The 72,089-nt window shown below is 37.3% G+C and overlaps 2 protein-coding genes across 2 annotated transcripts in view; both read left to right on the top strand.

Annotated features, from left to right (window-relative positions):
* Nucleotides 1-6,214, top strand: part of LOC140244602 (activating signal cointegrator 1 complex subunit 1-like) — a 12,255-nt gene extending 6,041 nt beyond the window's left edge. Inside the window, exons 6-9 of the mRNA XM_072324224.1 lie at nucleotides 971-1,017; nucleotides 2,008-2,127; nucleotides 4,793-5,003; nucleotides 6,078-6,214. Coding sequence (XP_072180325.1) covers nucleotides 971-1,017; nucleotides 2,008-2,127; nucleotides 4,793-5,003; nucleotides 6,078-6,194 — 495 coding nt within the window. The 3' untranslated portion in view covers nucleotides 6,195-6,214. The remainder of the gene's footprint in view (nucleotides 1-970; nucleotides 1,018-2,007; nucleotides 2,128-4,792; nucleotides 5,004-6,077) is intronic.
* Nucleotides 6,215-28,618: 22,404 nt separating this feature from the next.
* On the top strand, nucleotides 28,619-68,075 carry LOC140244685 (uncharacterized). The gene is made up of 2 exons (XM_072324301.1): nucleotides 28,619-28,674; nucleotides 65,846-68,075. The coding sequence occupies exon 2, from the start codon at nucleotides 65,870-65,872 to the stop codon at nucleotides 67,655-67,657; it is 1,788 nt and encodes a 595-aa protein (XP_072180402.1). The 5' UTR covers nucleotides 28,619-28,674; nucleotides 65,846-65,869; the 3' UTR covers nucleotides 67,658-68,075.
* The last annotated feature ends 4,014 nt before the right edge of the window (nucleotides 68,076-72,089 follow it).

Raw genomic sequence — 72,089 nt, 5'->3', positions numbered from 1 at the left:
GTTCGAGTTATTCAGTGTCCACGTATTCAACATATCAGTAATCGCATTGGTGTTTAAAGCTGGTGCTCATTAATAGAGGAGAAATTGTAAATTTATGGCGGCATTCTGCATTCACAGCCGAGTCTGAAACACTACATTGTCAGCATGAGCTGACATCATGATATGAATGTGGTCAAATACCAAGGTGTTAGAGAAATTTATGAGTTCTGTTGGTATCCCTGACCCTAACCAAAATTTTATCATCATCATTATTGTGTGCTGATATGATATGGAAATTTGAGGGGTTTTTAGAGAAACAAGCAGGATTTAGGGAATGTCAGAATGGTGGCACAATCTGAGGGTTCTAACTGTCTGGTTTGTGTGTTTATGCACAAAATATTTTTCCAAAAATCATGTTTTTGATCAATAGATCAGCAACCGAAACCCTTTCCACCCAAAACTTGTTTTTGCTAGATTATTGCAGCACAACAAAGATTTGATACGAAGCATACAAGTTTTTTGTTTTGTCTAGTCATCATGTCGGAAAGGAATATTTAATGAAGACTTGTGGTTAGGACAACGGAATACCAGCGAGGTAGTGTTAGATCTTGTTTCATGTAAACGTGAGTTGTTAAATTCCATAACTTTTTAATGAAGGGTTTGATTTGATTAAACCCCTTTCTTTCTGAAAATTTGATTTTATTCTATTTATGAAATGCTAACATGCACTTTTGGATTTAGAAATGCTCCTTGAAGAGTCGGGTTCAAAGATAATAAATTTTGCTTACTTAACTTTATTTTTGTATCATAATTTTCTGTGAAAACAACAGTTTTACCAGTATTGCTCTCACAGATGTACAGAAGCAATATGTCACTCCAATGCTAGTTGTTGTACTGTGAGAGCATTTTCATTAGATTTTTACAGTTGAAACTCCTCTTTGCAATAGCTATGTACAGCTCTTATTTTGTGTTTGTTTTTTCTTTTGATTAGGATGCGGCTCAAAACATTTTGGATGAATGTCAAGAAACGATCATCAAGTATGTATGTGTGGAACTTCATCTTGAGTTCTGTCAAAAAAGCTCATATACAACATGTTTTCTTTTACATTGAAGATACTTCTTGGAATTATTTGGAAAAAACAAAATTGTGCAATTTACAGAGTAAATGCCTGGAATTTCTTTGGATAAAACAAAGTGTGCAATTTTAAAAGAATGCATATATACTGTACTAATGCAAGCAATCTTTTTCTTGATATTTTGGTCATGCCACTGCTTTTATTTTGCAAGTTGATTCATAGATTAGAAGCCTCAAAAGGCAATGACATATTACTTATATAATTTCAAACAGCTTCACTTAAAGAGAAAATTTGAGATTCTGTTTGATATAGGAGCAAGCTTTCATATTATTTCTAATACCGGTTAGAGGGGAAGTTTCCCCAGCTATGTATTCCTGGTACTTTCGATTCTTTGAGCGCAGAAAGAAAAACTAAACACTTGATTAAAGTTTGAGGAAAAGTGGCCACTCGTTTGAAATTTATGATTGTTCAGACTTTTAGCTATTTCATTGTGCGCCTTTCTCCAGATGAGAATAGCACAATGATATGAAGAAAGTATGTAATAAATACAAAAGTTGTTGTTTTCTACAAAAATTACACATTCGTGTTCTTATCATTGAGATATGCTGAGACAAGTACCGTTGAAGTGGAAACTTTCATAGTGTTGAAGTTTTTGCACATTTTGTGCAACATGAAACTGGCATGAAAATAAATGCATGTGAAATTTTTTGCTTGTTATGTGTACAGCTGTAATACTATTTTATCTTTTGATTCCGTGGAATTTAAAAGGTGAAGTTTGTCTTACCCTGCTTAGTGCAAAGAATTAATTGGGCCAAAATTTCCGCTTTTACGGTATTTATTAACCTTAATAAAGGAGCTCAGTCATGTACTATTTCGATGTCATCAAAAAAATGAATTTTTGTGAAATTTAAATACAATAACATTGTGTATATTGAACATTTCTTTTTCACAGTCCAATTTTGAAGGGGCAGCCCCTGCTCATCAATGTTGCTGGCCTGGAGTACATGAATGATGATCCTGGAAGGGTCGGCGTCCTTTACGGGAAGGTCAGAATGCAAGATGACTCGAACAAGTGAGTTTTTGTTGGCCTTTGTGTTGTGTTACATTTTCCTTATCGTGTCTCTACGGGAAGTGTGTTGGGGGGGGGGGGGGATATTTCTCCATCACAAAGGAAATACCAGGCTGTGATACATGACCCAGGGGAGTGTTCCACGAAGAATATACGTCAACCGTAGAACTTACGGTCTATCTAAAATTGTGGTATGCTGGTTTTTTCCCTATTTAGTGTCATCTTATGTTTTCAGAATCCATGTCAAATTGATGTCAAAATTTACACAAAGACTCTCCTGCATTTTTGTTTTTATTTGGAAGTTAGAATGTCATTGAAGATACATGCAGCTTACCATGATTTTAAGTTGATTTTAATTGAAGATCAACTTTAATTCTTTGTGGAAACACCCCCAGGATTCCTAACCAACACCATATCTTCAAAAGGCAGTGTCCCTTTCATTGCACAGTCCCACAATTTTCAGTTACTATCTTGTAGGCTGACATTTGCTAGTCAACGCAATTGCATGCGATAGATCACATCAGCCCAGCCCAGCCAAGCTATCCACATGATTGGTGTGGTAAAATATACATCTTCATAGTGATGGAGATCGACAGTGGAAAACTTACAGTATCTTTGATTTGAACACTCACTCTCTCTCTTTCATAAAAAGCCCCAAAACAATCCTTTGTATTCACGTAGCCATGCACACAACAGCAGTATTAAAGTTAGTGATTGTTTTCTTGAATTTATATTATAAGATATTATTTACCCAGGGTAGCCTCTTCAGTGTTGCCACTGCTCTACCAGAGGGCCCTGTTATTATTATTACCCTAGCATTGCGGGGTACCCATTTATACACCTGGGTCGAGAGGGACATGGTGGGTATAAACATCTTGTCTAAGGACGTATAAACACTGGGCGGGATTTGAACTCGGGTCCTCCGATCGGGAGTCGGGAGTCTTGTCCACTGTGCCACAGCTCCCCCACATTTCTGTTTGTTTTCTTTGAATGCTTCAGAGGCATGTGTCAGTCACCCAAAAGACCCCTCCCCCAAAAAAAAAGAAGAAGAAAGGTCCCATTTTTATCAAATTCAAGTAATGCCATATGACTGTGAATCCAAATTTTGCTTTATGCTGGTGCTTTCCTTTTTCAGAATTTGTCGAGTTAAATCATGATCATGAAATTAACAACATGCCAAAACCATTGCATCGTGTAACAAATGCAAAGGCAATGTTTATCTACTCTGAGATGGGAAGTCACTCCCTGTGCATCTTGAAAGTGGCTAATGCCTTTTTTCTTTTCTCTCTCCCTCTTTGCATTTGTGTGATTCTCCATCAAGAACTTAGTAACATAGTCTCACAAGTCCTGTTTGTGATATATACATCAATGTTGGATACAGACAGATTACTGTGCTGTGTTGTGCATGTGTTCTGTTAGGCCTGTTAGGAAAGAATCAACTGTACATGTGTAATGCGCATCACCAGCCTTTTTTTATCAGAAGAGTACACTGTAATTGTTAGTTGTTAGGTACCTAGGGTGGTATTCTGTAAGTTTCTTCCTAAGTCAGAAAGTTAGGAAGTGCCTAGGAAAGACAAAATTGATATTCTGAAATGTCTTTCTAGGCACTTCTTAATGCAAATTAGGCCTTCCTTAGCCCTGCCCACTATTCTTTCTTTAGCCAATACGAAATGTTGTATCATAAGGAACCAACCAATGACAATCACATACTATTATGACGTTGGGTCAAATACACACAAGCGTGGCATGTCCCATTTTTCATGCCCATTTTGCGCATATAAAGCACATGTTGCGCACAATGAATGACAGGTGCCTATCACGATGTTTTGCAGCTTGCTATATCGTAACAATGTAAGTAGGACAGGGGTGGGGCTTTCCTAAATATCTTTCTAAAATTCTTTCCTAAGTGCATTCTAGAATACCAACTTCTTCCTAAGTCAGAAATTTACATATCTCATCCTCAGTTGCATATTTTCCTAAGTTTCTTCCTATTAAGTTTGGGAAAAAGTTAGGAAAACACTTAGGAAGAAACTTAGGAAGATTTTCAGAATGCCACTGAGGAAAAAATCCTGACTTAAGAAGAAATTTCTTCCTAGGAAGGATTTCAGAATACCACCCCTAGTCCCGATTGCTGACACTGAAAAGCCTGTGAGGGCAGCAGACACTATCCCACTGCTTGCTGCACACTGAAAGCCCAGGCTGTCGGGTCTTCTTCTCATGTGGCACCACATGCCTGGTTGGTACCATTAGCTGACTATTGCCAGTTACCTGGGGCAAACCAGGGGGTGGGATCTTGCACATGTGCAAGCTGTTACATGCTTTCTCTGCATGCAAGTAGTACAGTGCACTCCCTTTACAACGAACATGGTTATAACAAAACTTCTATCACAACAAAGTAAAAATTCAGGTTAAAATGATTGTAATGTACATAATCTTGATATTACACTTAACTGTTCGGCTGAAATGACATTTCTTTATAACAAAACCTAACTGCCAATCCTGATGACTTTGTTATAGTGGGAGTCGCCTGTATGCAATCTGCATTATGGTATCAATTCTCAATGTTTGAGAAATTGTTTTCTTTCCATTGTAAATGTAGCATTTTGGATTTAAAGTAGCAATTCAGAAGCATGAAAATTGTATACCGGTGTTGCCCATTCGATTCCAGACTGCAGGAAATAGCCGACAGACTACGACAGAGATTTTTGGCCTCGCCGCTGTCCCAGGACAAGTTTGAAAAGGCCGGGGTCAAGCTGCACATGACGGTGATGAACGCCACTTTCCGACAGAAGGACCTCCCTGACACGAGGGCGGAGGGGAGAGGGAGAGGGCGCCCCAGTACCAACGTTCAGATGTTTGACGCAAGTGAAATCTTACAGGTGAATTGCCATTCTCTTTGGTGTGTGTGTGTGTGTGTGTGAGTGTGTGTGTGGGTATATGTTATGTTTCCACCATATCTTTTTGCACCATTTGTAAGCATGTCAGATTGTATGTCAGTATGTTTCAGTTTCAGTTCTAGTTTGTGTAAGCATATCTTAATGTCTCCTTGAATATATTTGATGATTGCTTTTTGTATTATCCAATGTACCAAGATTTTCCACCATTGACAATACAGTAAATAAATCAATCAATGTCACTTTGTTGATGAGGGTCCACAGACTACATGGGGGGGGGGGAATCATGATTCAATGTGGAATGTAGTAGAACTTGCACTCTTCACAAGGTTGATGTAGGGGAATGAACAGATCTCTTAAATGTAAACATCATGCATGAGGTATGTTGACATGAACAATTTTCCTTGAAAGGACAAAGGGGGTTGAATATCAGATTTATGAAAAAAAAAATGGGGACTTCTCTCGGGAGGGTTATCATGAACGGCATGATATGTGGTGCTATTCGTTTCGTTATGGGTCATGTTGACAATAACTGAAATTGAATGACTTGAAAGATTTTATCTTGATTATGAATAGAATTCCACATAGTTTGCTTTTACCAGCTTAATGAAAAAGCATCTAATTTTCATCCTTTAGAGGGCAGGGAAATGATATTAACCCTAACTATGTCAGAAGCAAATTTGGGGACTCTGAAGTCTTCATTAATAAATGAAATTTGCAGAACTCCCTTACATTTTTTCTTTCATTACTTTTTATCCAATCATGATGGCTCTTGGATTTCATCACCACATTTTTGAAAATTCATAACTTGTCTTTTAAATGAATGATCTCATGTTCTTCAAACTTCACCGTTGTGTTTTACTACTCTTCTGCATTCATTGAATCTTCATACATGTATATTTTGGGGGTAAATTCTCCTTTTTTAAAATAAGAAACTTTGTTTGTCTGACTGACCCCATAATCAAAAAGTTGATGTTGTTAGTACTCCAACAGGCACCTACAATGTAAGTGTACTCCACCAGTTCTAATTTTGCTTGAAACCCTGCTTTCTGCTTGCAGAGATTTAGGGACTTTTTCTTCGGCGAGCACTGCATCGACTCTGTCCACATCTCGGAACGTAGTCGCTATGGTGACGACGGCTTCTACAGACCTGCAGGGAAGATTGTCCTGCAATGAAACAAGCTGGAAAAAGAAAGGCGTAGCATAGACTCTGAAGATGGCATAAGCCAGGAAAGTGAACACAATCAAATAAGAAGACCTTGAGAAAAGACTACTGTGTGTGGATCCAGTAGAAAGTTGCAGAAGTTTCTGTCAAAAGATGTGATCATCAGAGCAGAAGTTTACATGTGCCTGAAACTGCAATGTCCAAGGAACTATGTCCACAGAGCATACAAACAAAAGTAATCTGATTGAACTATGTCCACAGAGCATACAAACAAAAGTAATCTGATTCTGTATTACTTGTTCAGAATGCTGCAACTATCGTGTGCTCTACTGGTGTCATGGAAACATGAAAAATGCATCATCAGAGCATTGATTTTTTCTTTGCATTTTTCTGCATAAGGATCTTCAGACATAATTTGCTTGAATAATCAATTGTAAAGCCATATATTTAGCGAGTCTAAATTTTTGCAAATCCGGACTTCCCAACGATTTCGCGAGTGGTTAAAGTCGCAGTCGTGGAGTACTGTACTGAATGGAGAAATGTTTACGGCACGTCACATTCATATCGGGATCAGAGTCAATGTTTTCGCGTGGCTTTAAATTCGCGATTAGCACCTGAATCATGAAATTTGTGAAAATCAAAACCTTGCGAAATATTTTGTGTATACAACTTTGTAGATATGATATGGTATTTGGCACCCCCGGTGTACCAACTAAAAATTCACCATTTTGTTGAATTCTTATTTTTTCTTTTTAAGTGCTGTACCCTGAGCCACCTGAAGTGAGTGCGAGTAATTTTTAGCACACTGGTAAAGTGACACGGTCAGAATGAACCCTGCATGTGTCCTGTGGTACCAGATGGTGCTAGGAATGCCAGTTGATGTCCTACTCGTGAGGCCACTTTGGATGCCTTTCCTCACCGGACACAAAATTTGACTCGGCGATCTCTCCCTTGGGTCACATGCTCAGGCCATTGGTGGTCTTCCTTTCAGAGTCACTAAGTCTGCATAGACAAGAAATTCTGGAAAGTTTCACTTTCCTGGTCCAACAATGCCTTTCTGCAGTCCAAGAGTGAGTGCTTAAACCCAGGAACCCAGTGACTACAATGCACCCTCTGCTGAGGGTCATTCCATACATTTCCTTTAAACTCTTTTTGTGCCACGGTGTTAACCCCTGTGTTCCACATTATGCTGAGACTGCAATGGAGTCATGCTTTTGGGTAACATTCTGTTTTCTAAATCTACATGTATGTAACTTTTATCGATTGTTGTTACCTCTGGACATGTTTTGAGCAAACTTTTAGAGAAAATGCCAAGCTTTGCTTTGGTGTAAATTGTATGACAAATCAAAATTGTTTTTCTTTCAAATGACCAGTGACTTCATATTGTGAAGGCATGAATTTTGAACACAAACAGTAACAGAAACTTTGAATGTACTCCCAAATCCAGTAGGGAACATAAGTTGCATAGTCAGTCACCACATTAAATACATGCTACACGTGGCATGGGTGGAAATGCGAGAAGCGCTATCATTGTACCGTGGCATTTGGCGATTTATCAATCTGTTTGGGCGGGTTTGTGCGTTTGAGCAGAATATGCAAACTTGGCACGCCGTCAGCTGAGTCGGGCATGCGAACGTGGCACGCAAAGAGTTAAAGATCCATTTGTTCCAACAGTCAAACTTCTGTTTTTATGTTATTCCAGTGGTATGGTGATTACATCAAGTTTAGTAGTATTGTTGTTAAGTTCAAAAAGCATAAAATTATTATTGGTTTCTTGTATTTGTTTAAATTGTGTGAACGTTTTATCTATTATGTACCTATTTTGAAAAGGCGCTATAAAAATACTGATTATTATCATTAACTCCCAAAGAGAAACTGAAATCTGTTACACAGCATCACCTGAGATGGACATTATGTGTGACATAGAGTGAAATGAATGAAATCCACTTTGATTCTCCACTAACTAAAAGTTGCATTCTTTAACCCTAAAAGGGCCGACGTTTCGACGTCTCGACGTTTCGCGCTATAATTCTGTAACGCAGGAAGGCCTCGTCGCGAGGCTTCTTGACTTTCTTTGTTCAAGTCTCGCGCAACTTTTGAGACCAAATTTGCGACGTCCGCACATACTTTTGCGAAGCCACGCCCATTTTTGTAATGGAATGTCGCCCCAAAACGGGCACAATTTTGTGATTTTGTGTACATTTCCTATGGAGAACAGTGCTCTGTCATGAAAGTCATAAAAACCTGATTGTTTTTACAATTAATCACTTTCATTGATTAGTTTTGTGCTAATTATGGTAGAAAAGTGGTCAGTGACAATTTCCAATGAAAAAACAAAGAAAAAACAAAAGTTGAAAAACAAAGAAATACATAAGAAATTCTGAAAACATTAAAATACATAAGAATTGAAATGAGTTTTGGAAGTTTTTGTGATGTACAATTGTTGAATATGCCAAAACAGATTTACAGATCCAAAATTAGACTCTCAATGCTTTTAATTCGGCTAAAATATGATCTTGAGCATAATTTGCATAATTAATTAATTGAAATTAGAAATTGCTTGTTTCAAAAAATCTTATGATACAATATTGTAGATTATGACGCGGGTCTCACGCATGCCAAATTTCATCGCGATCGCGACACCGATGGCCGAGATCTCGGGGGGGGCGGAATCCATCCCCCCCCCGCTCTGAGCATAGCAAAAAAAGCCCGGCCCCTTTAGGGTTAAAGAATGAGTTGTAATAATTTACTTGTTTACTGGTGTTTTTGTCGATGATCATTTCAAAGCTGTTGCATCAGTTGTGGAAGAAGTATACAGAAAAAAGCATATTCTGTTGTTGTTTCATTTTAACTATAGAAGCAGTTCTCTGCCTCAAGTGCAATACTGATATTTAGCGTCACCTGCCTTTTTTTCTTTTCTTTTCTTTTTTTAGAAAAGTGGAACAAACATTGTATAGGAGAGGTATTCTCAATGTCGAAAAGTGCCATTAAATCAAAATATTCTTATTTTGAATACAATGCTTGATTTTCCTTTGTGGCTGCCGGGCAAGGATCTGATCATATCATTACCTCTGAATGAATGGCTGTTCGGTGAATGCAAAAGGTGTGTGTAGATATTGTGAGGAGAGAAATAACAACAATGAAATACATAGACAGACAAACAGACGAGACAGGGACAGACAGACGGACAGACCGGTAGATATATAGAGGAACAAATGTGAGTGCATGTGAGTGCACAAAGCACATTCTTAACATTCTGGGGTTTTATATTTTTTCACCCTTGCCTTTAATTTAAAAAAAAAATCAAATCAAACAAAAAGGATCAACCCCCAGCCAAACCAAAAAACAAAACACCAACAAACAAACCCCAAACAACAACAACAACAAAACAGCAAAAAAGTACTTAGTGGAAGGTGACTTGGTTAACAAGGAACACTTCATGTCACATTTACTTGAACTACATCTACAGTTAACCTTGTGTGGATGCAGGAATATTAAATATGCTTTTTCCGTTGGCTTTCACTATCCATATAAAGCCTTCTCAAGTTGGTTTTTATTTGTGTGTGTGTGTGTATGTTTGTGTTTGTTTGTTTGTTTGTATGATTGCTATGGCATTTATGCATATCTCTGTCCTGGATTTGACAAATACAGGAGGTGTATGTTTGTGTTTGTTTGTTTGTTTGTGTGATTGCTATGGCATTTATACATATCTCTGTCCTGGACTTGACAAATACAGGAGGTGTATGTTTGTGTTTGTTTGTTTGTTTGTGTGTTTGTTTGTATGATTGCTATGGCATTTATGCATATCTTTGTCCTGGACTTGGCAAATACAGGAGCTGTAGTCTTTTCCTTTAGTGTGCCTTCCATCTATAAGACTGCCCTCTCCCATATATCATGTACTTTGTTCAAAATACACCCATGTATTTCCCTCGGTGACACGACATTTGCTCCTGCGACGATTGCTCCAGTCTTATTTTATCCAAGGACTTAGGGTTAGGGTTGTGATAGAGTTAGAGGGTTTTAGTTTAAAGGGACCATATAGTTTTGGTTGAGACCTAATTTCCGGTTTTTAACATTTTTTGGTGAGACAATGAGAAACCTCTTATGAAATATGAAAGAGCATGTAATTCCACTGAGGAATTCAACATTTATTTGATGAAAATTGGTTTTGAAATGGCTGAGATATCCAAAAAGGAGCGATTCTGATAAAGTGTGGGACCCACACTTTATTACAAACGCTTTGTTTTACTTTGTTTTTGGATGTTTCATTCATTCCAAACCCGATTTTCATCAAATAAACTTTGAATTCCTCTTAAAATATTATGTTCTGTACTATATCATAAGTGTTTTCTTTGTATCTCGCAAAAAGTTAAAAGGCCAATTCTCATCTCCACCAATACTGTACCATCCCTTTAAAGTCATTATTTACATTTGCAGATGAAACAAAAATCTAGCTTTAGTGCTTCAAAATAGTTCTAAAATGTGAGTTAGGAATAGAAACAACTAATGTAAAGATTTTAATTATTATAATCAATGTTAAGTATTGTTCAATATACAAAATGTGAACAATAGTTATAATAACATTGTTTCTAGACTAAACCGTCTACAGTTATGGTTTAGTGAGAAAAATGGTGATATCTCCTTATATCTTAGGCTTTATTGCAAAATTGTTATATGGTAGGATGTTTTGTGATACAACTAACCTGCACATATGCATCATTTGATATAACTCGAACATTGTTTGTTTTAAATCACTGCTGCCAGTGGTAAACAATACCTTTAATGTGAGGATTAGGATTAGGGTTAGGGTTATGTTTGTGGGTAGAATTTACAGTTATGTTTGGTTTTGTGTGCAGATATTTCATGGGAGCAATTGTCAAAGGAGCAAATGTCATGGAATCATTTCCCTCACAGACCTTCCCGCTTTTCATCAGTGCTCTGTCTGACACTATTGTTTCTGTAAGTTTTTATCATATCCAGCTGTTCTACTTTCCCTTTCTTTTAATCTCTATGCCTTGATCTTCCTTCAAACTCTTGTTTACATGTGTATGCGACAGAAGAAATATTGTACTATATCAGGGATAGTATAAGAAATGGTATTCAATGTAGTTTTCTTTGAAACATAATATATGTGAGAAAAGGGAATTTACCATTTGCAGATGAAACAAAAACCCATTGATTGGTGCTTCAAAATAGTTCTAAAATGTGAGTTAGGGATTGAAACAACCAACGTAAAAATTTGAATTAGAATAAAATAAGTATTTAGTATTGTTAAAATGCAAAATGTGAACAGTAGTTATAATGAAAATATTTCTAGACTAAACCGTCTACAGTTATGGTTTATCGATAAAAACAGTAATATCTCCTTATATTTTAGACTTTACTGCGAAAATTTTTATGGTAGGATTTTTGTGTGATACAACTGACCTACACATACGCATCAAAAGTGATATCTTAAACATTTTTGTTAAATCCCTGCTCCCAAAGATAAAAGGACCTTTAGTGTACATGCCTTACTTCATGCAAATCCGCGAGAGAGTTTGGCGAGAGCGTTACCCAAGTTTGTTTGTTTGTTTGTTTTTTCCATCTCTCCGCAAACACACACTCATACATGTCTACTGTTGCAATTTAGAGGGATTGCCAATATTGCATGACACATCTTTTTTTTCCTTTTTTTTCTCCCTGTTTTTCTTTTTCTTTGGTTCCCCATTTCCCTTTGTCTCTATATCTATGTCTATCTATACACTACACACACACTCATACGCACACAGACACAGACACACACAAACACTAACACACAAACACACACACACTTGAATGACTTTCCTGAAAGTACGTTCTCTTGCAAAATAAACACTAAAAGGGGACTTTTGTGGATATTGCCATCTTCCACGTTACATGATGTAATATGTTTTTAGAATCATTACTAGGCATATCATGCACGCAATCTGTACGTGTTACCTCCAGTATACTAGTAAATCAAACGTGTCATGTGGGGAATATCACGCAGAAAAAACTGTTTTCAGCTTACACGCAGCTCAAGCATTTCAAAAGTGAAACAATAATAACGATGATAGAAAAAAGCGAAGGATAACAGACAAAGCGGAAGTAAACCCATTGGAGAAAGAGAACAGAACAATGCAAAGTTTGAAAAGTAGGAAGAGGAAGAGGAAGAGGAAGAGGTATGGGAAGGAAATGGAAGTAAAGGTCTAGGAAGAGCCAAAAACAAGGAAGGAAGGAAATTAAGGGGTCAATATAATTTCGAGACATCACGTGTGCGCCAGCTTGCAGTTCAGTGACTAATTATAGGTGACTCTGAACACGTTTAACTTGCCCGCTTGAAACAAACAGTAGATGTGATTATCAACTGCAATGTAAGCTCGTCTTAATCTTCAGTTGGAATAAATCTATATGCATTATCTCTTTGTTGTTGTTTTTGTTTTGTGTGTGTGCGTATGTGTGTGTGTGATTTTTAATTGTTTTTTTTTTTCGTTGATCACACATTGTATATTGTGTGTATACAGTCAAGATGAATGTTTCGTCACTTGCAATTATAGAAATCAAATACAGATCATTGAAACACACACACACAAAGTGTTCCTGTGTGCATGAGCTTCTGTGAGTAGGTGGTTAGATGTGCTTTCGTAGACAGAGAAAAACAAAAATCGCGTAGGGGTATAGATATGTAAGCGACGCGTCGGGGCGAGAGAAGCTACCGACACACGCATAAAGTAATATTATTGCGCCAACATTTACGAGGGCGAGAGTGCATTTTTTTAAAGGGCATTGCCGTCTGATAATATGTCAAAGGGATTTTTGCTTTGTGGTAAACAAACAAATTAATTACCCTTGCGATGCAAGAACAGAAAAAAAAAAGAGAAAAGAAAAACACTTATACACACAAAACAACTTCCGACTTAGTGGTATTAAGGCCCCCAAGTGGTATTAAAAAGATTCCCCCAAATTTGTTACATTTAAATACAAACTCAGAAAATATTTACTTTCTACTTATAATCTTAGATAATTTAAATTGTTTTGATTCATGCATGAGCCTTCACCTGTCCTGATGTCGCAGCACTTGGCGTGTTCTGTGTGCAGACTTCTCTTCTTTCTTCTCTCCTCTTCCTTTCCTGTCTTATGTTCCTCGTAGACTTGTATTGTTACCGTCTTCTCTCCTCTCGGTACTGTCTCGCGTCTTACAGTGTATACGTGTGGGTAATCGAATGTGTGTACGAACGTGTTGTCCTTGTCATATTTTCCCGGTACACGTGGTTCAGTTAGCAGTGTCCGGGCACTAGTATTGGTATTCTATATTTTTTCCCAACCGGTGTATCTCAAAATAATTACATGTATATTGTTATAGAATAGTATATAATTTACTCATTATTTGTCTAGCGATCCACGTCCGACAAGCTATGCTTTTTAGTGGATCACTATTTTCCATAATCGAATTCATTTTCCGCTCTCCCACGAAGTATTTATACAGTGTTTTCCTAAATATTGTACATGTTATATGTTGTTCTATAACTTGTCTCGTATATATATTACATGAATCTTTTGCAAACGTTTGAACAATATTTCATCACATGTATACTTTGTACTATGTTTTTTTTTTTTTTTTTTTGGATTTTCGTTGATTGGAAATAAACTATGATTGAATTGAATTGAATTGAAGGCCATCAACAGCCAAAGGGTATTGTCCAGCGTTGCTCTTCATAATAAAACATAAAAATATACTATATTAATAGTGCCCGGGCACAAACTAACATGCAATTCATGTTCCCAAGCTTTGTCTACCTTCTTTTCCCCTCTCTCCTCAGCTGTCTGTACACTTATGTTACAAGGGATATTATTTAAGATGAAGATCTCCTGCAATTCAAATTGTGGTGTTTTTTTGTTTTTTTTTTGGTCAATTCTTTTATTATTCAATTCAAATCATCATCATCATCATCATCTTTATCATCATTATTATGATGATGATGATGATGATTATTATTATTATTATTGTTATTATTATTATTATTATTATTATTATTATTATTATTATTATTATTATTATTATTATTATTGTTATTATCATTATTATTGTTGTTATTATTACCATGCAGGAATTAGGTGTAAGCCCTGCAATTGTGCCACAGCGTATATAAACATACTGTATAGATCATAATTTTGATATGCACATAAATGAAATGCACACAGATCAATCAGATTGACTTGCAAAGAGACAATTAAGTTTTCAATGTTTTCGTAAAAGTGAGTATAATGGACTAAATTTTTAATGAAAGTAAGGAATGTTCCTTTGTTGCTGTAAAACTGGCGAAAGACGATCCTATAGGTTTACATAAACATGTTTTAGACTTCGTAATGTTTCCTTTCTCATGTATCCCAAAATGAATGATCTCAGACGTTTGTTCGTTTGTTTGTTTGTTGTTGTTTTTTTTGTCAAATCAAATCGAATCGAATCTGATTATCATAATAAAATGGGCACATTCGCAATGGAACTGGAGATGGAGAGAGAGAGAGAGAGAGAGAGAGGTAGAGAACACCATTGGACGAAGACCAATCTTATGCAATGAAGATGATTTCACGAGCAAAGATCGAAACGCCTCTCAAATTCCACTTCATTGCAATGAATTTCCTGTTTAAAAAAAAAAACAAGAAAAAAGAAAAGAAAGAAAACCAAATCAAACCAAGCGAACACAACGCACCAGACAGACAATGAGTCAGTTTGGTAATTTGAAAGTTTCTAATCATGCATGGTTTTCACGGAAGAGCTAATGACATCGGTACTCAAATTAGATGAAGTGATTATGTCATCCACAACTGTGCTCAGTCGCACAGCATGTAGGCACATTATGAAAATCGTGATTTTGGTCAATTATTTAGCACCTATAACCTCTTCCCACATAAAGATAAATATTGTTAAAGTTGTTTCGCCTATGCGATTATTTGCTGCAGTGGATTATTTTGGCTTCATTTCGTTAAAGAATTTGTCAAGAAGAAGATTCGCGTATATGCGCACGCATTGAAATTGTATAACAAATCGTTAATATTGGTCATGAACCCGACGTGTTTGTTTGTTTGTTTGTTTCTTTGTTTTTTTACTCCCCAATCCATGATGACACTCTATGAAGAAAATTGTGTTAAAGGGTGTGTACAGTTCTGGTCAAGGTGAGGATTTAGCTTTTAACGCTTTGCGAGATATTCAGAAACCACTCTATGAAATGTCAAAGAGCATGCAATTCTAAGGGGTATCAAAAGTTTATTTGATGAAAATCGGTTTTGAAATGGCCGAGATATCCAAAAACAAAGTGAAACAAAGAGATCCTAATAAAAGATGTGGCCTGTAGTCTTTTATTATTATCACTTTTTTGATATCTCGGCCATTTGGAAACCAATTTTCATCAAATAAACGTTGAATCCTTCTTAAAATTACATGCTCTTTCATATTTCATAAGAGGTTTCTCGGTATCTCACTTAGGAATGTTCAAAACATGAATCCCCATCTAAACCAGAACTGTACAGTCCCTTTAACATCAAAATACAGGTTGGTATAAGAACAAGGAAGAATTCCTAAAAGGAGTTATAGATCTGCAACACTCGAGATGCTGCTAGTTATATCCAGCACCATGTATTTTTGTGTGTGTATGTATCATAATTATGTAAATGTTAATGTGTACAATGTTCCTTCTTTATTCATTTATTCTCTTTCTTTCTTTCTTTTTAATTTTCTGTCTTAGGAAATATCCGCAGTGTTAAGACGTATATATGTATTATAACAAATTATCATATATCATGGCAGTATCTATGAAAAAAATTACTTGTTCAATTTCCCATTGTTATTGTATACACCGATTTTTCTATTTGTGAATCGGTCTGGAGGTATATATATAATTCATATGATATATATCTATATCTATATATGTTACATACTTCCTTTTGATTATAGCGAAAGAGAAACTAGAAAATGAGACTTCCGTCACTATTTTAGCTTCGTCAGTGTGTGCCCATATCGGAACTTCCGTAAGGTGATATCTGTTTTATAGCAGGGAGGCGACACCTCCCTGTTTATAGTTAGCGCAAAAATTATTATGCGCATCCATCAAGGTCTGTCACATCTCAACCCCCATGATTCCATACAAGCAGGGCAAAAAAAAAAAAATAATAGAAAAAGAACAATATCTTTCATGGATGTTTCCATACTTCATGTTCCCATATAAACTATGCTTCCATACTTTTATGTTTCCATACATTTCGTTTACCTACATAAAGTCGTGTTATTTCGCCTTATCTCTGAACAAAGTATCAAAATACATTGATTCACAATTTGGCGTCTTTTCTCTTCATCACAATAGTTCATCAGCGGGACCCAACTTCACGTACCTCTTCGAATTATTTACAAAGTCATAAAAAGAAACGAAAACAACAAAAAAAAAATCTTGAAAACGAAATATTGTTGTCTAAGCCCCTCGAGTTCGGCATCAATGTCTACTCCTCCGCCAGCCACCTCCGTCGCTCTCCTCCGGGCAGAGAGCTTCCGCACCGCGACACCACGCTATAGCCGTACAGTTCCGTTTGCCACCACTGCATGCTGTCTAACTCTCTGGGAGCAAACAGATACGAATGCGAGAAAGAAAATTCCCCGTCGACACGCAGGAAATTGCAAAGCACATCGCAGCTTGTCATTACCCAACCTAAACATTTTAATTTCCTAACAGTCTCTGTGGTATGAAACAGTTGAATTGAATTGAATTGAATTGAATTGAATTGAATTGAATTGAATTGAATTGAATTGAATTGGATTGGACTGAATTGAATTGAATTGAATTGGATTGAATTGAATTGAACTGAATTGAATTGAATTGAATTGAATAAAACTGATATCGTTATCATCAACAACAAAAACATATATAATAATATATAATAGTAATAGTAATAATGATAATAATAATATCTTTTTAAAGCGGGCATATAGGCTTACATAGAAAAGAAAACACATGCAAAAGGATGAAAAAACCAACAATCTACATTATTTCCATGTACTGAAAATAACAAAAGAAAATTTAATCATAAACAGCGGGTTGATAATTTTGATGAAGATGGCGGGAACCACTCAAAGGTTCAGCTTTGTAAGTCATAAATTAGTATCGTAAATCTTTTTTCATTCATGTTCCATATTCCATATCTCATATAAGTTTTATATTCCATTTGATTTCAAAAAAGAAAATGTGTTTAACACAACAGTAGTCAATTTGAAACAAAATTGCACAAAATGAATAAGGACATAATATAAGTGACGTGTTATGAGGAACCTGCTAAAAAGCAAAGCTTGTAGGATGTAGGTTCCAGAGATAATATGCTTTTAGTACATGTACAGTATGTCAGTGTAAAAAATGACGAAACATGCAAGTAAATCAACATGTCGAGAATATAATAAACTTGCCCGAATTTGAGTCATAGATCCTATACATACATATAATACATTCATGTGATCATAGTCGATCATGTAATTGTCACCATTATCATGCTTCATCAGTAAAATGATATGTCCATTGTTATCATTTGGCGTAATGATGATGACGATAATGATTATATGAAAATAATAATGATGATATTGACGATAATGATAGTGATAATAACAACACAGTCATTAAATAAATGGTCATAAGATATTATGAATGACTACTCTGCTCAGCTCGGGTGGTTATAAACACAAAGGAATGTGTGGATCAGTATTTAGCCGGTAGCTTAAAACAAAGATATTATATCATTAATTTCCTTTTATATCGTTGTTTATGCAAGTCAAACGACTCTGTGTTAAATTTACTTTGTATATTTCCTACATGTTCATGATTATGTTACTTGTGTATATTGATTTGCAGAAAATAAAGTATCTATCAAAAAAACAAACAAACAAACAAACAAAGATGCACGTTATGAGGTGGGTAGGATGGTCAGTATAGGGACTGTCCATTTTTCAAAGAAACCCATAATGGCATAAGGGTTTCATGGATGCGCTAAACGGGGAGAATTACGCAATTTTGCATCTCACAAAATAATGCTTGAATGAGTGAATGAGTTAAAATGCAAATGCTTTCTTTGCAAGTTGGCACAGAACAGACTGATGTTCTCCTAAGCTGGCCGCCAACGTTTGACACGGAGCTATACGCCGAAGCGTCCTATGTGAAGAGATGGACGGCTCATTCCAAAAAGCACATCATTTTATAGTAAGCCTACATTTTACATCCTGTTCCAATTTTACTCCAGTCAGAAGCTTAACGGAGCATAGTGGAAGAACAAAATCGGAGTTGGCGCAGAACTGCCTTTGAGGTCATTTTCCTGTATAACTTTCAGATGCAGGATCTACATGTGCAGGTGTTTTGTTGTTGTTGATTTATTTGTTTGTTTGTTAATTTGTTTGTTTGATTGATTATTTCATTGATTGATTGATTGCATGATTGATTGATTGATTGATCGATCGATCGATCGATTGATTGATTGATTGATTGATTGGTTGATTGATTGATTGATTGGTTGATTCTACCTGGCTAAAGACCTGTGACCACGGTGACGAGACTTTTGTAAAGATTTCACAGAAATGGTGATGACGATGGCATGTCCAAAAAGAAGAAGAAAAAAAAATCGAAGCCTCATGACAACATTTTCTTCAAAGAATCGCACTTTCTTTCTTTTTTTTTTATGAGTATATTGCTATAATTCCACGTCATAATCCGTCTTTATCTTATTTTCCTTTCTTTATGAATGTCTCACAATGAAATAGATCATAATGGAGTGTATAAAGTACACAGTGTATATCACGGGCAATGTACTCTTTACAACTGTATAAACATCTTGCCAGCATAAGAGGAGAAGGGATTTTAGCTGCACGAGATAAAATATTATTATCATACAAACGTTCGATCACGGACGAACTGACAGTTTGACCTTTGAGTGAATTTGGGATGAGATGAGCGAGCAACCGGAAAAATAAGAAAAAGAAAAGAAAAAGAGAGTATGTACATATATATATAAAGAACGGACAGAAGTCGGAAGTATAAATAGTATGATATTTGCATCAAACTATACAGCAATATCCGCGCCATCTCTAAATATGAAATTATGATATATGTCGCTGGGTGCGTCATACTTGATATTCTGTTAGCGTCGCAAACGTGATGAAATTTCGGCAGGGAAGGAAAAAAATAAATAAAAATGACAATACTGAAATAGATTTTTACCATCTCATAAATCACTCGTCCAGTATAACATCCGTCTCAGTAATCTGTTTGCAGTGATTACGCGCTTTACATATCTTCATTAGGTTCAAAGAGATGTATCTAAAACGAACCTCACGGGTGCGAGTGTATAGTTAGAAATATCGAGTTATTTTAAAGTAAAATGACTATAAATAACACTTGTGTGCGTATACAGTTGGTAGACATATATTCTTACTAACCCTTGTTGTGACGTTCTGACTTAATGCAACTTCCACCGTGCACGCTGATCCCTGTTTATCCACGCTGCGGAGAGCCGAGAAACCAGTCAATGAGTTGATTGCGTCATGAGCGAACGCTTATCTGCCTCATATTCATACGTGACGTCATCAGCAACCTGTTGGTGTCGAGCGAGAGAGAGAGAGAGGAGGAAGAAGAGAGAGCACCATTTCATCGCATTATCCATACAGCGATGCCTCCCTACGTGTATAGCGACACACACTTCTCTCGGGTGATCGTGCGCTCGGTATACAGTGAATATAATAGGTTGTTATATACTATTTCTTTTTATTTGCGGTTCCCGATCGTCAAAACGTTCCGACTATCGTAAAATGGCATTAAATCAGACCATTGTTTGCAATGAACCATGTTGTTGGGTCCTATTTTTATCTATTTGTTCCTATACACTTTAGACCTGCAAAAAGACAAACGTGCGCATGCATAAGTTTCATTATAAATGTATTTTTCCAACAAAATTTTCTCCCCCCCCCCATCCGTCTCGGCTTCCTCCCTCCCTTCAGTTCCTCATATGGAAATTGCAGTTGTTGCGCAGAGTATCGTGGTGATACAATATAATCGTATGTTCTCCATAAATTAGCTTATCTCAGTCATTCATGGACACTCTTTGCGAATCCTATATTCCAATGATAACAGTTTCTGTTATATAGCGTTGCAAGAGCAAAGAGCAGCAGACGGAGGCATAGAAAAAGAAAGAAAGAAAGAAAGGAAAGGAATAAAAAGAGAAATAAAGAGAGAAAGGGAAAGATTATAAATGTAGACAAAACATATCATGCTAGCAAAGAATTTTGCTATTAAACCAATAGCAATTTGAAAGTATCACATGACTGTTGATGATAGTGATTTTGATAATGATAATAATGATTCTGTCGATGAAAATCATAGTAAGGATAACGGTAATAATGAATAATAATAATAATCATCATCATCATCATCATCATCATCTTCATCATAGTCATGTGGATAACCATGATAATAAAGATAACATTTAGGCCTATAGTAGTAAGAAGAGGAAAGGAAGAAAAAACAATGATAATTATTGTGATAATAATGAAATGTGATAAATTATAAAGATCAACTAAGCCAAAGTGACGATCGGTAAAACAAAAAAGAAATTTGATCTCAAACTGACAGTACCTTCACAATGCTATATTTTCAAGTCCGTTAATTTCGCATAAAATTAAACATTTGAGGGATAATGTAATATCAATCAACTTGACATAATGACATGAATGCACGGAATTGGCTGACATATGTAAAGAATCCAGAACACTGTAGGTATTAAACTATCGTTTTGTTCAGATTATACAATGTATTATTACGGCTTATACACAGTAGTACTCTGAAACCTGCAAGTACGCGCTGGATCACACGCGGTTTAAATGTTTCATGAATAGAATTCCCATACAAGTAAAAGAGTACCTAATGAATGTATCAACATTTTAGATTAAGTATCGTGTAAAGAATAGAAAGTAGGTAGATAATAGCATAGAAATATTAGTAAATATATTAGTTAATTTATATTAAAATATTTAAATGTTTTATAAATAGAATTCCCATACAAGTAAAAGAGTAACTAAATGACGGAATCAACATTTTAGATTAATTATCGTGTAAGAAATAGACAGTAGACAGATGATAGCATAGAAATATTAGTACACTGTAATATGATTAATATTGGATTGATGCTTTCTTCTGTTGGTTGAAAAAGGGAATCAGTGCCTCTTTGATACCTGTACATTCATCTTGTCATGCATTTACAGAGTGACATTCTGACTTACGTTCCAATTCCCTTCAAACCCGTATGAACTCTCAAATGTTTACGTTATCTCATATATTTCTATAATATACTAACAGAAATAATATATATACACTGCGATTATGATATTCAAGGGTTATGCATACATAGATAAACGACCGAAAATAAAAACTCATCTCAAATCTCTAAAAACATCATCTCAAATGCCCTAGGCATAATGCCAAATATCTTCTATCCAGTGGTTATAATACTTTCATTGCTGTCCCCTGTTATTCCTAGCTGAAGAAGATGAAAAAAAGATAAAATGATTAGTCAAATATATCAGGATTTTGAATTTCTACTTATGCAGTTCTGTTGTCCATAACGTCAGAGATGAACACGCAGTTTTGGACAAGTGTTATAGATCATCAAACGAAGATTTATATGACAGCGGTGCATCAAGATAGTATTAAGTCATAATTTTTATGAATGAATGAATGAATGAATGAATGAATGAATGAATGAATGAATGAATTACAAAATTTTATTGATACATATATTTTGATATATCACATACATATTATCTAACATTTTGGTAAAGAGTGCTAACAAAATGCAATGACATAATTAGACGAGGTTAGCCCCATATAAGGTTGATTACAAGAATCAATATCAGCAAACTGACTGAGAATATATACATCTCTCACTATTATCTTTAAAAATCATAACACATATACAATATCTACAAGAAGAATAACAGTAATAACCATGACCAAAAAAAAGAAGAAAAATAACAAATATCGAGTGAGCTTAAGATAAATAAAGTGAAAAACAATGACCTTTATGAATTTTTCTGAAATTAAATTTCAAGTTGTTATTCCTCAATTAAATATTGTTGTAACAGTCAGTCCGCAGCACCCGATAATTCGCTCGTATTTATTCAACTCGTATGCAAGCCCGCTTTAGGCTTGCATACGTAATGAGCTGCGTAAGGGGATTTTGTCCTTGGGCTTTCGGCTACAAAAATCACCTTATGTTCACAAATTTGGTATCAAATTCAAGGAAAATATGTAAACTATCGTCACATGTTACTCAAATTATTGTAAATGAAAAATATCATAGCGTAATTTGAGCTTGAAAAATGATGAAAAAAGTAATTCGTGCAGTACACTTTCAAGACGTCAAAAAAATACCAAATTCACCTTGCGTCTCAATGAAAATGCTTTATTTGGTAGTCCATCTCCTAATCTTTGTATCCATGTAAATATCTTGACAATTTGTTGCTTAATCCGGTCAGGAACCAGTAAAATATACATCGATGTCAGTGCTGATCAGCTTGAAACCGTGCAATCTCAAGAGTAAGCTCTCTCATTGGACAGCGCCTGCACTCAGCGCTTGCATTACGTCATTATGCTGCTACATAACAGTTTCATGCCACTTGCGGTTTCTTGGCACGCGTGTAGTTCAAGCGCTGAACGCACGCACTGTCCAATGAGAGAGCTCTTTCGCACCACTGTACACTTTGTGCGGAGCATACTTCTGGCTTTAGGAGTGAATTTTACAGACATTTCAAAACGGAAAAACTAGTATAAATCATGCTTGCGTCTCCTTGACTCCAATATATGATGATTATCTAAGTTTCCTCTCTACGAAAAAGCCAAAATCAGAAACAACAGTTTCTTAATCCGGTCAGGAACCAAAAAAGAACTTTAGATGACAAAATCTTCCGTGAAAAGCAGGTAAAATTTACGCAAATTCAACTGATTATATAGTCATGATAAGATCCGATGTTATAGGCAAATTTAGTATCAAAATAAAGATCAAAGTCTGGAAAACAATTTACCGTGACTTGTAGCCATGACGAATGTATGTACAAGTCGCTACACTGTGAAAACCATAGCCCTATCAAAGTCTCGCAAAATCTCGCACGACGAGACACCTTTCCAACGCAAAGATCGTCAACGAGAGTGCTGAATAAATCTTGCCGGATCGGCTCATTAGCATACGTGCTGCGGACTGACTGGTAATGCCCATCCAAACTTCTGCGACTGGTAATATTTCTTAATTTTTTGAAAAATTATTCCATATATGAGGTCATGACTACGGAATTGATTGTTTCCCTAGATTGGTGTTTTTCATTGAAACACTCAAATTAAATTTCACTTTGTTTCTTATTTGATAAGGGTATTCTAGTGCTGAGAAACAATCAGATAAGGAATGAGGCAGGTATAATTTGTCAAACCTTTTACTTGACGCTTCCTCAAATCAACAAGTTTCAGGCACTTTGTAAGACACTGATTATTGCGATTGTTGTGATTTTAATTAATTTTGATTTATTCTCTGTATGACATTTCTTTACAAGTACATCAATTCTCAGCATTTGCATTAACATTGTACATAATATGTGGCAATACACAGTAATATAACTATTTTCATTTTTTTTTGGTCATATTCTGTTTATATACATACATCTGTTCCTCACATGCGTTTACAATGCAGAATTATTATGATCGCTGTCACTTTTACAGCCGCCACTCTAACTTCTACATTACTTCATTGTACTATAATCAAGGAGATATGATTGAGTATGATAAGCCTACATCTCTTGCTATAAATATATTACTATACTACTTCCCTACTTTACTACTACGACTATACTGCATGTAGTACTGCTATTACCAAACTGCTATACTGCTGCTACTATCGACTATACTACTGCGGTTGACCTATTGACTACTGACTGCTTCTATACTTCATATGTGATTACTAACCCTAAATGTTTTAAGTTTGTATGCCAATGGTTGAGATCAATAAAACATATAGATAAAAAAAAAAAAAAAATCTTTGGTTAACTTTCAATGTTACATCATGTTTGTTTGTTTGCTTGTTTGCTTGTGTTTTTCTTTTCTTTACTTTTCTTTTTTTTTAGGGGGGGGGGGAGGGTGGGTGGGAGAGTGTTACCCTCGTGTTTCAAACTTTGGGGACTTCTGAGGTCCAGTTTTCCCGCCCGAGGTCGTCACTATAGCAACTTCACACCCCCGTATCACCAAGGAGCTTGTTATCACTGAACGGGTGTTAGCAATCTCGTAGTCTTTTGCAAAGACAACTCCGCTTGATGCTAGCGGGTTTTTTTGTTTTTGTTTTTGTTTTACTTTTTTTCTCGAGAATATAGGCCTAAAGTGCATTATGAGTGTCTGTAGTTGGGAGTACAATCAAATAAATGTCATAGACATTTTTGCATTTTTATTGCATTTTTGTTTTTACACAGAATGGCACTGATTTAGGGGAAAAGTACAAAGAGCTAGCTAGGGTTGTAATGGGTGTTCACGAGTGTTTTCTTTGTAAGGTTAGCATTCACTGAAATAATTATATATTCATTTAGAAAGACAAAGTGATATCTTGATTATCGAGCAGGCCATTATATTAGGGGGAGTAGGATGCATCTTATTCGAATAATCTTTGTTACTTATGCATATTTTGAAATGAGAAAAGTCTTGTAGTTACCAACAACCAGGAACTCTTTAGTAAGGTATATTATGTAGACTAATCTAACCCTTTTGTTGACAAAATAATACTCTGCGGCACTACCTGCCTCGCGACTCGAATCAGCTGATCGCAAGAGAGTCGCACACGTTGCATGTATACACAAGGACAAATCCAGCGCAGCAGTAGTAGCAAGCATGCAGAGATATCGCGAGGGCGGGTAAAAAATGTAATGTGTGTGGATGGGTGGAGTAAGTCCTTAGCCGATGAATCATTAGTACTTTGTATACAAACCTAAATTTACCCCACCCTTTTCCCCTGCAGCATGGGGAATCAAAAGAATCTAAACGAAGTTGGTGAGAAGAGATCGATAGGCGAGCTCCATGTGGAAGTGCTGTGGACAGGGTTTCGGCACAGAGGCCGGAATTTACGGTAATTTCAACGCCTTGCGGTTCGCTTGAATTGATTTCCTCAGTCCCACATGTGCACAATTTCGGAGAGTGCACTGGCTCTGATTTGGGAATTCGGTGTTTGAGAATGAATTCTCTGTTTGAGTGCGTGTTGTTGTCGTTGTGGTGGGATCATGTGCCTGTGATGTGACACACATGTCTTAGGTCATTATTTGTCTTGTCTTTCATAACATTTAAATTGTACAAGTCAACTAGCTACAACCTTTGGGACGGTCGACCGGTCATGTTGACTTGGAGTTGAACTTGAACTGTTTTGTAGTCAGTTGCGTGTAAGGTGATGGTACGTGGTGTACGCACCGCACGCACAACGCTGCTCCTGCAATGAAACACGGCGCTGGTGAAAAAAAATAATACATGTATCCGGGTGTATGCAGATCACAGAATTTTGCCTGCTAGATCTTCCGAGTATTTCTGGAGCACAGATATTTTCAGCGGAATGATCTAGTGAATTATAAATTCAGACTCGGAGAGTGTACAATTATTTAGAATCGATTTATGATTCCCTATGATATGACTATAGTATAGTGATCAAAAGTCAAAGAATCTCCTCTCTGAAATATTACTTATATTAGTATGAAATCCAAGAAGATTGTCAAGATGTTTGGTGGTACTGATGATGGGGCTTTTGGAAAAATGGCTCCATCATTGTGGAACAATCTCATGTAAATTTACATGTCAGATTTTGATAAATTCAAATCTGTGTTAGAAACTCATCTTTTTGATGATTGTTGATTATGTTAGATATCTACATATGTATAAAAAATTATAATATGTTTGTATGATTTTCATTTACTACGTATGTACATGCATAGAACCTAGAGACCTAGAGATCTTTAATATTATGTTATTATTCATTTCTAAGGAACGGATTATTACTGTAAAAGTAGAAATATTCGCGGTGTGGAAATTTTCGCGCAACCAAACGCTAGTGCAAAAATAAAAGCATGCAAATATTTTTGCATGCCATGTAGTTAATTTCCTGATTCCGCAGAATTAAAAACATGCGAAACTCGTCTCACCCAGCACCGGCTGAGCACGAATAATTAGTTGCCCAAAAATATCCACTTTTAAAGTATTAGAGCAGGGAGGTAGGAAACTTCCCACCTCCCTGATTAGAGGGTCAATTCATGTTTTAAAAAAGGTTTGCAAGTGTTGCACAAAACTACTTTTTTTTTTTCTTTTTGGCAATTGTAGGGCTTCGGGTTCGCTCACATATTACTAGACGCAGTACAACTTGGTAGTAGTTGGGACACAGCTGACACACAGGTCTTGCTTGGATGAGATCTGCTGGCAAACTGTTTTCCCCAGCAGTTTTATTGTATGGTTCTTGTCCAAGCACTTGACATTCAATAAATGCAAAAACTGATAAGTCCGTATTTGTCAAATGGAGATATTTGCGATTAAAGGTCAAGAAAAATAAAGAGAATAATAAGAAAATTTTTGCTTCTTTTGACCATAACTTAAAAAATATACCATTATATGTAGTGACCAATATATCATTTAAAAGGTATTATTTTGAACTTTATGACAGAGATAGCACTTCAAAATCTTCAAAAATGGACTTATCAGTTTTTGCAAACAAACCCTTCAAATATTCATTGTTAGTGCGAACAAATCAGCAAATGATCTTAATATTCAAGAGGCTCAACAAAGGATCTCAACAGAGGGTGAATTACTATTCACGACTCATATATATGTAAATTCCTAACAAAGATGGCTGCACAAATAAATATTAATTGCAGGTAAAACCAATCGGGAGAAATGGAGGGGAATTCTAACAATGGCTCATGCACTGGTAGGACATGGAGATGTGCGCCATACTGTGAAAGAGGTGTGACAGGGTGGATGGTATAGGAAGAGATAAATCCTGTCTGAGCTCACTTAACAAGGGAAAATAAATTCGGTAATTTCATGTATCAGTGGACTTACAAAACTGTTGCATTTTTGTCAGTCCATGTAACTTACATTCACCACTAAGTCTAGAAATGGTATAGAACAGTGTTCAATAGATTTTGAGGGCTGTTATTATCTTTTCTTGTCAATCTAAAGCCATTCAGTAGAAAAACAACAAATTTTCAATGATTATTTATTATTTGACCTTAATAATAATATGTTAGTACATAGATCTAAATGTCAGTCCAGTGTAACATAAATTTGCCCCAAAATTTTCATTTTGCCATCAATTCTAATACAATATTGCTTGTTTGAATCAATTTGGGGGCAAAGTTGTCTCATCATAAAGTGTTCTTAAAGATCATAAATTTATCAGGGGTAATGCACATTGGAAACAGAACATAACCTGACATCCCTGAAATATATATTTTTACCCTAGAAATGCCCAAAAGTAAGTATGGTAGTCCAAAAGCCTGCTCAAGATTTGCCCAACTTAACAGGCATGAGTAGTGTGTCAGTGACATGTGAATTAACCCTTGGAGAAATGAAGGCAATAAAACTGGAGAAAAGATCCACAAAGATAATGATGTTCTTTAACTAGTTTTGTTATGAATGTTGAACAGCCAGAGGAAACGCATTCATCTCACAGACCATTTTTTTTTTTTAATGAAAGGTTTCAAACCTGTCAATGGAATAGATAACCCCACCCCCAACATTCTGTCATACCAAAGATATAAAAATGAGGACTTCAATTTAAATCATTATAAGGACTTTGTACTTGTGGTTGATGACAGTGAATTCCTCTTCACAATACGCTTCATTTGGAGACTAGACACTCTACTTTCCTGTTAGGATTTGTTTCCAACATAATAGACTCAGAAAGGCAAAGTATACACCATGCAATATTGTAGTGGTGAAACCTTAGTCTTACTTCAAGAATCTCTGTGCAAAGTTTGAGAAAAAAACCCTGTAAACTAGCAAATTTCAGGGCTGAAGTAAAATGAGAACTAGAAATACTGAGTCATTTGAGTAATTGTAACATTACATTGTATATTGTAACTTAGCAATTTAAGGTTTCTCTACAAGAATTTTTTAAAGGATTCAGACAACATCTACAATTCATTGCTGACATGATTAATACCATTGTTTGAGTTAATACCACATATTAGCCTTGTTGAGGGAATAAAGATCTATGAGTACATCATCAAGTAGAGTCTAGAAGTTAGACCAGGAAACTTGTTTGACTGCACAACCTACAGTAGATGGTTGGGGAATTTTCCTTTCATCAAAAAATTTGCAAGTCATTTCTAATGCTCCTCTTCCTGATTGAATCCGCAGGTCCATCAATTACCAAGAAACAGTGAAGTGACACAATACTGCTGCACTTGAAAAGGTATGTCCACATCAATCAATGTACATGTATTTATAGTCTCTTGTATGGAGTCACAGATTTAAGGATACGGCAAAACACCAACGAATTCAGAATTCAGCAGCAAGACTTGCTTCCAGATCCAAGAAGCGCAACCACATCATGCCCATCCTGGAAGAACTGTACTGGCTGCCCATTAAAGCCCAATTTCTCTTCAAAGTTGGACTTCTCACCTTTAATGCTGCCCACAGTCCCGCTCCCCATTACATTTCTGAACTGATATCCTCATACCCTGGGCAACAGCTTCTACTGCTATCATAGGAGAAAGGGATATTGTGAGAGTTTTTTTTATTTTGTTTTGTTTTTGTTTTTGCTTGTTTGTTTTTTTGGGTTTGTTTGTTTGTTTTTTGGGGTTTGTTTGTTTATTTGTTTTTTGCTGACAGCAACCCATCCCTGTGGAACTCTGTACCCTGTTGCTCTTCATTTTCAGAATAACCCTACACTCTTCACAGAACAGCTTAAAACATATCTTTTCAATTATTATTATATTCTTTATTCGCTTCTTACAAAGCACATATATATACAGTAAAATATTCCTAAAAACATGCAGATACAATGTGTAGACATGGATACAGAAATGAAATAAAAAAAAAAAAAAAAAATTAAACAGACACACACATAGGTCTAAAAATGCCCTCAGGGAGATCCAACAGACATCCACATATTTTTGCCCATCAACCCTCCCTCACCCGTGCCCACTCTGACTGTTCGGGGAAGTGAGTGGAGCACAGCATCCATCCGTGGTATCCCAGCTAAAAAACTACGCACCCAATCCAGCACAATGTACCTCACTCTCTGACAACTAGTACATGATGTGTACACGCAAGTGCGCACGTGCGCCCGTGCATGCTCTCATAGACATGCACACATTGTTCAATAAGTATGATGTTCTACTATGCACCCGTACAAATGTATACGCACATTCGAATGCATTCACAATTTGGCATTCACTCGCTCCCATACACTCCCGCAAATGGACTACCAGCAATATGACAGTGTGCATGTATATAACTACACCATGTATGTGTACATGCAGCACAACATGTGTATAAAATTCAACAACTGTCCCCGAAGCAGTCATGATGATAAAAAAAAAAAAAAAAAAAATGCATCTTTTACTCTATGTTCTGTATAATAGTGTAGCCAGTAAAAAAACTGCATTCTCCCTGAAAGTATTTCATTCCAGCTACACTATGCCACATTAATGTAGACACAGATACGAAATCAACTCATTACATTCTTGAGGGTTTAAAAAAGAAAATTCTTTGTAATCCCTCATATGTATCAATTCCCTTATTTGCTCGGCATTCCTCATGGCTTCATCCATCTCACCGCATAATGCCTTCCATCTTTCATTTATCTTTGACTGGTCTAAAAAATACCTACTATTCAAAAATCTCAAATTACCACCTAGTACAGAATATGCTCCAAATCTACTCATTCCTGTTATATAAGAAACAATCTGATTCTTTGTGTTTAAAGATTTTGTTATAAAATTCAAACACCTTCTATGGAACCATAAGTCAGGGCTCATCATTGCTGATAAAAAAGGCAAGAATGCATTATGTGTCTGCCATGGAATTTTCCATACTCTTGGAACAGCAGTTCTCCAGTGTCTATATAACGCATCTAAAGAGGAGTCATATAATGGACATAACTGAGAGCCATAAAAGCCACAACAAAATTTTTGAAACAAAACATTACGTACTTCACACTTGGCATATCTAAAATTACTCAGTAAAATATTACACTGACGGTTAAAATCACCATTAATTTTAGACAAATCAGCATGCAAAATATCATTTGTAATAATATGACCAAGATGACATATACTGTCTACAACTTTCACATACTCTCCGTTAATTGTTATCCTTGGATCTACAACTTCTTTTCCATCACATTTGAATATAATAAGCTGACTTTTGTCACTATTAAACTTCAAATCAAATTGAGAAGCATATTTTTGACAGATAGTAATCATTTCCTTCAGAGCTGACACATTTGGGGATAAAATGATCAAATCATCAGCATATGAGAAAACGCCACTAAACATTTGACCCATGTAACATCCTTCACCAAGTGCCTGCAGCTGATGCAGAAGCCCATCAATATAGAGACAGAACATACATGGAGACAATATACCACCTTGTTTAACTCCATTTGAAACCGTGAAAAAATCAGAATAAACTCCATTCCATCTGAGTCTGATCTTCTGATCTTCTGATGTTTGTTGTAGATAAGTATTATTTATCAATTTCCTCTTGTAGAACAACATTGTGTGTATACAGTGTACATATGTATATCTCTCTCTCTCTCTCTCTCTCTATATATATATATATATATATATATATATATATATAATCACTATAGGTACATATGTGTGCTTACACATGTTATTTTCTTTTCATCTGCTTGTTCATACATCATTTTGCCAAGAGTACATGACTTGTCATTGCCATGGAAACAGTGACTTTGATTGTTGTCGTATGACACCAATATGGCGTTTGCATTTCTCTAGCAATCCTCGGCATATTGTTTCTTGTGCCATCGATAAGAAGAAGTGGCATACAATGCGCCGACAACTGTCACAACTCGCAATTCACACTTCTTTGTTTGTTCCGAATTTCAGTGCGGATTTATGTGAGAGAGAGAGAAGAAAGGATTGGAGAAAACGTGTTTTCAATTATAATCCATGCCCCGCAATCACTGTCACTTCTAATCGCTCTCACTCTACTCTTGAATTATCTTAATCAAATTGTTCGTCAATCAGCCAGTTTCCTGTATCATCAATCACCCATATCCCCCACAAATAAATCATTGCGATCCCTGGGAAGGGTACCCACCCAAAATGCTGTCCAAATCACGCAATTTCATCGCTTTTTTGCCCCCGACTGTGTTCACATCTTTGGCAAACATCGCGGTTTGATCGTGGAGTGCAAGGCATGCATTGACTTCCTCCAAGTGAAGCTGCAAGGCGTGTCTGTTAACTGCAGACTGTGCGGGAAAAACATGTTTGGGGGTTTACAATGGTAGAGTGGAAACTGGCAGAATAATTTACTGAGTTAGTGGGAGGTTTCATTTAGATATATGGAATGGGACTTAATAAATTCTTGTTTGTATCATTGGAATACTGAGTCAATTCTGCACGAGGTGTATAGATAGGTAGGCGGGGCCTACGGCAATGAACTGAACAACACGACTAGAGAGGTCATCATGATTCATCTATTAAACTCTGATATGGTCTGATTTTGCTGCGCATGACATTAGCAGTGGTCCGGTGGCCCGGTGGCCCAGGGCCACTAAGAATAGATGTTGGGTCACCAAATTTCCTAAAAGGCTATCTTTTTGTGGCTCGATCAGGCAGCTAAAATTCGAGATGATTTTTACAATTTTCTTTTGTTTCTGATCACTAATTTTTTTTTCCCACCAAAATTTCAAATTCAAAGATTTTAGTGGCCCAAATGGGCCACTAGAAAAAAAAAAAAAGTTGGTGTGGAGCCTTATTGCAATGGAATGAGCATTTCATATGAATGATGGCAAGAGCTCTCTCACAGTGTGGTACAACTTTTTATCTTTGATTGGAACTTTTTTTCACTATTTCAGAATCAGAAATGAGATTTGAGAGGTGAGATGTGAATTAGTGGAGAGAAGAAGTGAAATTGAGGAGAATATCTCCGATCACGTTCAAACCACATGCATTGGAATGACAAAGGAATAGAAATAATTGAAGATGTGCGATGATCTTCACATGCACATATTATGTGCTCAGACAGCTTTCTTGTTTCAGCTTGTGGGATTGTTCGCCTGCTGTTTGAGAATGACTGGTACGTGCTTCTCCATTCTATGCCATCCTGTTTTCTTCGGCAGTATTTGTTTTGTATTTTCATGTTGTTTCCTGCTTAGTAGGATGTGAAGGCTATGCTTCGCAATTCCTGTTGTTGTCTTTTCTGTTTTCGTGCGAGTGTACTAGAACTGTTTTGGTCACAGGATACTATCCAAGACCATAATCCTCTTGCAGTGCTCGTAGAATGTGTTTGTCAGATCTAGAAATAGACAAATAAGGTTAAGTTCGATAAACACACACACACACACACACACACACACACACACACAATAATAATAATAATGATACAGGGTACTTATAATGCGCCAGTTCCACATAGTTAACGTGCTCAGGGCGCAGTAGAAGAAGTAAGTTATGAAATACAAATACAAAAATCCTTACACAAACATGCATGTATACTCCATCCATCTCTTGATGCAGTGGATGGACTAGTATACCTGTGAACGTTCATGAAAAATCGACAAATTCAAACAGAAAAAAGTCTTTAGATGCACTAATAACCTCTTGTGAAAACTCGTCTTTTGTTGAGGTTGCTGGCAAAATTCAGATGTAAACGCACCCCCATGTCACAAATTCTCGAGCTTTCAGACCATTTTTTCCCCCCGTGCTACAGTGGGTGGGACAGCTTTCGAAAGTAGGTCAGCCTACAGGGGTGTGATAATAACATCCTCCTTCGTGATCCAGAAGGTTTTAGGGGGGTAAAATACACCCTTTTTGCTGAATAACTTTCAGCAAACTTTAAGAGTAGAGTTCATATCTTTGGACTATATATACACATTGTATATATTACACATTATCAACCTTCTTTTCTAAGCAGTGTAGATTTAAATGCAGATACTTTGTATTTGCAGTTATGTTCCTTTCAGCTTGAGACCTCGCGATTATTTTGCATTTAGAGACCTGTACAAAATATTCCAATCGGGATACATGCTGATTTCATTATTCTTGGAGTAGTAACACAGTTAGAAAGAAGCAAACTGTTCAAATTAGGTTGCTCTTCCATCATATAAAATTATTTTGATGGAGCCATTGTCAAATTCAGAGTTATTACTCTATAGTATACTGTTATTTGTAGTGTATATTATACTGACTAGTTTCTCATTTGAAATACACTTCTTTTAGTTAACTCTTTGGGTGACAGCTCATTCATATCAACCGTGGAGTGCTTCGAGTGTTTGCACAACAAAGTTTATATGATAGTCTATGTGTACATTTGTATGTTGTGCTCTTTGCACAAAGCAAGTCTTCAACAGGGTTAATGGCCAAGTTCTCAATAATACCACAAGGCATATCAATGGTTTAGTAGTACGGTAACAAATATGGACGTGTAGAGTTCTTTTTGATATTGTTTATGCTCTTGGACCGTCTTTCTAAATTTAGAAATCTTTTACCTTGGATGTGTTTTGCACAACAGCGTTACCAAAAAAAAAAAAAAAAAAAAAGAGAGAGAGACATCCTGGGCAAAAAAAAAAAAAGGGAGAGAAAAAAAACAAAACAAGGACAGATACCTAGAACAAAAAAAAAAACACTTTTCATCGCACTTTCATGCAAATTTGCCCAAAATATACTGATGTTTTCATACCTCAACACTGGAAGTGCCAGAAGATAAGCCCTCACCTTGCCATTTGTCTAAGTGTGTCAGACCAAATTTTTCAGTGTTATCATTGTGAGTACACTTTGTGTTGTTGATCAAACCTCCTAATGTTTTGGCTTCAGGCAAAATTTATTGAAGTCAAGAGAATCCACATATTACTCGTCATCATAAAAATAAATTTGGATTTATTTTTCCATTTTTTCTGTACATAATTCCTTATCTGCATGTTCATAGAAAAGTCCCCCCCCCAAAAAAAAAAAAAAAAAAACAGCAACAACAAACAAACAAACAAACAAACAAACAAAACATTAAGCTTGCCCCCATGGCTTCCAAATTGGGTTGCAGTATTGTAATGTATTTTGAAAGGGATAAAAGGAGAAAAGTTATATTAAAGGTCATAAAAAAAAAAAAATCAGTGCATGATAAATACACATTTGCCTATTACTAGTATAATGCAAGTTGCTTTCGACCGACTCCCGAAATAAAAAGAAAGAATATGTCTATTGTAATCGTGATACCTTCAAAAATAAACAGTCATCTTTTTCTGCTTTGTGTAAAAAATGAATGAATTTTGACAGCTTCGGTAGTTCTGTTGTCATCTTTTTTGAATGACGGGCGACAGGAACTTCCGGGAGGGGGGGGGGGGGTCATGAAAATATGCGTAAATACAAAAATACAAAACAAAATCAAAGGAATTTGACCAAGGAGTCTCTACAAAAATAGAGCCTGTAAAAGCTAAGTCAATTAAGATTGTGGGCAGAATACCAGACAGTATGGCACATCCAAAGAGCACGATTAGCATATAACACGTAAATCATCGTGCTATTTTGGAGGCAACCGCCTACTTATTTTACCTGCGTTTGCGTGGGCAGCTTGCTCGATGATCCATTCAAGCAGTTCTCACAGTTATCTTTTATTTTTGTGCTGGAGATTTTTTTTTTTAAAGTCCTACTTTCAGACATCATTGATACCCCTTCTTCAGTTTCAAATTATTTGATATTTTCAAATCAGAACAACTTTACCATCATTCTGCATCTCTTTCTCTCAATGAATCTTCTTTTTTTTTCAGAGAATTTGTCCCAGGCAGAATATTTTTTTTTCTGATCAATTTTGTGCATAATTTAACAAGTTTTACTCATGAAAATGTGTGATATCATGTCACTTGAACTTCCACAATCAGTCAACATGGATTGCACAGATCATATCATCACCCCCATGACAAAGAATACGCGTAATGTGGTTAAAGATATCAGGGTTAATTTCTATCAACTGTCTTTTCAGGCTGCTTACTTTGCATACAAGGCTTGAAGAGACCCAACGATTCAGAATTTGTAAAATGAATTTGTAAAATTTTTCAGCCTCTGGTTTCTTGAATATGCCACATTTTTCCTCTCATTTAGAGAAATATGTCAAACAAAAGATGAAATTCGACTGAAATGTGGTATTAGTGTGGCTCAGCTCTTCTTGAGGGCTTTGCCTTTATCATCACCCCCAGCATGTCAGGTAGCTATTTATACCCCAGGACAGGAATTCATGGGCGAATGTACCTTGTGTACAAAATGTATGTGTTACATAGGCTTGAATTGAACCAAGGACCTCTTGTACAAGATCCACGAGACATTAAAGGGAAGATAAACCCCAAGAGCAAAGTGGATTGAGTAAAAGCAGCAACATTAGTAGAACACATCAGTGAAAGTTTGAAGAAAATCGGACAATCGATGCAAAAGTTATGAATTTTTAAAGTTTTGGTGTTGAAACCGCTGGATGAGGAGACTACTAGAGGTTATGACGTATGAGTGGACAACAATACCAAGAAAATATAAAGAAAATTCTACAAAAATCCATTTTTCATGAAAATTACAAATTCCATCAACTTGATATTGACATATGTTAAGGGTAGCAATTATTCCCCCTGCTTTCTGAAAGAGGTTGGTCCATTGCTCTTTCATGATTCTAGAAATGTGAATTTTTATTGAATTTCCTTTATATTTTCTTTGTATTGTTGTCCACTCATACGTCATATCCTCTAGTAGTCTCCTCATCCAGCGGTTCCAACACCAAAACTTTAAAAATTCATAACTTTTGCATCGATTGTCCGATTTTCTTCAAACTTTCACTGATGTGTTCTACTAATGTTGCTGCTTTCACTCAATCCACATTGCTCTTGGGGTTTATCTTCCCTTTAACCACTAGACTACAGTCTCCTTTAATATCAAATATAATCACAACAAAGAGAATGTGAAATGAAGTGATGTTTGTTATTCCAAAAGTATGTCAATCCAAAAATGAAATAAGGTTTGTTATTCCGAAACACAGCATATTCCATGTACCGCTACTTAATTGTGTATTAAGAAAACTAAATAGGGTTCATTAATCCACATTAACATTTGTGGCATTATTCAGTCAAAAGGTTTATAAATCTGAAGGATGATGAAATAAGATTTCTTAGTCCAGAGGTTTGTTAATCCAAAAATGAAAAAAAAAAATGCGTACAGCTGTGCTTACGAACCTAGTTGAATTACGATGTATATCCTTTGAAATGATACCTTTCTTCACAACTTTGCAATTTAAAATTCCAATTTTGTACCAAGCTCCCTAAATAAAACTTTTCTTTACTGTAAAACACAATATTTTCGCTTCATGAAATTTTCCCGCATGGGAGCTGATGGCCTTTGCAATTTAAAATTCCAATTTTGTACCAAGCTCCCTAAATAAAAATTTTCTTTACTGTAAAACACGATATTTTCGCTTCATGAAATTTTCCCGCATGGGAGCTGATGGCCTTATTCGCAGCATGAAATTTTCGCGAGTTGCCTCGAACATTCAATGCATATAAGTGTAGACAAGATCTTTAGCGTGTATTTTAATTTTGGGAAACTCGGCTCTCACGAAATTCGTGAAATTAAAATGCATGTGAACATTCCTCGATTTGCAGTATATCTTTTTGTTTGTTAATGAATCTATGTATTTGCTTGAAGTAAACTTGATATGAAGAAAAGAAAAGAAGCTTGTGGTAGTACAAATCATCAAAACTGGAATGAGAGAAAACTGGAAGCAATATTAAAGCAAACTTGGTTTTAGAGAACTTGCCCTCGTTTGTGCAATGAAAACCTTCATCATACACAGCGTTGAAAGAAGTCACAGAGGGGTGTGGATGTAATTGGGGGGTAATCTTGTTTAACCGACTTTCTTTTGCTTCTTACTGCGATGGATTTTGAGCAGGAAGGAGGAGAGAGTGTCTCCACCCTAATTTCTTGAGTTGGTTGGGAGTGAAAGTCTCCCCCCCCCCCAACTCTTTTCTTTCCAATCCATTTCTTCTGCCATCTCAAGGTTTTTTTTCATTGATTGGATATGAAGTTTGAGCGCTAGAAGCACTGGCGAGGTTGTGTTCGTCCAGAGGAAGCCGGAGAATTCCGTCAGCAATTATCCAGTGGCACGTTAATGATCGTGGGCAGTTAGCACAGATCCATCAAATTAGTTCATATGTAAACCTGACAATGGGTGTATGGGGAGAGATAGAGAGCCACCCAAGCCGACGGAGCCATTATCGAGAATCATCGCCTCTTCTCGTTAACTCTGTTGATGCCTTTTGCAACCTGTCTGTATGCCTGGTCAGTGGCGGTTTAAAAGGGCAATTGGGAGAGGGTTACTGTAGTGCTGCAACTTGTAGCAAATTGGTATTCAAATGGAAGTTCTTGAAATAGTAGCAAGATTATGCACCTTTTTATATCATTCAATTCAATTCAATTCAATACAGTACCGCTGGTCGGTAAGCTACATGTATGTTTCGCAGACTTTCTTTGTGTCATGTTTTTTCTTGTCTTTTCTGTCTGTGACCAATAGCTTGAGAATCAAAATAGTTAATATAGGACTTGTTTTTTCAATGTTTTGTTTTCTCATTATTACTCCAATCAGATTAAAAAATGTTGTTACCCAGTAATGGATAGATTGACAGGTAAGAAGGTTGTATTTGTGTATGTGTGTGGTCAAAAAAAAAAAACAAGAAGAGAAAACAGAACATAGTTTTCATTATAAGGAATTTTTTGTTATGACACATTGCTAGTAAAGAAAAAAAAAATGTTGTTCCCACATTTACATTAATTCATTGTGAACAGCCATCTCATTTTATGAGCAAACAACTGATCTTTTGTCATTTCAGGAGTTAAATAATTTTGCTTTTCAAATGATAGCAGTTTAGAAGCTAGAAAACTTGAACTGAATTAAAGCAAGTGGACTGAGACGTTGCCTACAAATTATGGTATGCATCCCTAACTCTACTTGTTTAATTCTCAAATTTCTTTGGGTGACTTTGAAATCGAGGCTTTGGTAAGACAAGGAGGGTGATTTAGTTTTGTCTCAGTCATGTAAACAGTGGATATCTAAATAAACTTCTTATTTATTTGGCTTACTGTTTGGTGAAATACATGTACCTATAAGAATATCATTTTGCAGGTCTGTAAACTGAGACTTACAGCATCATGATAATTAATGTCTAAATGAAGGACATTTTTACACAAGTTTGTGTGTGAGTGTATCTTGTGTGGACAAAAGTGTGTTATCCAGGAATCTCACGTACCTGATACTTCACAATAAGTAAAATAAAAGCAAAAATATGATGGGATACAGTTTGTAGGACAGGAAATCCAGAATGTGTGTGCTCATGGGTCCATAGTCCTTGATTATTTTTTACTTCTCTTGACATGGAAACTTTGAGGCACTGATCAAGGATTTATAAGAGAAAAAACATGCAAGAATCAAGGTAAGGAATCTTTTCGACCTCGCTCAGCGCATATCCTTCCTGCAAATATGTGACATGACCTATGTCCACGGAGACCCCAGTTGACTGGCATGGGTCGACATAACGACAAATTCGTTTTCTGTCTAATTATGAATCACACGGGGAATATTTTCTGACACAAACACTCAGGAATTTTGTTGCCATGGCGCCTGCTGCATTGATAGCAGTGTGATTGCTGTGCGTCCACGCTTACGTGTTCATGTGCATGATTTCTGAGTATGCTTGATTGCAGACTGATTCAAACTCCCCAGGAGATTTTTTTTTTTTTTTTTTTTTTTGTGATAAAACTGTGTCAGTCTCTTTCACAACCATTGCCTAAAGGTATTTCCACACAGTTTCAGTAGTTTTTGTACCAGTGGAAGAAAGAAACTACATGTACCTAAATTTAGATTCAGTTTTTGGAACTAACGTTTTGACATGACTCAGGTTATTAAATTTTTTCTGGAGAGCGTATTACATTGAAACCAGAATTGGAAATGAGCATCACTACAGAAATCTTACTGTTTATAGCATAATTATTGCTATAATTTACAGCCATTAAAAAAAAAGTAACATGGGTACAGATACAAAAGACCATTCATTATGAGGCTGTTAAAAAGAGAAGAAGAAAGTTTTGGTCGGGATGGTACTTCAATGTACTACAAACGGAAGATTCTGTGCTTAACCCAAGAAGAAGTGCCAGTGCTGTATGTCAATTTACGTTGACATGGTGTAGGCTGGAGCTACATTTAGGTGATACCTCCCCTCACTCACACTCACACAATGGAGCATAATTATGGTAGTACTTTTTTTCCACTTCATGAAAACCACGAACAAACTGTGCAAGTTCTTCTCTCATCTCTTTCCAGTGTACATGCTTTGTAAAGACTTCTAAAAACACCTTTGCTGGTACATTGTGATTCCCTGCCCCTTCCCCCCCCCAAAAAAAAAAAAAAAAACACTACTGAAACAAATTGAAAAAGACAACAAAAAATGGTGAGCGACAATCTGATTGGTGGAAAGTTTTACCAGGTGTGTTCTTCCGTGACTCACTCACTTCGAGCATCATTTGCTTTCAGCAAGGTGCGGCGTTCTCATTGTGCTGTTACCCTCCAGTGCTAAAGTCTTCTCGCGTTCCATTTGCACAGAGCGCAGCTTCTGCTGTGCGTGTGTGACTGTAATCCAATCACAGAAAAAAAACAATGACATCACACGACTGGGCGATACCACTGCTGGGGCTATTACGCTGCCATCTGATTTTGATTTTGACGTAAAACAGCGGTGTTTTTTTTTTGTGTGTGTGTGTGTGTGTGTGAATATGTGTGTATGTCTGTGAGTGTGTAGGCCGAATGGCCGAGTCTCCCTTGGTGCGGATCGCAGATAGCCGGGCTTGGTCCTCTCTGGTCGGCCGCAGCGATGCTGAGTTCAGTTTGCTGTCACCCAATATCTGATTATCAGCACCCGAGCACAAAAGCGAGAGGTCATTAGAAGTACATGTATAGAGATGTATACAATTTATTTCTATGAAAGAAAGATATTATTCAGAGGGGTGAAGGTTCAGGTTGTTAATTTACAGATCAGCAGTTGCGATCTTAATAAATTTAATTTGTAGAGGGAGAGAAATTGAAGAAACTCACACCTGAATGTATTTCTATTTTGCATGTTCATGAACATGATATTTGTAAAAACTAAAAGAAAATGTTGTAGCTTATGCACATAAATCATCTTTAATTCAATTATTCCCTTATCTGTTCTTCTATACAATTGTATGCATGTATAGTGAGAGAGGAGTGTTCTTGCATGTGTTTTTGCTGATTGTGATACTCACCCATCAATACTAGAATATTGCACATGCTGTCAGTTTCTTTTAAATATATGTCAGTTAATCTTTTTTTTTAATAGATATGCCCCATAGGTCGTGCACATCATGCGATGATAAATCAGTAATTGTGTGATACCCAAATATTGTGTTTCTCCCTAAGGTTAATTCAGGCAACAAAGATATAAATGTACCACTCACAAATCATTATAAATCCTCCTACCCGTAAATATTGCTTAAAGCAGAGTTATGCTGTAAGGGGTCATTTCTTTTTATAATGCCACTGTAAAAGTGGAAATTGTTGCGATGATGACATTTTTGCTCATTTCACGCGACCAGAAACTAGCATGAAAATAAAAGCATGCAAATTGCTTACAAGCCATATGTATCAATACGTAAAGTCTTGATTCTGCAGAATTAAAAATATGCAATATTCATCTTGCTCAGCAGAGCGCAATAAATTATTGTGCTAAAATCCACTTAATGTGCAATGTAGCCATGTTGAAGGTCTACTAAATGATTGAAAACTCTGCCAATGAAACACATGTACCTGCGGAAATCTGGCTAGCCCTACCGCTCCTTCATACTTCTCTCTATAATATATATTTACGATTGTTTTGACTGATTTAATCATGGCATTCTACGCAACGTGGCGTCAAGGTGTAATTTCTTATTTGTACTATCACTGGCATATTACCCATCATTTTCATAAAATTCAAACGATGGAACTGAAAATGTGTTAATTTTTTTTTTAAATCTGTCTTCCTCTTTTTTGTAAACACAGGATTCAATTTTTGCAATATCTTGAGATGTATCTTGAGATATATCTTGAGATTGATTTCTTGAGATTATCTCAAACAGAATCAACCTTTTAATGGAACTAATTATGTTTAATCTTTGTCCCCAAAATCTTTGACTCGTAGAATTGTACTTTTCATAAAAATTCACACCATGTCTAGTTTACACCAAAAACACCCAACAAGCATGTAGTCTTATGTTCCTCACTTAATTTGAACGAAGGAGAAGTTACAACAGTAACTTGAAACCTCATTTGATTTTTTTCTCCGTGAAATTTGGCATTATGCAGTTTTTGTATGATCAAAGTTCAACAAGCTTAATGGAAATACTTTTTAAGCATTGTCAAATTTCTGTAAGCGAAACTTTTTAGCAATGTAATGTCTGCTGGGGGTCATATTATCAAATGGTGGAGAACACATTCAGGTTTTTGTATTTTGGATGAGAGACATTTATCTTAACATTTTAGCCCATGTAGCAGTAATTGAGAATGAAAATGCAATGGAAGCCCCTCAAGGAAACAGCAAACACAGATGCAGAACGTAGTGGCCTTCTGATGTGTAATTCATGTCCCACCCACATTCTGGGTGGAGTTTCCATACTTAGCAACTTCCTACACTCCCTCCGATCTTGAGCTGAAAAACCACCCAACCGGCTGATTGGGGAGCAGCCCGCGCCCGCGCCGGCTGGCCACGATTCCTCGGCACTCCGTCGCTCAGATGGGCGGAATGAAGAAGGAGGGAAGTGAGCTGAAGTCAAGCAGGAAAAAAAAAAAAAGGAGAAGTCATATGTTTGCAAATTAAGCTGAGAAATGAATATTTTTTTCTCCCCCTCCAGTTCTTCTTTGTGTTTTGTGTAGCGGGTTGTCTAGTAACAAGTGTTGGCGATTTCTTGCGTGTGCTCGTGTACGTTTGTGTTGTCGTGTGTGTGTACACGGTGCCGATACATACAATGTGTGATTACGTGATGCTCTTGGTACGGACGTGTGTGTGTCGTCCATCTCTTGGAGATGACATCGTCAATCGGCGATAGAGAGAGAGAGAGGGAGAGACCGCAAGAGCGGGAGGGAGAGATGGGGAGACAAAGAGGCAAAGACGTCGTCAAGAAAGCGAGACTTGATTCGCTCAGCAGAGGTCGGGCCGCTTTCAAGAGGGGCTTTATATAGCGGAGTATTTAAGGCACATGGCGGAATTGAGAAGGAGGCAGTAGGAATAGGGAGATGTCGGCGGAGGGTAAGTGCTCCACAAATTGCTTGCGTTTGGTGTGGTTATTGCGTTAGCGACTGAGTGAGTAAGTGAGTGAGTCAATTTGTGTGTTGCCTCGAGACGGATGGATGCATGGTATCAATGACCATAGTGCTTCAATTTCATTGAAGCTTTTTCGTAATTTTTTTTCCTTGACTTTTTAAAAGAAAAGTAGTTTGTGCCATGGCTATGGATATTCAGTGGCTTCATATGTTCTCTGACTCACTTCTTTTATAAACATCTTTTTTTTTTTCAGCCTGTGTGGCAAACTTGCTACTGTGGTTTAATCATGAACAGCAAATTAATTTGTTTATTACACTTGCAGCATCCTCAAATATCATCTGTTTTCTTACAGCAATTTGAATGGGATGTAGTATACAATTTATATTACATGCACTATTTTTTTTTATTGCTTTATTTTTCTTTCTTTTTTTTTCCTGTTGATACAGCTTATGTATTAGATTTTTGTTCTTATTCCAGCTTCTTTTACTGGCTGTGCTTAATTGATTTGAAATGTGATTTTTTAAAATCACTTTTATTAACTGAAAATTCAGTGAATATGATATGCACAGTGAATCTTTTTTGCATGATAACAAAAATGTCTTCATCCATTTATCATAGTAGTCATACTTTTCTTACATATTCCATGTATCTATTGCAGTCATATTCTTTTTATTCTCATCTAAATATTTTATTGAGATTTAGTTATTTGATCTAGGCATTTATTAAAGAATTTATTTTTCTTTCATGATTTGTTCTTGAAGTCTACAGGTGGTAGCAAAAGAGATCCTTTTGCACTGTATGACTTTGAATATATAGTGCCTTTATGGCATTAATATATTTTTTGTAATGGGCATTATTTATTACCAGTAGTGTAAACTCAATAACTCTCTTCCATGGAAAAAGCATTGTTCTAATAATGATTTCATACAGTTCAAAGTATACTGTACTGGGATTCAGACTTGGTAGAATTAAAAGGAAACAAAGGATGAGTATGTAAATTCAGATGGATTTTTATATGTATTCAAGCAATTACAAATAAACTATCAAGAATGATGGGGGAAAATCATATTGCAGTTGCTACTGATAAGAATGATGATAGAAATGATGGCAATGATATTCATATTATGAAATTGAAGAAACAGTTGTTATTGAGTTTTTTTGCCTTTTTTTGGGGGGGGGGGCATTAATAGAAATTCTATGTGATATCTCAGTCTTAAGTACAGTATACTATACATGTATATCCCTTAACAATACCAGCAATGACTTCAATTTTGATTCTACTCAGTGAAAAGGTTATTAGTATTCAGCATGAAAGCTTTCATCAATATACATTGATCATAGAATCCTTAAGTGTTTGCTCAATAGTTCTTTTGGTTTTTCTTTCTTTTCTTAAAATCATTACCGGTATCTCCTGTTTGAAGGAATATGTCCTATATTAGCTGTATCTCCTCATATTTCTAGAGATCCTTAATTACAATGCTCCGGAATAGTGTCGTTCTGATGGTGTGAAATGCAACTGTAGTATCATCTGAAATAACTTCTCCTTCTGAAAATATATTTAGCAATATAGATCTAAAAGTACTTCAGTCATTTTTGAAGTGACATTATCATAACAGCATTTCAGGTTTAGGATCATTTCAGTTATCAGTTGCTTTATTTGTTAGGATTTGTGTCAGTTCTTCTTTAATCTATGTTTTGAGATTTATGTACATAATTCAATCATTCTTAGCAGAGTCTTCGAGATCTGATTGCAGTAAATGACTCAACAAACATTTCTCTTCACTGAAACTGGCAGACAAGAAGATGCCAGAGTAACTCATTTCCTCATAGCATGAGCTAGTTTTGTTCTTACTACGCGTGCCAATTCCCCCCCCCCCCCCCAATCCTCCGGCAACTGGAAGTGGGTGTGGTCACATTTGAAGTGGAAAATCAAGTGATGAAACCAGATGCCTAATACCCGTAAAGGGGAATCCCATATCAGTTAAAAGTTAGTCTGAAAAGACAGAGTAAAATTTTACAAGCACAATGGCAAAAATTTGATCAATATCAGATAAAGATGAAGGAAGTTATGACATTGTTAAGTTTCGCTAATGTTCACGAACACTCCTTGAACAGTCAATACGAATTTGCAAATGAGTGAGTGGGTGATGTCATCACCTCATAACCTGCAATCTAATTACATGTAGTTTACAAAATCTTGAAATTTACAGCTTTTTAGTTCAAAGCAATTTAGTATGCCCAAGTCTAATGTCCAAAGTCAATAGACTGATCATTATTTTAAAGTTATTCAGCCAGAAACAACATTATATTTTACACTTTTACAAGTATACCAGAAAAATTGAAATTTTACCAGTTTTTAGCAAACAACCAGAGGAAAATTGTGAGGTGATGATTTTGTCAGCTCACTCAATTGCACACACATCAACTGCTCTGGAAATGAGTGAAATTTCACAATGTTCCTCAGGTTTCATTCAACTTCAATCAAATTTACACTGTTGGTGTTTCAAAAATTTTACTCTATCGGACCAGACCAACTTTTGACCGGTCCAGAAATCCCCTTTTTAAACATTCAGGACATCAGGGCTTGCTGTGACTGAAATGGAGCACTGAATATTATAGATTCTTTTCTGTTTTTTTCATCGGTGACAGAAGGAGCAAAGTGAGGGAAGGTACCTTTACTTCTCAGACCAAAAACGCTTCTGTCTCCTTTTGACGTCATCTGGCAATTATGTCCTATATTGAGCAGCCTAAGAAGCCTGTGAAAAAACTACATCATGAAAGAGTTAGGAGTGTCTCTTCCTCGTTCAATTTTTACAGTTTAAAAAAAAATAACAAAAGGTAAATGATGTAATGGGATATATATAAAATCCCTTTTTAAAGGGGGATGATGTTGCTGTATTTTTGAAATGCTAGGTACTAAGTTGCAGCTCTTGATTTTTAGCAGAGTTATGGTCGTCTTCTTTTTTTTCTCGTTTTCTTTTCCCACATGCATCCGAAAGTTGAGGAAGAAAAAAAGAAATCTGATGTAGGATGAAAAGTGTGCGTAGATTACTGCTTTGGCCAGAGTTCTTCTTGTTGTGCAGTCCAGGAACTAGCCAAACACAATTGCCCATTGTGCCAGTGCACGTGGCGGTACAAGTAGTCCACAATTAACCCCAGCGAAGCCATAGAATTATATTTATACCGATGACAACATCTATCACGCACACCCATACAACGGTAGAAACATGTCTTGATATTACCCTCTCTTGTTTATCTTGCTTTAATCCCAGAAGTGGACAGAAAAAAAAAAGAAGGAGAGAGTTTAGATAAAGAAGAGAAAAATACTCAACCCCAGATGATATATGCAATGGACATGTATTTCATCATTCCTGATACTTGCGGCAGAAAAGGAGTGTGCAAAAAAGGGGAAAAAATGACTCGGCGGGATATGATATGGGTCACTGGAGCACAATAGTGGCGTCTTTACCGGCATACCAGCCGGTGGGGTAGCACTCGGCGATGACACATGCCCGCCGCTGCCGCCACCACCCGCATCGGTTCATTGAGCTCACGTGTTCCGTGGCTAGCCCAGAGAGTTACGAGTGTCACTTCTGAGTGTCGGGGAAATCTGAGTGGCGGAAATCTATTCACAAAAGCTGGGTTCTGCCTAGTCATTTTTCTGAGCAGTTATTTTTGTGATTTTTGGTTGTTTTTGCTTTTTATTTGGGTGGAGTGGGAAGGAAGGAGAAGGGGAAAAGAGGATTGGACAGATATGTCTCTTGTCTAAAGTTTCTGACATCTCCTACCTTAAAACTGATGTTTCATATCAGGAAGCAACATATGTTTCTGGGTGGACTTGAATTTCTTACCAGTGTTGGCTTCATGAGGTATAAACAACTTCATTTCAGTGTGCATCGTACATCGTAGGTATTGTCACTTTGTATTTGAGGAGAAAACAGTTTCAGCTTTTATTCAGTGATTTGATTGTGAGTGCACCTCTTGTGTTGAACGAAGAATCCTGGGCATCTCAAATTTTTTCTTGTTTGTCCGTTTCCTAGCCGATGCTACGACGTACAGTTCAAATGAAGTGAGCACTTTCAAAATGAATTTTTACAAGAAGTTGACCACAGTGCATCTGTTCATGCATGTGTATTCTCTTCATTTTCCATTCCAGCAGAGCTATAGATTACACATCTTTCAGCAACAATTAGTTATTAAATGATAGAAAATATCATATGATCATATATTTTGTTGATGCAAATGCAGTGTATTGTTAAGATATTGCTTAGGAGTTATCAAATGATGGAAAATATGATATGAATAGATATTTTGTGGATGAATAATGCAGTCCAAACATACAAATGTATGCAGTTCAGATATCGCATGGAAGGAGTTCAAAGGGTAATTAAAAAAACAAAACAGAAGTTGGAAAGAGATAGATCATTAGTCAGAGAAATCCCCTCAATTCCATGACCTTTGAAGTATACTGGTTGTATAATGTTAGCATTAGAAACCTAGTCTTGACAGAGAGACTTTATTCTGTAATTTGAAAACACACATCTCTTTTATAATAGATTCTTGCTAGTTATGTGTGATGTCTGCAGAGCTCTCCCAACTATTTCTTCCAAAATCTTCCTTCAATGTTGCATCCTGTGTAATCCACTTTGCAGAGATGCCAACAGTTACCCCCTTCTTTTTTGCACTATATATGATTTTTTTAACCCCAAATATGGCTGGTTGCATGGAAGGTTGCATGGAAATTACTTTTTTTTTCAAAATGCTATTACACATTCTTTTTTTCTTTTTTTACAGGAAAAGTAAAGATACTATTTTCTCCACCTAAAATATGCCTTTTAGGCCAAAAAAAAAAAAAATTGTTGCATTGGGGTAACCCGCCCGACCATAAAAATTCCGCCGACCCCATGTTTTTTTATTATTTTTTTTTTTTGCTATCGATATCAAATATCTTGTTGATTGCGATCGCGATAGCTCAAACCCGGAAGTGGAAACGGCTCTGGGGATATCGGATGTACGAGGGAGAGATCTAGCGCTTTGCATAAGCCTTCCTTGATCAGTACGTCATCTGTTTCCAACACGGACACGTACTCTAACAAGATTTATTCAGTGTATACGTAGCATTCAGACTGCGATGTATTGTGCACAGTTTTGCCGTAGGTTTCTTGTGTGGAGAACTTACACGAATCTGTATATGTGGGACTGTAATAGAGATCGCCGTGTGCGATGAAAAGATCGTACATATGGGTCAATTTGCATCTATCTTATCTAAGTCAAAATAGTAAAATATGAAGTGAAAACATTCAGGATACGGATTTCAACATCTTTAAATTCTGTGAAGGGGTATAATTTCAGTAATATCGGCCTCTTAAATGATTTGTAGAATAGATGAACACAGCACATTCGGTGCAGCAGTTGTAACTGTTTACTGAGCTGAGCACGAGTTTTACACGTAAAATGCAGGTAGCAAAAAAAAAAAAAAAAAAAAAAAATCCGCCCGACCGACCCTGTTTGAAAATCTCATGTTACGTCAATGCAAAAATTTTTTTTTTTTTTTGGCCTTAGCTATCAGAATACAGCAGTGCCATTAACAAGGTTGGCATCCCTCTCTTTGGGTAGCTGCTGGAAATAGAAATGGGAGGTCTTTTTGTATCCATGGACAGAAATAAACACAAAGATTCAGAGCTTGATATCAATATATTTATATATATAGGATCTGGAAAGGTGTGTATACAAATTGTTTTGAGAAGAAAAGTTTAACCATGGAACTTTTCCAGGGATTTTTTTAATGGACTTTTTATGTATAATTCATGATTCAGGGAATCTGCAGGTTTGAGGAAAAGTACAGGGCTATACTTGATGTATGCTGAAACATTGCAATGCATCAATGACTATATGGAAAGCTTTGGAAAAGAAAAAAATACATATAATTGTGTCCCAAAGAGATGTCATTGTTTTGGTGATGATAGACTGGTCAAAAATGTACCATATTTTTATTCCCTCTACTGTAAAAGTGGATATTTTCGCGCGAGTAATTTTCCGCGCTTGGCCAGGTAAGAAGAGTTTCGCGTGTTTTTAATTCCACGGAATCAGGACATCAACTACTGGAACATATGACAGGCAAAAGTATTCGCGTGCTTTTATCTTGTGCTAGCTTCTGGTTGCGCGATATGTGAGAAAATTTCAACACCGCGAAAATTTCCACTTTTACAGTATTCATTTCATTTCATTTCATTACCTCTGCCAAGGGAGGAGGTTATGTTTACGTTACCGTTGGTTTGTTAGTTAGTTTGTTTGTCCATGTGCAAAATAACTCAAAAAGTAGTGAAAGGATTTGGATGAAATTTATAGGAAAGGTTGAGAATGAGACAGGTAAAAGATGATTAAATTTTGGTAGTGATCCGAGAATTTTGGGGGAATTTATGAAGGATTTTTGATATTTTGGCAGGTAGGGTCAATGAACTTGGGAGTTCAAGCTGCGCATTATTGAGGTTTTCATACGTGCACTAAAGTGCGTGCTCCACTTTCTGCTGGGCGAGGTGCGCCGCGCAGCTGAGGGTTTATGACGTAACAAAGGCTTTTATATTGGGAATCGGGCGATTTTTCAGCAAGTATACCTATGGGTGGAAATCGGTCTCTATGGAAGAGCCCGAAGAGCTTTTCCCCAGTGGTGGAGAGGAGAAAAATCTCTTTGGGAAGCACAAGATCATCGGTGGAAAGTAGCTGCTTGGCAGAGGTCTGCGCTCTCAGAATGCTTTTCTAGTTTCATTTATTTTCATTCTTCGTTTTCCAACAAAACGTAACACAGAATAAATCTGGAATTATATCATAAACGTAGGACATTCGACTTTGCGAAGGATAAATGATACAGATAAAAATATGCATGCATACTGGCAAAAATACGAAGTTATGCTTCAGTTGAGAAAAAAAAAATCAAACTGGCTGCATCCATTAAATTTTTAGTTCTAATGTGCCTATTTTTTTTTTTAGCTTTTTTTTTTTTTAAAGCAAAGTATTGATAACAAAACTATCGTGTCTCCATATATCGGGCCACCCCCAACTATCCAAATATTTGTGTGTTTGTGTGTGTGTGGGCGGATGAGCTTGTGTGTGTCTGGAGGGGTGTGTGATGGGATTGTTAACCTTGTACAATACATTTTTAGACATTGTATTTGTAGATAAGGGGTTTGGTATATCTGCTGTAAAATATGTAGATTTCTTTTTTTTTATGTGTTCAAAAATTTGGGCATACTTCTGTAAGACCCAAAATTGTATATTTCTCCCCACTCCTCACTTCCCTCCTTGATTAAAATTAATGTCCTTGCAGTGCCTTATGAAGCACTGGTTTATTTGGAAAATGGTCAGTCCCCACTGACCAATTCCACCCACCTCTGTGACCCTTTGTTTTAGGCTACTGGCTTGTTAAACACTTGACCAGTACATTCCATTGTGTTGACAACCACCACATCAGAGTAGAGAGGTCATTCATAAAATCTCATGACCATATATGGCTTTAGAACTTTCCCCTTCCCAAATTTGGATTGTCCCTCTTATGAATACCCAGCATATGCATTATGTATTAGAATGATAACCGCTCCTCTCATTTTATGTATAGTATCAAGTATAATGCATATATACAAGTTTAAAGGTCTTGCTTACCTTTGGGAGCAGTGATTACATCCCAGTCATAAACTTACTAATTAAAGTTTAAGATTTAAACCTGAACATGACAAATATCAAAATTCCCCTATTCAACATGGAAAAAAAAATAATAAGAAGAAAAACTGCTATTCCTGGGCTTGCTAAAATTGGACAATTGTATCTCGGGAGTGAAATGTGTCATACAGGTGTGTTCTCTCAAATTTCACCGGTGCCCACAGTGTTGTGATGACAATGCTATTGTAGGAGTGGAAATCATAAAATAAATAGGAATAAATGATGGATAAATTTAGTGACTAATTATGCACCAAATGTAGCAGTACTGCACACCTTTTAATGTTTGTTAACATTCTGCATTTAGTACCAGTCAGGTCGACATTCAAGATGGGAATTTATAGATGTCTACATTGCTGAGTCATAAGTACAAAGTTCATTGTATTTATACCGCTATGTACATGACATAAAAAATGCGTGCTATTTTTGTGATACGTTCAGTATTCTGCTAAACCCATGGACCTAAGTAGGTCCATGCTAAACGTAAGGGAGAGAAGCATGCTTTCCTTCAGATGTTGTTTTAATGCTAGTCTGCACCACAGTTTAACCCAAAAATGATGATATTTTGAATAAAATGTTGAAAAAAAGGCAGCTAAGAACTTGAGGTCTGAATACCAGACTAGGTTATGTGCATGGATGAATGCACAGACCACCAGTAGGTCTGAGATGAGGAATAAGGCATAGAAAAAAACAAAACACCAACAACTTTGGGAGTGGATGGGGAAAAAAATATGAGTCACACATTTGGGTGTTGCTGGGTCTAGAGTCAGATTCCAACGTCGTATTTGCGAAGTCACTAGTTGTTATTTTCGTGTGAGGGGTGGGAGGATGTATGAATAGTTATCGTGATGACAAATAATGAATTACAAATGCCATACCAATTTGTGTGTGTGTGTGTGTGTGTGTGTGTGTGTGTGTGTGTGTGTATTTTTGTTTATATTTTTATAGCCATGGGTGTGGTGGGAATGGATGCCTCTACACGGGGTTATCATCAGATGCCGATGCAGTCCAGTATCTAGTATACCATTCAACCTCCATGGGCTTCGTATGTCCCATGCCAAGCTACTTACAGGAGAAGCTTGCATGGAATATAACTTTTGGAATATAATATCCATTGTGGACCCATTCTTGACTTCTTTTGGCAACATTGCTGGTAAGCTGCAGATTTAACAGACTAGAGGTACAATGTAGTCTTAGTCATTTATTCAAATGTTGTTGTTGTTTTCTAACAAAGGGAGTTTACCTTCTCTCTTTTTTGGGGGGTGTTTTTTTTGTGATTTTTTTTTTTCAGAAACGAAAATAATTGATTGTGCCAGATTTGCAAAAGTCAAGTTTCTGTGAATAATTTATTACAAAAAGAAGAGAGAAAAATATGCAAAGAATGTGTTAAAATTGCCTCATGTAAGTCAAATATTACCCCCATAGTGACTTACATTCAAACTGTCTTAAAGTTATTATTACAAAATAGTATCACGAGGCAAGGGCTTTTTTTTGTTGTTGTTGCTATATATGACAGATACACCACTCATAAACATATTATATATCATAACTATTTTCTTCTCAAAACATCCTACCAACTCCACAAAAGGAAATGTTTTTGCTTTTGCAATCTTTTTGTAGCAATAAAAAAGCTGCTGAAGATTCAATAGTGGCAAGCCAATGGAGTAAAATGGAGTCAAAAGGAGCCTGAGCTTTCGATCCTAGCAGAATCTTCGTCAGAGGCAAAATGACCAATGACCCGGTCATTTTGCCTCTGACGAAGATTCTCCTAGAATCGAAAGCTCAGGCCCCTTTTGACTCCATTTTGCAATCTTTTGTCGAATTGATGCTCTGTTATGACACATCACTCCATGCGATCAGCGGATCGTTCACCCAGTCACAACCAGTGTGCAGCTGATGCTTTACTATTATCGATGTAGTGGACCCAATAATTTTGAAGCGAAAAGCATTGAATGTACACAGACTCATTAAAATGCACAAACTGAAGAAAGTTTTGCAGAGAATCTGTGCATACCCAATTAATTTCATACATGCCTTTGAGCATTTCTTTGTTTTCCCTTCACAGAAGTCATTGCCGTGTTAAACATACTTCATTTTCAAGTGTTTCCAAAGCAAAAAATGAGATAAGGAACAAGTTTTCCCTCGCCAACCGATCCACTTTGATTTTCAATTGACTATGCTTTCAGATTTACCGAGTTGTTGCCCTTGTTTCACTGTGTTGTCATGGCGATGAAAACCAGGCTCTTGTTATGACAAATGTTTCTTTATAGGGTGATGAATAAGATAGAAATAATAATGACGATAGCAGTACTACTACAAATAGACTCTATTGGAAAAGCTTTGTTTTATGTAATTCGAGTGACATTTATATTTAGAATGAGAGTTACAGCTTCACAAAGCATCGAGTTGTTTTCAATAAAAACAGTGAAACACCGGCAATAGCTTGGTAAACATGTAAGCAGACTCAAATGAGCATTAAAAGTGTTATATAACGGTTTGAAATTCAAAGTGTCAACTACTGTAATAGTCAGCTCCACATGAATCAAATCTTACTGGAGAACAAGCTTTGACGAGATCCAGTATTTGATTTAATACATGATGTGACTGATACACACTTTTCATATATTGGCCCCCAAATTTACTGTGTACGGTACTTCACAAAAGTTTGACTTTCTCAACTTTGACTTATGCAGAGTTTGACTACACCATTGTCTCTCATATGCAGCTCAAAATTTTGCATATGATATGCATAGGTAGTCTTTTACCTGGCAGAAAGGCCCTAGCATGAAATTTCAACCCAAAAATCAATTTTTGGTTTGTGACAAAGTTCAATAGAGTTTTGAAAGCTCTCTCATATGATGTAACATCATTGATTTGTGATTTTTCAAGCACACAGACCTTTCATAGGGCTCTTCAGGAGGGCAAGCAAGGAGGTCATATTCCATAACTCTCTCAAAATTTTCTAGTCACACACACAATCACTGAACGACACGATCACTGAACGTGCCCTTCACTAACCACAGTATCTGCTTTATAGCTGCCACTAGAGGTTGCTAAAGATGTTGGACTATTGGTAGAAAGGTTTTGTAGGGGTCGCACACAAGTTGATCACGGCAACAAATCTTGCGGGGAGGAGGGTTGTGGGTGGACCAGGTTTTTTGTTAGGGGGAAAGGAGTCGAAGGCAATTATACAGCAATCAATCAGTATTCAATTTGGGTTTCTGTGCCAGGAAAAAAAGAAAATAAAGAAAGGCAATTATGTCATCGATGGGCACATCTATAGGATTTCTTGTCCTGCGGTGTGTTGAGGTCACTTAGTTTTGATCACGGGGCAAGAAGAAGAAGAAGGAAAAAAACGGGGGGACAAAGATTGCCCCGCAGATGTCTCAGACGAGTCGGCGTGAGTCTCGGGGCGTCGATCGTGGGGACTCGGGTCACATGAGCGTGATGGGACGGGCTGGAGTGACGCGCGGCGTATCCCTGACATTCAGCTGTTTCTACCGGCGCACTCATCATATGCTCAATCTCTCCGTTGTTTTCACGTGTATTTCTTCAAAAAGTGTTCTCTCGTTCTCTCTCTCCCTCTCCATCTCTCTCCCCTCCCCTCCCATCCCCCTCCCCCTCCTCGAGTCCTGATATCTCATTTTTTAAAATGGTCCAAGAAAAAAACAAAAACATGGGATTGTTTACTGCGGTCAAAAGATAAATATGGGTAGGTTGCTGTTGCTAAGGAAGTGGAGTGTTTGATCTTGGTGTGCTGAAAATCGTCCTTCGATGCCAAGAGGAAACGAGGGAGTCAATTATGTCAGACACAGATTTTTTTTTCTGTCCCTTTTTCTGATTTCTTTTTTGCCTCTTTTTCTCTTTTTTGAGTGTGTGCGTCAAGATATTGTGTCTGTTGAAGTCAAGGAAATACTCTCTGGAGTGAGTTGGAATTCCCTTTGTAAGTTGTATGCTTTGTGTACAATATTTCATTGAAAATCTATCAAAAGTGTGAGGAAATATGTTTGAAAGGGATCACATTTTTTCCTTCGAATGGGAGCCCCCGGTCAAATGCATTGTGACTCTTAGCAGTCTTTTAGACATTTGTGCACATGTGTGTAATGTGTGTGCTCATATCACAGTGTGAACACAAGTTTGTTGGTACATACACAGTGTGAACTTGCTTTGGTGCTGGTATAAAGCATGTTTTTGTTTATGTGTACTGGTGTATCATATGCTGTGTATTTTGTACTGTTTGATATTGCGGCTTATTGAGGCTATGCCACTGGAATTCCCTGTAAATTGTCTATTTTAAGTACTGAATGACCACTGGATATTTGCTAGCTGATGCAGCTACATGTATGCAGCTGTCAATTAGCCCACTTAATAGGATTGATGCAGTAATAACGTCTAGACATAGTGTACTATATGAACACTGTATACCTTTGCTATGTTGTGTTGATTTTCTTTGTGCCTTTGCCTACCAAACAGTTACCAGACTTTACACCAGCAACTGGAGACAGACCTATACCCACTATTTTTCCCTATCTTTACCCATGATACAACTTCTTTGAACTCTTACTCAAACTTTGGACTTGATAAAGGCACTGTTTGAGGAATTCTACAAATTGTACTGTGAGCATATCATTGTACCTGTGATGGGCTAACATTACATGATGTAATTATACACAGTGAAATCGGACATTCATGTAAACGCGTGATTATAAAGACCACCTACTGTACAAGCTGTTATTTTCACGTACAGGTATTTTTGCAAATGAGGAGGTCTAGAACATTTTTGTGAAATAACGCTGAGGCTTATCGTGTTGTTAAATTTGCAGTTCAACAGTGATTCGTGAAATTCGCAAAAATTAAACCCTCGCGAAAATAACAGCTTGTACAGTATATTTTGAAGGACTCTAAACTTGACAGTCTTCGATGCAGTTCACAATGTTGTTGGAGCTGTACATACGGCCAAAACCAATGTCTGTTCTTGCCAATGATCTTTGTTTACATGGTTGATGATAGGCTAAATGTTTTGAGGCATAGTTTTCTGTTTCTTTTCTTTTCTTTTTTAATTTAGGTTTATTACAGAATGTAATTGCATAATGATATGCAAGAATCAATTCTCTTCACATGGCTGTGGTAAATAAAGTATGTTCATTGTTTGTCAAGATGGGATTAAACTATTGCAACTGAAATAAGATATTCTCAAAGTAATCAAATGTGAAAAAGGGCGAAGCCCCTCCCCCCCCCCCCCCCCCACAAACCAAATAGTGGCATCACTTCATGCAAAATCTTTCCATGTAAAATACTGGGGGGGAAATATTTTCAGCGGTACTATTCCTTGCATCATCCCTCACGTGAATGGAGTTTTTGTTTGTTTTGGGGAAGTGATAGCTTCCACATTGTTACCAACAATCGGCCGGCATGAATCATCCTCACTAACCACCAGTGGTTTACCCAATCACCTCCCGTGACCCCAATCATGTCTGGACTCGTTGTTCTTCCATCCTCGTGTGGTCAGTTTAGTGGTAGAAGGCTGTTCGATTTAATAGCACATAGTATCCATGGCTGTTGTGCCCTTCCACCCCTCAAATCATGAAGCTACAAACCAACAAATGATGCTAAATTGCCAAGTAAATAGCATCATTTCTGTGAAAAAATAATTTCATGTCATTCACGTCTGAGCAGGCTGGTGTTTCCCCATTGAAGGAGCAGTCCAGAGTGGCAGTTAAGGTTCAAGAGAGAAAGAGAAAGAAAAATCAAAATCCCATTCTTGTCAACTACATTGTGTAGGCCTGTTCACACATACTTGACATTAATGACTTTGATCTATATGTGCGACATTTTCGTGTGTTGTTAAATTTGCGGTCCAGCCGTGATTCGCGAAATTCACGAAAATTAAACACTCGCGAAAATAACAGCGTATACAGTATTGCAATTACCAATTATTGCATCACGATACAAAAAAAAAATATGTGAACATCGGCACTCCTGATTTTAAACAAGAAAAAAGGAAGGCTGGTAACCTCCTAATCTTGTTGTTTCAAATTTCGGTTGTACAATCACAATGGGGGAAAGTGGTTTCAGAGTTGTATGAACATATTTTCTGTGGATATTAACAATAAGTTGAGTAGATTTAAATGTATAAATGCAAATAAACAAACATAAATTTCCATGCACACACACACATACACACAAATGAGCAAGGGGTACATGTGGGGGTATTCCTCTTATGTTTTGCTTTATTTAGTCAGACACTGTGGGGCGTAAAAATGACATTGTGGGAGTATTTGTCTATGGGAGAAGACAATGGGGTTCCCCCATAACATACCTTTTGTTAATGTGTGCGTACTTTGGCAATCAACAAGAACAAAAAAAGAGGACAAGATTTCATCTGGTAGATTCCTGTAGCTGGAGCTCATAGAAAAGATTCACATTTCTTCATCAAAGTGACACTTTAACGGTATTATTTACCATTTGTAGATGAAATAAAAACCCAGCTTTAGTGCTTCAAAATAGTTCTAAAATGTGAGTTAGGGATAGAAACAACCAATGTAAAAATTGTTATCATTGTAATCAGTGTTATTGTTTCCAGACTTAACCATCTACAGTTATGGTTTAGTAAGAAAAATAGTGATATATCTCCTTATATTTTAGGCTTTATTTCAAATGTTTTTTAAGGTAGGATGTTTTGTGATACAACTGACCTACAATGTTGTGTACATATACATCAAATGTGATACTTAAACATTTTTTGAATCACTGCTCCCAATGGTAAACAATACCATTAAAATAAGACAAGTACATAGATAATGAAACATATCAAGGCAATTACTGTATAAGCTGTTATTTTCGCGTACAGATATTTTTCGCGAATGAGGAGGTCAGGGGCATTTCCACGAGATGTTGTTTTCGCGAATTGACACCAACGGTATCGTAAATACAGTATTACCTGTAGTCCAACGCAACATTTTCGCATGTTGTTAAATTCGCGATCCGACTGTGATTCGCGAAATTCATGTAAATAACAGCTTATACAGTACCCTCCCCCCCCCCCAATACAGGTTATTGATAAGGTTAGAGTAAAGATTAGGATTAGGGTTAGGGGAAGGGGAAGGGTCTAGGTTATTAAATTGTCGAGGGGGTAATTGCCCTAGAACTGAATGAAATGACATTGATTTTTAATTTGATTATGAGCACAAAGTTCACGCCCCTTTGCAGAGACCCTCTCTTGCAGTCTCTCCTTTTCTTTTCTCTCTCCCACTCTCTCTTCTCTCCCCCTCTCCCTTTCTGACTCTGGGCCAAATTCCAGGGTTAAAGGACAAGTTCACCTTCATCAACATAAGGATTGAGAGAATGTAGCAATATTAGTAGAACACATCATTGAAAGTTTGAGGAAAATCGGACAATCCGTTCAAAAGTTATGAATTTTTGAAGTTTTTGTGCAGTCACCGCTGGATGAGAAGACTACTGCAGTGCATGATGTCACATGCGTACAACAATATAAGGAAAATATAAAGAGAATTTCACAAAATTTCATCTTTTGAAAAAAGTACACATTCCCTTGATTTGTTACTGACATATGTTATGGATAATATTATTCCCATTGCCTTTAGAAAGAGGCAAGTCAAGTGCTCTTTTATTATGCGAAAAAAAGTGAAAATATGTTGAATTTCCTTTACATTTTCTTTATACTGTTGTACTCATATGACATCACGAGCCTTTGTAGTCTTCTCATCCAGCGGTTCCAACACAAAAATTCAAAAATTCATAACTTTTGCATTGATTGTCCTATTTTCCTCAAACTTTCACTGATGTGTTCTACTAATATTGCTGCACTCTCTCAATCCTTATGTTTATGAAGGTGAACTTGTCCTTTAAAGTCTTACCCATCTGAATTGTACGTCGTCAGTAGGTGTGTATTTTTTTCCCCTCTTCCATTCCACCTGCCATGCTCATTTCCGAACAGCTACTCTGCGAGGATCCTTTTTTTTTTTTTCACCATCGTCCACATCAGGAAGAACAGGCAAACAAACAATAGCGTTTTCCGAGAATTTTTTGTGAAAAAAAAAAATTATGATTTCCCGTTTTCTACTTTATACTTGAATCCAGGGCACACCATGACCTGATTTTCTTTTTTGTTGCTGTTGTTTTAATGCTGGATTTTTATACCGTTAACCTTTGAAAAGGTACCATGCCATTCAGTTCTGGTCCTGTGCATGTTCATGATTTCTGCTGAGTGATATGAATAGGTCTTCACATCATAAATTCGAGATTTGTTTAATTAAAATATGCACCATATGTTTGTAATCGTATAATTTTCATTTTTCTGCTCCCACATACTGTAACTCCACCTATAATAATAATAATAATAATAATAATAAAAATCCTTCTTGCACTTTTTATTGTCATCAACAGTACAGTTGGTTGAAATAGACATAACAATGCCTAATGAGTATGCACCTTGCCATAACAAGATACAAAATTGTATTAGCTCTCTCACCAGCAAGACAGGTTTCATACAATACTGTTGGACAACTTTCTGTTTTTTACTATAATCTCAATCCCTGCACACTTCCCACATTGCAATGACCATTCATATTGAAAGATTCAAAGGTTTTATTCTATGGAGATTACATTCTGAGACCTGTCTTGCTAAAATCTTGAGGATGAGGTCTATGGGGCGCCAAGTGTCGCAAGGTCGATTTTGTGACAAAATGGCTATTTCTTCAACGAAATGTTTCGGAACAAAATTGACTGTGCGACACTTGGTGCCCCATAGAGCTTTCCTTTAAGTTAAGGACAACTGTCTGAATGTAACTGTTGTGATTTTACGTATTAGTCAAGGTAAGGTGCAAAACAGCAGACATTGTAATGCTTATTTCACCCGACTGTACTGTTGATAACTTCACAAAAATGAGCTCAAATAGTGGGTGCAGAAAAGAATAATATGTAAAAAATGATTAAAATATGTGATACACATTTTGATTTTCAAAATCTAAAATGTGTGATTTATAGACCTACATGTATTCACATCAGTAGAAGTCAAGACGCAATTAATGTTGGGGGACTTGTATGTTATACTTTGTACATATGTAAGCAAGTTAGCATTATACATATATAGAAGAGAATTCTGCACAGAAATCTGTCATGTATATGTGGTGCACACCTACACCTACACACACACACATTGAAAAAAAAAAAAGTTTGATTCAAAGTGTTCATATTAATACTGCAAATTCATGCATGAACCCTGACACCTCATGTGAATTCCATTGTTCTCAGAACATGTGACTGTCTGGGGGGAAAAAAATGTGTATGTCACTGTGATGCAATCGTCTTTGAAATTATGAGTCCATATACTAATTTGCAAACTTCCAAATGCAGGGGAGGTATGCTGCACTCCACAGTATTATGAACGATTACTTGCCCGAAATGGCATGAGTATGTAAGCAAGGCTTTAGACAAGACAAAGGAAAAAATGCTCCAACACCGTGTTCTATTTTAATCACGCTCTACTGTCAAAGTTTTTGTACTGCATGAAGGAATTGAACAATTATTGCTTGCCACATAAACCCAGAACACAGAGGTAGTTTTTGGCAATGTTGTGTATGTGAAGCATGGTCACGAATGATAGGCATATTTTATAGATATTTAATCAACTACCCAGAAAGAAAAAAAAAAATTTCATCAATCTCTCAAAACTTCTTTCTGCATCAGTGACAGTTTACCTGTGTGTGAACACATCAGTACAGTGGAAACTCAGTATAACGAGATAATTGGGACTGAGACAATATGTTCTTTTATTAGATTTTTTTTTATTATATCAGTGGTCAATAAACAATACGAAACAGAGGAAATGAATTCATTGGGACCGGAGAAATTAGTTTGTTATATCAGGTATTTTGTTATTGAGCTCCCACTATATTGTGCAGAAATGATTTGTACATTTCCACACAGTTTAAAGTCTTGTTAGTTTCTACCCAGTGCAGTAGTGGTGCATTGGAAAGTCCAATCATAGAAGTGTGCTCCTACCGAGAGGTGGGCAGAGCTGACTGATTAATCTCTCACCAAGGGACAGTCTGACCCTGTCCGAGAGGCCACCTGACTGTAGTGGTCATCTTGCTTTCACCACCAGTTAAAATCTATTGAGCCCCAAGTATCATTGATAGGAACCTGCATTGCAGCAGTGTTCACAATCTGCTACAGGTAAATTTTGACCACTATCATTTGACCATAGATCTAAAAACTGACATAGACAGGCTCAGTTTGCCATTACTCCCCAAGATGGGGTGGGGGTGGAGGTGGAGGTAGGTAAGGAGATTGTAGAAGAGGGGGAGGGGAGTAGAAAGAGGATATCATGAGAATGGGAGTATTGAGGATTATGATGTCATTCTGTTACCACACAGGCAGTTTCTGAGGCTCATTGGTAGTCCCTATTTCGTGAGACAAGGTATAGATTTGTGTCACCATCTTTCTTGGTTTTCTCTTTCTCTCTCCCTCTCTCTCTCTTTCATTGCTCATGCTCACTGGCCATTGCCTGACTGTGGCCATGGAGATGGCAAAACTGAGCTAAGCTCTGAAGCTGAGAAAAAAAAAAAGCTGTGGCAGAGGATCCATTAATATCTTTTCTTGAGAATGATTCTAGAAGCTACATGATGGAAAATTCTGTTCTGCATGTTCACTGAGAAGCGTTCTGGTCATGTGGGGCCGGTATTTGGGCGCAGGGGAAATCCTTACAGCGCAATTCATTGGTTATCAGCTTTCATATCAGTTCTGTGGAAGATGTGTGTATTGTGTATTTTGTTTTCTTATTGTGGGTTTTTGTTGTAAACAGAGTAGGAGAAAACACATGTATTCATCACGAGAGCTAAAAATTCTGTAGAATCAGCAGAAAATTGGTATTTGATATTTTTATGGAAGCTTTTGTGGGGATAGGTCATGTTCCTTTGGAGACGTGAGTACTATGAAATTAGATCTTCCTTTTTATGCAAAAATGGGAGGAAGCGGTCGAAACTTTGTCGTGCTGTGTCACCATAAACTAGGAAAATTTATCTGACTTTTTGTTGATATTTGTCTCTTTAATAATACTGACCATTGAACAGTGATACTAGAGGTGTCTAAGCTACTAAAAAAGTAAGAAATATTCACAGCATGAAATTTTCATGAATTAGAGCCGACCGCCTTTTTCACTGCATGAAATTTTCACGAATTAGAGCTGACAACTTTTTTCACTGCATGAAATTTTTGTGAGTTGCAACTGGCATCCAATGCATTATAGTGTAGACAAAACGTTTGCTCTTGCATTTTAATTTTGCACATTTTGGCTCCTGCAAAATTTGGAAAATTAAAATGCACATCAATGAAAATGTGTGGTTTTACAGTACTTAGATGCCACTTCTGTGAAGTGGATGTCTTATATCATACCTTGTACTATTGCATTACAGTTTTAGTCACAATATCTGCATTTAGTTTGAGTTGGTTTTTTTCTTTACCATCAGTTGGTTATTTGCTTGCGCACCATACCTAATGAACATGGAAAATATGTATTTAAGGGGCCAAAATATCCCTCATATGTTCAAATGAAGAAATCAAAATTGTATTACATGAATAAATTAACATCTCTTATCACAAGACTAGACAATATGTACATTTGTCCAAAAAAAATATGAAGGATGATAAAGAGCATTATTTTGCTTTTTTGTCTTTTAAAGGGTGTGTACAGTTCTGGTCGAGGTGAGGATTTAGCTTGTAACGTTTTGCGAGATATTCAGAAACCACTCTATGCGATGTCAAAGAGCATGCAGTTCTAAGGGGTATCGAAAGTTTATTTGATGAAAATCGGTTTTGAAATGGCTGAGATATCCAAAAACAAGATGAAACAAAGAGATCCTAATAAAAGGCGACAGGCCTGTCGCCTTTTATTATTATCAATTTTTTGGATATCTCAGCCATTTGAAAACCAATTTTCATCAAATAAACGCTGAATCCTTCTTAAAATTTCATAAGAGGTTTCTCATTATCTCACTTAGGAGTGTTCAAAACATGAATCCCCACCTCAACCAGTACTGTACAGTCCCTTTAATGCGACATGCACATACATGTGCAACCCATAGATATCTGTACATGCCTGACTAGGAATTGTGTTTTTCCCATTTACAGAGAAATGGAGGTGACAGTTCGTATGCTCGCTCAATTTTAGTTTCAATTTCCTCGTGACCTGCACTGAAATTTCGAACTTGAGTTTGGGAGTGGGTCAGCCACCACAATGACTGGCTAAAGAGAGTGAGTGTGCCCCCCTTGATGAAAGAAAAACACAAATTACCAACAAACATAAATATTGATACACCAGGTTTGTATGTAAAACACGCACACTTCTCTATACAGTTTGTTTTGTTATGATCGAGGAGGAGGAGGAGGAAGAGAACGTGGAGGGGACTTTACCCGATTGTGTAATCAGAGGAAGGAAACTCTCTTTGTGTGAGGGCGGTATAAAAGACGGCGACAAACTGCATCATTTGACAGAGTGAAGTCGGTGATCTTTCACTATAAAGCCCTCACTGAACCACTGCTCTCATACGTAGGATGATTGGAAGAGCACCCCCTGATTTGGAATTTATCAATGACGTTGTTACATGCGGTGGCTCCTTACGGTATGTTGAGATGAATTTATTTGATTTGTGTGCACATGTGTGCCTCTTCTTTGCTCGGCCTGGTTTGTATGTCATACCTGTGAGTAGATGATATTTAATATGCTTCGTTTTTCTTCATCGGTATACATTTGGAGGGATCGACAGTGATTGAAACTATTCAGCCACTACAGAGTGTCCTCGGATATCGATTAAATGCTTGTTTTTCTTTTTCATTCTGCCGATGCATTGCAGGGTAGCGTGGTTCATATTTGGATCACGTGACTGGTTGTGATGCCCACTTCTGGTATCACACTACTTTTGCTCGGTAGTGAGCATACGACTTTCCTGCATGATCGTCGATTTTGAAGAAATCGTGGTTGATTTCTCTGTTCTTTGATAGAAGCTTGTTCTCCTCTGCAACATATCCTAAAATTGTTCTGGAAGCAAAACCGCGGAAAAGTTGTGACAGGATGACTGTGGCAGTCGATGTGCTCGCGGGCAAAATGTCTCAAGCAAAGTGTGGAACTTTTTGTGAGTTCGAATCTTTGCAAGGCAATAGTTTCTTCTATCCTGGTTCTTTGGTGGCATTTTGCACCATATGCCCATTTGACATATCTCATCCATAGGTATTTGGTGAGACTTTTTTCCTGTTTGATTTTCTGTGATTAACACCACAGAAGGCTATTCTTACTGGGCTTAAAAACTCACAAAGTCAGAAACGTGCAAAGTTAGGGTGAAGGTTACCTGGTAACTTAACCAATTTCCGCAGGACACTTCGCACAAAAAACATGCGCTTCAGAGTGCAAAGTTTGTAATGTCGTGTGCAACTTCATGATTTGTTTTTTAATGAGAATGCACACAGCAGAAAAAATTGCAAAGTTACTTATACGATTTCTGTATCCACTCTGGCAATGTTCTTTTATTGTGTCTTGAATGATTAAATTGGGCTTGTGCAGTTCTTCTAGAAATTTGGCAATTTTTTTTTTTTTTTTGTCCTTGCTAACTTCACAAGTTTTGAAAGTAACGATGACACACATTGTTTAATTTTGTGAGATCTTCTGTGCATTTTTTTTTTTTTTTTGTCATGAGAATAGCACAGTCATTGCTACACAACAGAACCATGTGGCGTAATAAAGCCATGACTTTTGCCAGATTCTTTTCTACTGTATGGTGAAATTATGCCACTTTTCCATAGAATTTAGAATCATGCACACAGTAGTGTGAACAAAAACAGATAAAAATGCACAGGCACAAGCCAGAAAGTACATGCATGTCTGTTCTGTAGCAGCATTCACTGCCAAATGATTGCAATGCCGCCGTTGATGAAGATCATACAGCTACTTGAGATCCCTTGAGATGGCTTCGCTTGCTGTCTTCCCACAGCTCTCTGCCTCACCAGACATGTCATGGTCTTGCAGTCTTTCTGGCAAAAGGCAGCAACTGTTGTCTGAGAATGAAAATACTTTTGCTTTCTTCTTCTTCTTCTTCTTCTTCTTCTTCTTTTCTTTTCTTTCAGGACAAACTAGCTGCCAGGCACTTTGAGAAATTCTTTTTACTTCTTTTCAGAAATTCCCAAGGTCCAGTTGGAAAAAAAAAATGAAGAAAGAAAGAAAAGAAAAAAGAATCCAACGTAGAGGTTATGACTGCTTTCCCACTTTTTTTAAGAAGAGTGGACACTTATCATAAATGTGATGAGTGACTTACTCCTATCTGTCAGTGGCGTATAGTGGAAACATTATTGTAAAAAATAAATACATAGATAGATAAATGAAAATAAAATGGGGAATCAAAAAGCCAGAGCAAGTGACATCAGAAATGTACAGCAACTTTGATATCACAGCAGACTGAGAAGGAAGGATTTCATTGTAATAGTGAGCATTTTAATCGAAAAAATGATCCCTTAGAGGTTGGCAGAATGTATCATTTCAAAGGGCTATCAGATATTTCTGTAGAATGATGGTAGAAGTACAAACTTCAATTCTGTATAAGCTACCACTTTACATGCTTGTGTTCGTTTGTTTGTTCTCACTGCCATAGAGAAGCACCAGTATTTCCTGTCACATGAATATGGCCTGAAAAAAAAAGAGGGAAAAGATTTGAGGTTCAAGCGTTTCTTGGAATCTTCACTTCCATAAATATGTGTAGTATGACGCAGCGATACCGTTTATGGCATTATATAAATCTCTCCTCAACATGATATAAGAGAGATTTGCCATCAGGTAGAAGGATAATGGACAACAGGTCATTGTGTACGTGCCATATATACCCTGACATTTATTCATTAGAATGTGTTCCTTGTCTTATCTGTGGCTACAGAGGGCAGTGCAAGTATGTTGCCAGCAAAAATGAATGGAGTGATAATTGATGATACATTAAACACCAGGTAAAGATGAAATAGATGAAGCGTTAGGAAAAATATGTTTGACTGTGTTATTGTATTGTAGTCTGTTTCATTTGGTACACATGTTTACTGGCTTTGAGAAGAAACATCAATAAAGCAGTATGTTGTATTGGTGTCTTTCCTTTCCCCAAAGAACAGGTTTTTCCCCCAGTTCAGCAGTATGTGGATATCTTACTGTATTGCTGACTTGAAGAAGATTATATCTTGTATATAGAAACACAGAGTTTTACCCCAAATGAAGTATGACTTAAAGACGGTATTACCCAAATAGGGTTAAGGAAATAAACTCTTGAATCATTCCTTTCATCTTTTGTTTTTATACCTGCAGGTATAAGACATCATCAGAGACACAATGCATCCTAAACAGAAGGCATTCATGAGGTCAGAAGCCATGGAGTGCGAAGTGGCTGCGACACAAGCCGCCTCCTCGGTGGACGGCACCATCGAGGATGCATCAGAACCCAACGAAACTGCTGCAACCGTGGCAACCGTGCCAAGGGAGCATGTCGAAGCAGGAGCATCGCGGGCAGCCTTGCCCGAAACCTTCGCCCAACAGTCCCTCGAATCGGGGGCAACGAAACTCAAGTGCAAGTCCGGCAGGAGCGGGAAGAGCCGCCCGGAGGATTGTGGCAGACAGACGGAGGATGACACTGACGATGAAGTGCAGTGGTGCAGCAAGGGCATCGCTGTTCTTTTACCCCAGGAGGAGGAGGAGAAGGGTAACAAGAAGGCAGACGATGCGGAGTCCATGGATGTGGATCCCGCTGGCAGATCTGAGGATAGATCTTCTGCAGCTCCCGGCAGGGACACTCAAAGCAGGTCAATGATGGCTTGTTTCAAGCCCAAGACTAGGACCAGTGAAGGGCCGTGGCGGGTTGATACCGATGGCGCACATGAGGTTTCACACCATCCTGATCCACCATATGCTCCCGCTGTCCCAAGACTCGGTTGTCATGCATCCTCGCTGCCTGTGACACTTGCATCCAAACTGGAATGGAGGCCTTCCATTCCTCACACCTTCGTGCCCAGCACAGACGTTGACATGGACACAGGCGAATCAACCAAGTTCGCAAAGGTTAAACCTTGCATCAAGGAGGAGCAACGTGATGCTGATGATTGCACGATCAAAACGGAGACTGGGAGAGATTCTCACGAAAACCAACGTTCTCGAGAGAGCAGTGTAGCTGGTGGTCTCCACGGTAGTAGTCCTCTCTATGCACCCAACCCATTCCCCATGGTGAGGAGTTTACCCATCATGGTGAAGACAGAACCGGGAGTTGTGGGGCCATGCACCAGCATGCAGCAATGCAGCAGCCCCCTTGCTGGTCAGACGTTTGTCTCCAGGTCATCAAGTCACACGGGTATGATGGTGGAATTCTTAGGCAAAGCTGCCAGCCTACCGCCGATGGAAGCCCTGCACCGCATGCAGCTGGAGGACTTGATGCGGATGAACTTTGTTCCTCTGCCTCCTATCAAGCAGGAGCCGCCGTACCATGGTGTGTTGCCATTCCAGCCCCATCCCAGCACTGCCAGTCGCCTGCCACCTTTCTACCGCAAACCGGATCTCATCTCGTCAGTGACGGGTGCAAATGCTGCCAAAATGTTCACCTGCCAGCAGTGTGGGGCGACGTTCAAGCACCGACACCACGTGGTGCGCCACATGCGGGCGCACACCGGCGAGAAGCCATTCCGGTGCGAGGAGTGCGGCGCCATGTTTGCCCGCAAGTGCATCCTGACCAACCACATCCGCACGCACACCGGCGAGAAGCCGTATGTCTGCGGCGAGTGCGGCGACGCCTTCAGCCGCAAGCACCACCTCGTGATCCACCGGCGGACGCACACCGGTGAGAAGCCATACATCTGCAACGTCTGTGCTACAGCCTTTGCCCGCTCCCACCACCTCAACCGGCACCTGAAGACGCACTTCCTCATGCAGGGGCACCTTCCGCCGCCTGGGGAAGATGGAGGTGCCATTGACCTCTCCCTGCACAAGATCCCAGACAACCAGCCAGGTGTTATTGATCTCAATGCCCAGAAGGGAGCAATCACTAATGTCACTGCTATATCTCAGGTTTTCAATATAGGTACTGACTTTGCTATGGGTATTTCCAGTAGATCCTGCTCAACAACAGAAACATAAATCAGGAACTACTTTCTGATAGAATTCAAGCTAGAGGAAATCATGATGTCTCACCTTATTTATTCAAAGTGTCTGTACATAAGAAACTTGCTTCTTATTTATTTCTCGAGGTGAATTTTGTTTGCGATGGAGGATTGTGGACCATTCATCTCTTCTAAGATGTATGAGCCCAAGATCAGCTGCTGTTACTAAATGTAGTCATTTAATATCAAAGGTTGCCTTCTTTCCTGACCTTTACGCCTTCATATAGTGATAACCTTGTTGTTATGCCAGAAGATGGTAGAGTGAATCGATGAGATAGTACAAGCTGAAACAGTTGAACTTGTATCACAACAACTGTGTACATGCAACCATAGGACTCTGAAATTCTTGCCCATCAGTAATATGGCAGTTTGCATTTGAAAAGGGCTGGATTGTGAATCGCAGTAGTAATTGATTATGTACAATTCATTTTGCGGTATGTGTGAATTATTTGAAGTAGTGAGGCACCAGCTTCTGGTAGGACACAGTTTTTTTTTTAATACACAGAAAAGGATGGTTAAAAAAAAATAACAACCTTGATAAATTTCCAAAGTTTGAAATTTGTGTCACAGAAATTATACTCTGTTGCTTACAGAAGTGGGGGGCGGGGGGTAGGCAGCAAGGGTGCAGGGGGTTTTTCAAACTCTCCCAAAAGGGTGGCCAAAGAGTTAAGGAGTTTCTGGTTATGGTGAAGCAACCTGAGTGATATGTATTGTGGGAATGATGATCTTTCAGTCATGCCAGTGGATTTAAGTGCAATAACCATGGTTTCATCCCGTGCCTGGAAAGTATATCATCAGAAATTTGAATAAAGAAAGTTTATCAAAGGTGTCGCTACAAAGTAGCCATATATTATCCTTACAATTTGTGATTTATCAGATAGAGTAGGTCATGAGAGAAAAATGTTTGTGTTTGCCTTTGTCGTTGAAGGTGACAAAGAGAAGCACATTCAAAAAGTGCAAAAGAATGAAGGTATGTATCCTTCAATGATATTTTATGTATATCATGTAAAGTAATTATACGAATCTGACAGGAGAGATTATATGCTACTTCGTGCCTTTTATATAGATGATACGGTACGAATTCACTACATGCTTCTGAGTGAAATTCACTGCGATTTGTGATTTGGGGCAAATGTAACCCTTTATTGCCCTGGTACTTAGCTGGAACATGTCATGCTTTCTCAGCAGCAGTTGAACGATTCCTCCAAACATAACCTAATTGTAAGTTTACCCACCCTTTTGAGCGTACAATGTAGCAGTGATGTTGGGCAATTTGTCAATCAGTTGCAATGAAAAAATCTCGATGGAAAAATTTCACTAAAGTAGCAGTGCGTCTTTGTCCAACAAAAAGGCCATGGTGATAAGATAGAGATTAAGGAGAAGGGATTAGGTAATCTCTATTCTTTTGGGATTAGCTTCCTAACATCTGTGCCAATTAATGAGCGAAACACACTAAGGGTCAGAGGAAAAGGGGCTGGCAATTAGTTGTCAATAACAAAAAATCAGAAGAAGTGTGTAATATTTGATGTACCATCCTCATGTATCAAAGTCCACAAGTGAGCGAGAAATGGAATGATGATTTATATTATGAAGAGTTTAGATAAAAAATTTCCCCGCGAAAATTCCTTGTTTTAGAGCATGGATGTAATACATAAAAGTTGACTGTGGATTAGTCCATACACCCTTTTGCCCCTTATCTAAAGATATCTAATTTGATAGACAAATACAGGGCATATTATAAAGTTTTAAAGTGGATATATGTTATCAAATTGCACTAGACTCACTTGTCTTGTAAATGCAAGAAATGCCATACAATGTAGTTCCATGCCCGATCGATTAAGTGAGGCAACATTTTGAAGTCAGCGTACCCGTTATTTGCTTGAGGGAAGTGCACAATTTGCAGAAGGTGTGTAGAAATGGTAATCAGAAGCAGCAATCTAACTGATAAGAAATGTAATCTTTTTTTTTTCTGCACTTGGTGACAGCTAATCTGAAATAATTTAGACAGTATGAGATACCCCTTAGCTGGCAGTTTTAAAGATGAGAAAGAGTCATTTTGCCTTTATTTTGCTCCTTTTTTTTTTTACTTTCTCTATGCGTGCGTGAGTGTGTGTGTGTGATGATAGATCAGGTTCTTTTTTTGCCCAAATATCAGGACGATAGACCTCGTTGAAATCTCGGCGTACGTCAAATATTGCGGGAATACACGTGAGAGATATTCCAGCACTCGTATCATAATCGGACATCCTTGTTTGTTTTTTGCGAATGGACGTCCGGTCGATATGCGAGTGTAGGGATCCTCCGTTGATGTACGTCGAGCATCTTCTTTTCGAGGCATATACTGTAGTGTTTGTTTTCGTGGCGTAACATGTTGGCCTTGCATCGGAGCTCAAGTCGGACTGTACTATTTTAGGGATGTTTCATAAAAACACACACACACAAAGTACAAAAATAGATTGGGGCTGTGACTTTATGGTTACCAAGTGGTATTCCTGTCAAAGATTAGCAGTATAATGACATACAAATATATGTAAGCTATATAGGCCGTATGTATGTAGCCACATTAGTGGGACCCCTCGTTTACAAAATTGGATACTATTCCTTGCCCTATCTGCTACATGCAGAAAATCTGAGACCATTTTTTCCTGTTTCAATGCTGCACACCACATCCTTCCGGTTACCAAGACAACAAGCGGACATCCTGCATGCTGTTTGAGTGTGTCTATTCTAGCTAGTACTATATTATTGAAACTATATTATTAGAAGTTGAGTATTTTAAGAATGGATTTTTTTAAACACTGCCCTGAATGTTATCCTTGGTATGAATTTTGTCTATTTAATGGTAAATGATAATTGTCCTTTAGAAAGGTTTCTTTCCTAGAATATTTACTTCTTACGAATGATATTTACTATCTAACATAGTACTCGGTGTGATAGCCTAATCAATTTGATTTCATTTTGAAAGAAATAGTAGGTTAAAGTCCAGGGGAATTTGACCTGATGACTTAGTCTGGAGCGGATGTGTGATTTTCTTAGAAAGTTGTGTCAGATGTAGTTTAGTTTTAACTTGCCCTGAGGGTATAAATTGTATGGTATAAATCACTTTCAGATTGAGTGTTAAAACCACGTAACAAGACATTTATAGATGCAATCTCTGGAATGCTGATGTACCAGTAGCTGTTTTTATCAATGTCGGAGCATCGGATGCTGCGTCTGTGTAAGTTTGTATTGAGTAAGGTGTGAAAAAATAGATTGGTATAACAACCACTGGCCTTATGCAAGACCGCTAGGCATATATAACTACTCTCAAGGCACTTAACATGCTGCTGAACTGTGGTGTCTCCATGTGGCTATGAACTGTCTGTAAAGACCATCTTTTTCTTTTGTTCTCGCATGTATGGTCTTTGTTAGCAGGTTTGATTGTATCAGAATATTCTTATATCGAATAATAAAAAAAAAAAAAAAATACAGTACATAGTCCCGTATACTTGTAATGATGTAGGGAATGAACACTGCATGCCAATCTCAAACTGAAGTTGTGCCTGTAGAGGAAAACTCACATTCTGTACAGTCTGTGTGTGATGTTTTATGCTGATATTTTGGTGGGATTAATGATGACATCAACATAGGAAGTGCCTTTTAGTGTTTGAGGCCTTTTTTGACTGATATCTGTCGTTTCAAGTCTTTAAATTTGTGATGAAATAGTAGATGACCATAACACAGAAGGAAACAAACAAACAAGTGAAAAGCTAGACCAGCTGTTTTGATGAAAAAGACATGAAGAATACTTGCAGCTCCACTCCAATTGTAATCCAGACTTCTCTCAAACATAAAATGCCGTTGAGCAGACAGTAAAGACTCTTTTGTAAAATGTTGCAAATTACTGCCAAGGAGTACAACAAGCCAGTGAGTGTTGTTAGGTGTTTTTTGCCATGTATTGTCTGTGATTCTTGTAAGAAATTTTCACTCATATACCTTCATTTGATTGGATGTCTGAACAAAAAGTGAAAAACACATCTGCAACCCACTGTCAAACCTTTGTATCCTGTTTGTGTCCGCTTCTCGGCCACGCTTGTTAGTCAAAGTCGGACTTGCCTTGAGACTAAAAATAGGAATGGTACCAGGTACGATGGCGTGTTTGTTGTGAGACTGGTTGAGGCAGAACGTACAAGTTTGTTTGTCTCTGGCTATGTTTTCTCATATCCATCCCATCGCCTCTGAATTTTACCGCATTTCCTTTAGTGGATGAAGATAGGATGTAACTGGTTGTATTTTTTAAATGTCCACAAACTCAGAAAGAAATTGAACAGCAAAAATTGTCAATTTAAGAAGGTAAAAGGAACTTTGATTATCTACAGTGTTTTGAAAATCTCAAAATCAGTTGGAAATTATCAATAAAACAGCTTTGG

Source organism: Diadema setosum, chromosome 21, assembly GCF_964275005.1.
Source record: "Diadema setosum chromosome 21, eeDiaSeto1, whole genome shotgun sequence".
In the NCBI taxonomy this organism is placed as follows: Eukaryota; Metazoa; Echinodermata; class Echinoidea; order Diadematoida; family Diadematidae; genus Diadema; species Diadema setosum.
The sequence above is the reverse complement of the archived record's forward strand: the minus strand, read 5'-3'. Positions and strand labels throughout refer to the sequence as shown.

What these genes read in the sequence shown, in the direction of transcription:
- LOC140244685 (XM_072324301.1), top strand. Translation starts at nt 65,870, where the DNA reads ATGCATCCTAAACAGAAGGCATTCATGAGGTCAGAAGCCATGGAGTGC.